Source organism: Salmo salar, chromosome 13 (assembly GCF_965601325.2).
Source record: "Salmo salar chromosome 13, fSalSal1, whole genome shotgun sequence".
NCBI classification, from domain to species: Eukaryota; Metazoa; Chordata; class Actinopteri; order Salmoniformes; family Salmonidae; genus Salmo; species Salmo salar.
This window is the reverse complement of record NC_138303.1, coordinates 58,192,344-58,264,432: the sequence shown is the minus strand read 5'-3', so window position 1 is coordinate 58,264,432 and position 72,089 is coordinate 58,192,344. Positions and strand designations below refer to the sequence as shown.

The 72,089-nt window shown below is 43.3% G+C and overlaps 1 protein-coding gene across 5 annotated transcripts; it reads right to left on the bottom strand.

Annotated features, from left to right (window-relative positions):
- Positions 1-16,882: 16,882 nt before the first annotated feature.
- LOC106567453 (uncharacterized) lies at positions 16,883-28,255 on the bottom strand. 5 transcript variants are annotated; one of them, XR_006758598.2, is made up of 4 exons: positions 27,542-28,250; positions 27,202-27,322; positions 26,752-26,822; positions 16,883-26,579 (listed from the first exon to the last, which is right to left on the bottom strand). XR_006758598.2 is itself a non-coding variant. In XM_045693388.2 (4 exons), the coding sequence occupies exons 1-4, from the start codon at positions 27,548-27,550 to the stop codon at positions 26,555-26,557; spliced, it is 273 nt and encodes a 90-aa protein (XP_045549344.1). In that variant the 5' UTR covers positions 27,551-28,255; the 3' UTR covers positions 16,883-26,554. The 5 variants fall into 5 exon arrangements, 3 of the variants coding, with proteins under 3 accessions (XP_045549344.1, XP_045549346.1, XP_013992203.1); XM_045693388.2 differs by having other exon boundaries at positions 26,752-26,869; positions 27,542-28,255; XM_045693390.2 differs by having other exon boundaries at positions 26,752-26,869; positions 27,578-28,254.
- Between the last annotated feature and the right edge of the window lie 43,834 nt (positions 28,256-72,089).

Sequence of the window (72,089 nt, the reverse complement as noted above, 5' to 3'; positions counted from 1 at the left end):
CTCATTACATCACCACCCCAGAGGACTTTGTTATTGTGTCCAATATCATTCCGATGGTCATTATGTTCTAAAGATGATGCCAACATGATCTGAAACTCCCGTTAAGTCAACAGTTTGTCTATGTCTGTGTGACTGCATGTCTTAAAAACACATTTAAAGTATAATGTCAGACAGGAAATGTTCCAGTGCTGTGTGAACCCTGACGTGGCACCTTGAGCATGCCTGTCGTGCATCACTCACATTGACTAAACTCAACTCAGGACTCCAGGCCCCAGACCTTTACACAAGCCTAGATGACCTTGTCAGCAAGTTCAAGTATGTTCGCTCCGCTCCTCCTGAGTGCTGTAGTAGTCCCTCACCAGGCGATACCTGATTCGTTCATGTGAATTTGAGATTAATAATTGAGCGTTGAAAGTGCATTCTCAGTATAACAACTATTTGACTCAGGGTGGGATGTTTGCTGTGTGACTGCACTCAAAACACTGCTGTTGTTTGAAATTAAATAGACATGATGTCAAGATAATTGAATGATGCATAACTTTTCACAGCTTAATGGAATGTGAGCTGGAAAAAAGAGAAAGACCTGAAAGGATTTTGTGAACCTATTGTCTGGCCATACATGGTAGACACCTTTATTCAATTATATTAAAACAACAGAAAATCATAGAACATTTTGTGTAATATATTTCATAACTGCTACACTGAGTGTACAAAACATTAGGAACACATGCTCTTTCCATGACAGACTGACCAGGTGAATCCAGGTGAAAGTAATGATCCCTTATTGAAGTCTTGTAGTGTAGATGAAGGGTAGAAGACAGGTTAAAGAAGGATTTTTAAGCCTTGAGACAATTGAGACATGGATTGTGCTTTCCCATTCAGAGGGTGAATGGGCAAGACAAATGATTTGTAGTGACTTTGAATGGGGTATGGTAGTAGGTGCCAGGCGCACCGGTTTGAGTGTGCCAAGAACTGCAACACTGATGGGTTTTTCACACTCAACAGTTTCCTTTGTGTATCAAGAATGCTCCACCCCCAATGGACATTCAGCAAACTTGACACAACTATGGGAAGCATTGGATTCAGCATCCCTGTGGAATGCTTTCAACATTTATTTTCATTGTTAGAGTGACCTCGAGTATCTGGTCACACTCGATAACTCAAATGTGTTAGTCACGCGATAATGTCGTTACCAATTTGAATAAATAAATGCATTACATGTACAAATGTATTATTTTTCTTACATTTAGATTTTAGGAAGAATTTCACTCTATATTTACACCAGAGTTGCCAGCTTAATACTGTGATTTTGCTTTACAGCAGAAATGCTGTAATATATTTCTAGGTACTATATTTTCTTAAATGTAGAGCAGGGATGCTGTAATATATTTGACAGAAAATAGTACTGTAAAAATATATTGTAGCTACTCTGCTGTAAAGCAACATTACGGTATTAAGCTTGCAACTATGGTGCCAGTATAAAGCTATGCATTTACAGGGAAAAGTTTTACAGTGCATGATGGGCTACTTATCATTCTACACTTACCCATGCTTACCAACCCTTATCATAATCCATGTCTGATCTCCATTCATGTAGCTGTACCATGATATACAGTATGCAATGATATACATACTGCAGCTATAACTGACTCTACATAGACTTCAGTTGTCACTGACGAGTTGGATATTCATTTCCCACTGAGCAAACCATTTCCGAACATACAGCATTCTTATAAATTCGTTTTTAATCAGGTTTTTGCTAGGCGGAGCTTATTTCTTTATTGACATTTGCCAATGAACTGTTTATGTCCATTTGTTTTGTGTTCAGCCCTGGTTGTCTTGAAAAGAAAATGGTTAAAAACTTCATTATGAACCTAAATATAAGGGCTGGACATGCAAATAAATGAAAGTAGTGAAAAAAAAATATTTATGGGGCCCTCTGTCCAGATGAGGTTAACATATTTTGAGGTGTGCCTTGTAATCAAATCAAAGTCAGGTTGCATGCACAGTTTAGCAGGTGTTTTAGTGGGTGGTTATGTTACTAGCTCCTAATAATGCAGTAAAATGTCAAACAATTAAAATGTAAGTAAAAATATATACACAAAAAATACATGAAATCAAGACCGGCGGGACGATTCTGATTAATAACCAAAATAGCACTGTAGCAGTACAGTAATCAAATGCAATCTAAACGTATGAACACCGGGATAATTTTACAAAGATCAGCTAAGAATGATATTTACAGCAAAAAAATAGGCTATGTCAAGAATCCATAAATAAATGATGAGTCGGGGATACAGTATCACAGTTTGAAACGGAAGTGACCTGTAGTTCAATGTCTCTATAGCAAGGGGAAGCAGTTCTGGATGTGTGTACGTGCGTGTGTGTTTGTGACTATGAGGTGTGTGTGTGTGTGATAGTTTGTGTGTGTGTTTTGTATGACTGAGTGTGCATCAACTGGTAGATGGCTAGCGATGGCTGTTCAACAGTCTGATGGCCCGTGGTAGCAGTTTTTAGTCTCTCAGCCTTAGCTCCGATGCACCTGTACTGTCTCTGTATGTCGGACGGTAGCCGGGTGAACAGTCCGTGGCTCAGGTGGTTGAGGTCCTTAATGATCTTCTTGGCCATCCTTTGACACCGGGTGCTGGAGATTTCCTGGAAGGCAGGTAATTTGCCTCCAATGATGTGTTGGGCTGCTCGCACCACCCTCTGGAGAGCCATGCGTTTGAAGGAGGCGCAGTTGCCTACCAGGTGACGCCGTACCAGGTGACACTGTACCAGGTTGCCGAACCAGAGAGGTTGAGGTCGACCCGGAGGTCGGGCCACCCAGATAGCATATGAACACGTCATGTTTAGAATTACAGGAAATTAGCATTAAAACTGCTCAAATTTATCTTAGCCTCATGTCAAAATGTGTAGAAAAGCAGGAAATTAGCTCAGAGATTCTTTAAAGTCGGGACAATCCTTACCAAGCAGGGAAACTTAATTTGTATATACACTGCTCAAAAAAATAAAGGGAACACTAAAATAACACATCCTAGATCTGAATGAATGAAATAATCTTATTAAATACTTTTTTCTTTACATAGTTGAATGTGCTGACAACAAAATCACACAAAAATAATCAATGGAAATCCAATTTATCAACCCATAGAGGTCTGGATTTGGAGTCACACTCAAAATTAAAGTGGATGGAGCGAGACATGATGTCCCAGATGTGCTCAATTGGATTCAGGTCTGGGGAACGGGCGGACCAGTCCATAGCATCAATGCCTTCCTCTTGCAGGAACTGCTGACACACTCCAGCCACATGAGGTCTAGCATTGTCTTGCATTAGGAGGAACCCAGGGCCAACCGCACCAGCATATGGTCTCACAAGGGGTCTGAGGATCTCATCTCGGTACCTAATGGCAGTCAGGCTACCTCTGGCGAGCACATGGAGGGCTGTGCGGCCCCCCAAAGAAATGCCACCCCACACCATGACTGACCCACCGCCAAACCGGTCATGCTGGAGGATGTTGCAGGCAGCAGAACGTTCTCTACGGCGTCTCCAGACTCTGTCACGTCTGTCACATGTGCTCAGTGTGAACCTGCTTTCATCTGTGAAGAGCACAGGGCGCCAGTGGCAAATTTGCCAATCTTGGTGTTCTCTGGCAAATGCCAAACGTCCTGCACGGTGTTGGGCTGTAAGCACAACCCCCAACTGTGGACGTCGGGCCCTCATACCACCCTCATGGAGTCTGTTTCTGACCGTTTGAGCAGACACATGCACATTTGTGGCCTGCTGGAGGTCATTTTGCAGGGCTCTGGCAGTGCTCCTCCTGCTCCTCCTTGCACAAAGGCGGAGGTAGCGGTCCTGCTGCTGGGGTTGTTTCACTCCTACGGCCTCCTCCACGTCTCCTGATGTACTGGCCTGTCTCCTGGTAGCGCCTCCATGCTCTGGACACTACGCTGACAGACACAGCAAACCTTCTTGCCACAGCTCGCATTGATGTGCCATCCTGGATGAGCTGCACTACCTGAGCAACTTGTGTGGGTTGTAGACTCCGTCTCATGCTACCACTAGAATGAAAGCACCGCCAGCATTCAAAAGTGACCAAAACATCAGCCAGGAAGCATAGGAACTGAGAAGTGATCTGTGGTCACCACCTGCTGAACCACTCCTTTATTGGGGGTGTCTTGCTAATTGCCTATAATTTCCACCTGTTGTCTATTCCATTTGCACAACAGCATGTGAAATGTATTGTCAATCAGTGTTGCTTCCTAAGTGGACAGTTTGATTTCACAGAAGTGTGATTGACTTGGATTTACATTGTGTTGTTTAAGTGTTCCCTTTATTTTTTTGAACAGTATATATATATATATATATATATATATATATATATATATATATATATATATATATTATATATTTTGCATTATTTAAGCTTAAAATGGTAATTTAGGGTGATTTTATAAGAGAAAGATTTGTTTGGGAAATTTTCTAAATATATGATTAGTTTCTGTGTCGGCTCTATGCCTGGATAAGCTCTTGTTGGGTCAAAGGATCCTAATTTCAAACTCTCCTAAAAAGTTTTTAAAAATTGTAAAAACTGGCAATAATGGATATTAAACAAATATATCATGGCTATTGCCTACCAATTAATGGGTTGTAATTTAGGCTGCATAGCCAATAGTCAGTGCTATTCATTTAGACAGATCGCCTCAATGGTGATGTGGTTGCCTTTTCAATAGGCATGTGAGTGAAGGCATTAACAAGACATGCAGTGCCTTCAGAAAGTATTCATACCCCTTGACTTATTCCAAATGTTGTTGTGTTACAGCCTGAATTCAAAATGGATTAAAAAAATGTTTATTCACGCCCATCTAATGTAAACATTATAGCCATTAATGACAAAGTGAAAACATGTTTTTAGCCTTTTTTCTTTTTTATTGAAAATGAAATATAGAATTCTCATTTCCACAAGTATTCAACCCTCTGAGTCAATCTATATTATTATCTATATTATCCATATTATAAAAAAAGCTTAAAAGCCATTTTCAAGACTTGCCATAGATTTTAAAGCTGATTTAAGTCAAAACTGTACCTAGGCCACTCAGGAACATTCAATGTTGTCTTGTTAACTCCAGTGTATATTTGGCCTCGGTAGTGTTTTAGGCTATTGTCCTGCTGAAAGGTGAATTTGTCTCCCAGTGTCCGTTGCTTAGCTCTATTCTATTTCTTTTTCTCCCCAAAAAATTCCCTAGTCCTTGCCGATGACAAGCATAGCCAAAACATGATGCAGCTACTACCATGCTTGAAAATATGAAGAGTGGTACTCAGTGATGTGTTGTGTTGTATTTGCCACAAACATAACACTGTATTCAGGATATTAAGTTAATTTCTTTGCCAATTTTTTTTGCAGTTTTACTTTAGTCCTGAGTGGTTTCCTTCCTCTCTGGCAACTGAGTTAGGAAGGACGCCTGTATCATTGTAGTGATTGGGTGTATTGATAAACCATCCAAAAAGTAAGTAATAACTTCACCATGCTCAAAGAGATGTATTTTTTTAAATGTATACCCATCTACCAATAGGTGCCCTTCTTTGCGAGGCATTGGAAAACCTGCCTGATCATTATGGTTGAATCTATGTTTGAAATTTTCCCTCCCCGGTGTCATGTGACTCGTTAGTGTTACAAGGTCTCAGGTGTGAATGGGGAGCAGGTGTGTTAAATTTGGTGTCATCGCTCTCACTCTCCCTCATACTGACTGGTCACTGGAAGTTCAACATGGCACCTCATGGCAAAGAACTCTCTGAGGATCTGAAAAAAACAATTGTTGCTCTACATAAAGATGGCCTGGGCTATAAGAAGATTGCCAAGACCCTGAAACTGAGCTGCAGCACGGTGGCCAAGACCATACAGCGGTTTAACAGGACAGGTTTCACTCAGAACAGGCCTCGTCATGATCGACCAAAGAAGTTGAGTGCACGTGCTCAGCGTCATATCCAGAGGTTGTCTTTGGGAAATAGACGTATGAGTGCTGCCAGCATTGCTGCAGAGGTTGAAGGGGTGGGGGGTCAGCCTGTCAGTGCTAAGACCATACGCCGCACACTGCATCAAATTGGTCTGCATGGCTGTCGTCCCAGAAGGAAGCCTCTTCTAAAGATGATGCACAAGAAAGCCCGCAAACAGTTTGCTGAAGGCAAGCAGACTAAGAACATGGATTACTGGAACCATGTCCTGTGGTCTGATGAGACCAAGATAAACTTATTTGGTTCAGATGGTGTCAAGTGTGTGTGGCGGCAACCAGGTGAGGAGTACAAAGACAAGTGTGTCTTGCCTACAGTCAAGCATGGTGGTGGGAGTGTCATGGTCTGGGGCTGCATGAGTGCTGCCGGCACTGGGGAGCTACAGTTCATTGAGGGAACCATGAATGCCAACATGTACTGTGACATACTGAAGCAGAGCATGATCCCCTCCCTTCGGAGACTGGGCCGCAGGGCAGTATTCCAACATGATAACGACCCCAAACACACCTCCAAGACGACCACTGCCTTGCTAAAGAAGCTGAGGGTAAAGGTGATGGACTGGCCAAGCATGTTTCCAGACCTAAACCCTATTGAGCATCTGTGGGGCATCCTCAAACGGAAGGTGGAGGAGTGCAAGGTCTCTAACATCCACCAGCTCCGTGATGTCGTCATGGAGGAGTGGAAGAGGACTCCAGTGGCAACCTGTGAAGCTCTGGTGAACTCCATGCCCAAGAGGGTTAAGGCAGTGCTGGAAAATGATGGTGGCCACACAAAATATTGACACTTTGGGCCCAATTTGGATATTTTCACTTAGGGGTGTACTCCCTTTTGTTGCCAGCGGTTTAGACATTAATGGCTGTGTGTTGTGTTATTTTGAGGGGACAGCGAATTTACACTGTTATACAAGCTGTACACTCACTACTTTACATTGTAGCAAAGTGTCATTTCTTCAGTGTTGTCACATGAAAAGATATACTCAAATATTTACAAAAATGTGAGGGGTGTACTCACTTTTGTGAGATACTGTAGGTATTCCTCTTGTCCAGATGGGATAGGGCAGTGTGCAGTCTGCAGTGTGCTGACGATTGCATCGTCTGTGGACCTATTGGGGAAGTAAGCAAATTGGAGGGGGTCTAGGGTAGGGTGGAGGTGATATGATCCTTGACTAGTCTCTCTAAGCACTTCATGATGACAGAAGTGAGTGCTACGGGGCAATAGTCATTTAGTTCAGTTACCTTAGCTTTCTTGGGAACAGGAACATCTTGAAGCATGTGGAGACAGCAGACTGGGATAGGGATTGATTGAATATGTCCGTAAACAAACCAGCCAGCTGGTCTGTGAATGCTCTGAGTACGCGGCTAGGGATGCCGTCATAGCCCAGCAGCCTTGCGAGGGTTAACCTGTTAGGGCTAGGGGGCAGTATTTGCACTTCCTATTGCTTCCACTAGATGTCACCAGCCTTTACAAAGTGTTTTGAGTTTTCTGGAGGGAGATCTGACCGAACAAGAGCCATGGAACGATGATGGCCCATTAGACACCTGGCGCGCGAGTTCATGTTGGGTACCCTCGTTCCAATACGTTATAAAAGAGAATGCATTCGTCCACCTTGAATATTATTCATGTTCTGGTTAAAAAAGGCCCTAATGATTTATGCTATACAAAGTTTGACATGTTTGAACGAACGTAAATATATTTTTTCCCCTCGTTCATGAAGTGAAGTCCGGCGGGCTTAGATCATGTGCTAACAAGACGGAGATTTTTGGACATAAATGATGAGCTTTTTTGAACAAAACTACATTCGTTATGGACCTGTGATACCTGGAAGTGACATCTGATGAAGAGAATCAAAGGTAATGGATTATTTACATAGTATTTTCGATTTTAGATCTCCCCAACATGGCGGCTAGTCTGTATCGCAACGCGTATTTTTCTGGGCGCAGTGCTCAGATTATTGCAAAGTGTGATTTCCCAGTAAGGTTCTTTTTAAATCTGGCAAGTTGATTGCGTTCAAGAGATGTAAATCTATAATTCTTTAAATGACAATATAATATTTTACCAATGTTTTCTAATTTTCATTATTTAATTTGTGGTGCTGACTTGAATGCCGGTTATTGGAGGGAAACGATTTCCTGAACATCAATGCCACAGTAAAACGCTGTTTTTGGATATAAATATGAACTTGATAGAACTAAAAATGCATGCATTGTCTAACACAATGTCCTAGGAGTGTCATCTGTTGGAGATTGTAAAAGGTTAGTGCATAATTTTAGCTGATTTTATGGTTTTGGTGACGCCTGTCTTTGAATTGGCACAACATTACACACAACTCTTGTAAATGTACTGTCCTAACATACTCTAAATTTATGCTTTCGCCGTAAAACCTTTTTGAAATCGTAAAACGTGGTTAGATTAAGGAGATGTTTATCTTTCAAAGGGTGTAAAATAGTTGTATGTTTGAAAAATTTGAATTTTGACATTTATTTGGATTCAAATTTGCCGCTCTTGAAATGCACCTGCTGTTGATGGAGTGCACCACGGGTGGGACGCTTGCGTCCCACCTAGCCCATAGAGGTTAACACGTTTAAATATTTTACTCACGTCGGCCACGGAGAAGGAGAGCCCACATTCTTTGGTAGCGGGCCGTGTCGGTGGCATTGTATTGTCCTCAAAGCGGGCAAAGAAGTTATTTAATTTGTTCTGGAAGCAAGACGACGATGGCCGCGAGGGGGCTGGTTTTCTTTTTGTAATCCGTGATAGTCTGTAGACCCTGCCACATACGTCTCGTGTTTGAGCCGTTGAATTTCGACTCCACTTTGTCTCTATACGGACGCTTTGTTTGTTTGATTGCCTTACAGAGGGAATAACTACACTGCTTGTATTCGGCCATATTTCCAGTCGCCTTGCCATGATTAAATGCGGTGATAAGTGCTTTCAGTTTTGTGCGAATGCTGCCATCAATCCACAGTTTCTGGTTAGGGAAGGTTTTAATAGTCACTTTGGGTACAACATCTACTTTACACTTCCTTTATAAACTCGCTCACCGAGTCACGTCAATGTTATTCTTTGAGGCTACCCGGAACATTTCCCAGTCCACATGATCGAAGCAATCTTGAAGTGTCAAATCCGATTGGTCAGACCAGTGTTGGATAGACCTAAGCATGGGCGCTTCCTGTTTTAGTTTCTGCCTATAGGAGGGGAGCAACAAGATGGAGTCTTGGTCAGATTTGCCAAAAGGTTGGCGGGGGAGGGCCTTGTATGCATTGTGGAAGTTAGAGTAGCAATGGTCGAGCGTGTTAGTCGCTCATGTACTGCAATCGATATGCTAATAGAATTTAGGTAGCCTTGTTCTCAAATTAGTTTTGTATAAATCCCCAGCTACAATAAATGCAGCCTCAGGATATATGATTTCCAGTTTGTATAAAGTCCAGTGAAGTTCCTTGATGGCCGTCTTGGTATCCGCTTGCGGGGGGATATACACGGCTGTGATGATAACCGATGAAAGTTCTCTTGGGAGATAATACGGTCGGCATTTGATTGTGAGGAATTCTAGGTCAGGTGAACAAAAGGACTTGTATGTTGTTACAATTACACCATGAGTCATTAAACATACACCCCCGCCCTTCTTCTGACCGGAGAGATGTTTGTTCCTGTCGGCGTGATGCACTGAAAATCCCGTTGGCTGTACGGACTCCGACAGCATGTCCCCAGCTAGCCATGTCTCTGTGAAACAGAGTATGCTACAATCCCGGATATCTCTTTGGAAAGCAACTCTTGCCCTGATTTCATCGACTTTGTTAACTAGGGACTGGACATTAGCGAGTAATATACTCGGAAGCTCCGGCACCCTCTCCTCCAACGGCGTTGTTTTGGGTCGGCCTCTGGAATCAGTTCAAATGCCCTAGGAGGTGCAGGCAAAGGATCCGCTTTGGGAAAGTTGTATTCCTGGTCGTAGTGCCGGTTGTGCTGGTAAGTTGACATCTCTCTGATATCCAATAATTCTTCCCGGCTGTATGTAATAACACTTAAGGTTTTCTGGGATAACAATGTAAGAAATAAAACATAAAAATACAAAATACTGCACAGTTTCCTAAGGACTAGAAGCAAAGCTGCCATCTCTATTGGCACCATCTTGAGACAGATCACCTTCACTTGACTACCTCAGTCGTCACACTGGAAATTCCCCAAAAGTTCCCCTCTGAAGTCTAGAGTCTAGAATGTTGGTGCATCTCAAGTGATTTCATCCTGCAAAATTCCAAATAAATAAATATAGCAATCTAAATAAATCATCAATATCTGAAGTCCAATATGCAGAGGATCTAACAGGCCTTCACAAACAGAGACAGATGAAATGTATGAACAATGCATTAAGCATTAATCTATCCATTAAAAGTTACTAATTTCAATTTTCGATGCACTTACATATGATGGGGAAATGATGGTTCGTTTTCTGTCTTCTCTGCTGTCTGTTACCGTTTATAACCCTCACTTGAAAAATGTACACAGCCTCCAAAGATTATGCTGGCTGGAAAAACTGTACATTTCTATCTGAAATGAACTGAAGTGAAATGATAAATCTTTCAAAATATTTTGGGGCACTCCGGAATGTCCAGTTTTCCAAAACTATACTCAGCAAAAAAAGAAAAGTCCTCTCACTGTCAACTGTGTTTATTTTCAGCAAACTTAACATGTGTAAATATTTGTATGAACATAACAAGATTCAACAACTGAGACATAAACTGAACAAGTTCCACAGACATGTGATTAACAGAAATAGAATGTGTCCCTGAACAAAGGGGGGGGGGGGGGGGTCAAAATCAGAAGTAACAGTCAGTATCTGGTGTGGCCACCAGCTGCATTAAGTACTGCAGTGCATCTTCTCCTCATGGACTGCACCAGATTTGCCTGTTCTTGCTGTGTGATGTTACCCCACTCTTCCACCATGGCACCTGCAAGTTCCCGGACATTTCTGGGGGAATGGCCCTAACCCTCACCCTCCGATCCAACAGGTCACAGACGTGCTCAATGGGATTGAGATCCGGGCTCTTTGCTGGCCATGGCAGAACACTGACATTCCTGTTTTGCAGGAAATCACGCACAGAATGAGCAGTATGGCTGGTGGCATTGTCATGCTGGAGGGTCATGTCAGGATGAGCCTGTAGGAAGGGTACCACATGAGGGAGGAGGATGTCTTCCCTGTAACGCACAGCATTGAAATTGCCTGCAATGACAACAAGCTCAGTCCGATGATGCTGTGACACACCGCCCCAGACCATGACAGACCCTCCACCTCCAAATCAATCTCGCTCCAGAGTACAGGCCTCAGTGTAATGCTCATTCCTTCGACGATAAACACGAATCCGACCATCACCCCTGGTGAGACAAAACCACGACTCGTCAGTGAAGAGCACTTTTTGCCAGTCCTGTCTGGTCCAGTAATGGTGGGTTTGTGCCCATAGGCGACGTTGTTGCCGGTGATTTCTGGTGAGGACCTGCCTTACAACAAGCCTACAAGCCCTCAGTCCAGCCTCTCTCAGCCTATTGCGGACAGTCTGAGCACTGATGGAGGGATTGTGCATTCCTGGTGTAACTCGGGCAGTTGCTGTTGCCATCCTGTACCTGTACCTCTCCCGCAGGTGTGATGTCCGGATGTACTGATCCTGTGCAGGTGTTGTTACACGTGGTCTGCCACTGCGAGGACGATCAGCTGTCCGTCCTGTCTACCTGTAGACTGTATTAGGCATCTCACAGTACGAACATTGCAATTTATCTGCAGTCCTCATTTATCTGCAGTCCTCATGCCTCCTTGCAGCATGCCTAAGGCACGTTCACACAGATGAGCAGGGACACTGGGCATCTTTCTTTTCATGTTTTTCAGAGTCAGTAGAAAGGCCTCTTTAGTGTCCTAAGTTTTCATAACTGTGACCTTATTTGCCTACCGTCTGTAAGCTGTTAGTGTCTTAACGACCGTTCCACAGGTGCATGTTCATTAATTGTTTATGGTTCATTGAACAAGCAATGGAAACAGTGTTTAAACCCTTTACAATGAAGATCTGTGAAGTTATTTGGATTTTTACGAATTATCTTTGAAAGACAGGGTCCTGAAAAAGGGATATTTCTTTTTTTGCTGAGTTTAGCATCATCATTTGGATATGACTACAGTAAGTGCAGGTACACCGCATATACTTTGCTCATTACATCCTATGGTTATGATGACTCAAACACTGGCTTATTTCTCCTCTTGGTTTTGCCACAAATTGGGTCTATTGGTTTCAGTTTATGCATCAACAAAAAAAGGCATTGCACTTCCTTACAGGCGGTTAAGTATTCATAGATTTATATATTCATTGAGTTTCACAAGCCTTCACAAGGCTCATTCATGTTTTTAAAAAAGCATATTAAGAGAGCATAATGCCTTTTCAAACGTCCCTTCAACCTATCAAAATATGGTTCACAGCACCATACATACATACTGTATGCACATTTAACACATGCAAAGACATTTCTAAAGCATTTCACAACTAATCTCTCCCCACTGTGGTCCTGTCATACTGCAGAGAATGAGGCATCAAGTACCATTAACAGAGTTTTACATACATGGCTGTATTGATCAATTACCTACTAGATACAAAGCCTCACTATCTCCATAGCAACCAGTGACTAAAGCTCACTTTCAGAACTCCATCAAACCTGAGGATGACATCAGTAGCTTTCGTGGTGCACGGACTATGCAATGACGCATTTTACTTCTGCTATAATGTGCTTCACCCAAGGCAAAAATAAATTACCAGCTTATCTCAAGTGGGACCAGTCAGTTTGATATGGCTTTAATGCACTGCATTTATAAACAATTCAGTGTGCTTGTTGACTATAAAAGGATGAACAGTCCGTAAACAGATAGTGACCACCCTTGAGGCCAGTGGACATGAAATGACAAAGCACCTCACTCTCAGGATGGAACAGTAAAGCAACAGACGTGACAGAAGAAGAATCGGTGTTGTTCGATCCATCATCCCTGCATGGCTGCTGATAGGGACTGTGATCATGGTAAGTTTGAGCCCTCCATGACACATAATGAAAAACCTAGTTAAAAACGTCTGTCCAAGGCTAGAGAATGGGATGTAGCGCCACTGTCCACAGACCTTTCCTTTGGCTGGGCTCCTAAACGCCATGCTAGTAGATCCACAGCCATAGTGCAGTGGAAAGGGCTCACATAAATGGAGGTGTGGATTGTTTTTCCCTGTCCAGCCCACTGATGACCCCAAAGGGGACCCTGGCAGAGGGGAGGGAAGTGAGAGGGTGGAGGGAGAGAAGGAAGCGAGGGGGAGGGAGGATCTCAGGGCCCGATGCACCAGTTGATGAGGCAGCGGCTGAGAGTCACAGGAGGAAAGGAGAATGGACCGGGCCGGTGAGTGTCATTCTCTTGCAGTGAGTCAGCGCCCACACATCGCCATCGCAGGGAGTCAGTGACGTCACAATGACCTGAGGGCTACTTTTTGGGGTTTTGTATTTTTAAAACCAAATAGAAGAAAGGAGGAAAGAGAATATGCTAGCACTGTAGAACAAAGACATCAGCCACCCTCTGGTTCTCCTAGCGCTGTGAGGACTATGCTATTCTTGCAACCCCAAAAACAGAAAACTGCTTTGCCTTTGCTGATGCAGCTGCTGTTGCTTCTTGATGTTAGGGATAGAGCGGATGAGCACAGTTGTCCGGGAGACACTAGGCCGGGCCGAGGTGACTTAACGCTGGCTTCACAGCGGTGCTGTGCGACAGGCCCCTCACTGGCAGGTGCGTGGCACGCTTTCACACACCCTCCTGTGACCACAGAAGTCTGATGGGAAGTGGCAAGGATGGAGGTGTGAAGAGAAGGGAGGAGGTGGTGGGGAGGTGGGGGGGAATGGTTAGGGGGCAAGGGTCTGATAGGAAGGGGTGATGATGGCACAGAAGCGTGAATATGAGATCGGAAGATGAAGTTGCAGCTAGTGGAAAATAAGGGATGAGAAAGGGAAGGGAGGTGAGGGAAGGGTGACAGTACCACAGCTCCACAAGTTTGCCTGTAACTTGTATATTTGCTGCGTATCTGTCCAGACACAGATCAGGCAGGCCATTATGTAAGATTCAGCACCAGCTCTGAAGTGACTAAGGCAGCCCAAGGGGATGACAAACTAGGGAATAAAATCAAAATCAAACATGCAGAAACTGAAATGCCCAAGGTGTTTAAATAAAATTGCGTCAGGATGCTATTTTAGAGAGGCCCTCAAATTCCGCGGTCACCTTTCATTTTACCCCCAACCTGTTGGTTATGCTGCCATCTGCATATATTCAGCAAATACTGAGCAGGATACTCTGGCTGTTATCATTTAGTGTGGTGCTTAACAGAAAATCAACCAGAAAGAGTATTCAGCATAGAAATATGCATTTATGAATTTCTTAGCACAATGATGAGCTGAAGTCAAATCTGTGCCACTACATTATTCCAGTACACTGAATAATTCCAATGATGTGGAATTTCTCTTTAACTCAATCTCAGTGAAATGACATTCTGTCTGGTAAATCGACAGAGGCAATACAACAGGATGAGGTGTCAACCAGCGGGGTATCTAATGGGCAGGTTTGAGGAGTTAATAAGGTAACTTTGGTCAACTCGGGATAACCAGTCATACGAAAGTGGCTCACCTTTTAGCCAGGTACATTTCTATGGCAACAAATCCTTCAGAACTAACCTGTGCCGGTGTACCGGCTAACTCACGGATAAGTCCACTTACCCTGTGTCACAGATTCCCCCGGTACTGCTGCCCTTCCGTGCACCAGTTCCGGAGGACTATGTCACTGGCCTCTAGGCATCACTGAACTGTCTCATTACGCACACCTGATTCCAATTCCCCTGGTTAGTAATTGTATATATGTGTCCTCTGTTCACCATTGTCTGGTTGGTTATTGGTCCCATGTCTGTTGGTCTGTGAGTACCTGTGCTTTGTTATTTCGGCTTTCGTGCTGTGTTATTGTGCACTTGTTTTTAAATAATATACGACGTGACACCCTGAATGAAATGACTGAGCTGCGGGGTTGAGAACCTGTGAAATCAGATTCCCTCTCTGTAGCAAATATTGCATCATCATCACTTTAATTTGAGGAAGATGACTGATAAAATATTTTATTAATCAAATGTTTTTGTGTGTTAAAAAATTGTAATGTTAAAATACATCACCTTTTTAAAACATTTTATTCCACCTTTATTTAACCAGGTAGGCAAGTTGAGAACAAGTTCTCATTTACAATTGCGACCTGGCCAAGATAAAGCAAAGCAGTTCGACACATACAACAACACAGTGACACATGGAGTAAAACAAACATACAGTCAATAATACAGTAGACAAATAAGTCTATGTACAATGTGAGCAAATGAGGTGTGATAAGGGAGGAAAAGGCAAAAAAGGCCATGGTGGCAAAGTAAATACAATATAGCAAGTAAAACACTGGAATGGTAGCTTTGTAGTGGAAGAAAGTGCAAAGTAGAAATATAAATAATGGGGTGCAAAGGAGCTAAATAAATAAATTCAGTAGGGGAAGAGGTAGTTGTTTGGGCTAAATTATAGATGGGCTATGTACAGGTGCAGTGATCTGTGAGCTGCTCTGACAGCTGGTGCTTAAAGCTAGTGAGGGAGATAAGTGTGCAGGCAGCGATCGGTTGAAGAGCATGCCTTTAGCTTTACTTGTATTTAAGAGCAGTTGGAGGCCACGGAAGGAGAGTTGTATGGCATTGAAGCTCACCTGGAGGGTTGTTAACACAGTGTCCAAAGAAGGGCCAGAAGTATACAGAATGGTGTCGTCATCGTAGAGGTGGATCACCAGCAGCAAGAGCGACATCATTGATGTATACAGAGAAAAGAGTTGGCCCAAGAATTGAACCCTGTGGCAGCCCCATAGAGACTGCCAGAGGCCCGGACAACAGGCCATCCGATTTGACACATTAAACTCTATCAGAGAAGTAGTTGGTGAACCAGGCGAGGCAATCATTTGAGAAACCAAGGCTATTTAGTCTGCCGATGAGGATGTGGTGATTGACAGAGTCGAAAGCCTTGGCCAGGTCAATGAATACGGCAGCACAGTATTGTTTCTTATCGATGGCGGTTTCGATACATTACACATTTAGTCATGGCAGGAAGCATTTTGAACGTCAGTTTCACTTGTACGTCTTAATACAATTATTTTATCGATAGGAGTGGTAAAAATGGTGGATTGATAAGCACACCAAAGTTGGCTTTGAAGATGCGTCATAAAATATAGACAGCACTTCTAAAAGCCTATTTCACACCATAGCCTGCTGAATTTGCAAGATAACGTTTCCTTCAATTTGATTTTGGCACAAATGAAAATGTGGCTCTGACTTTCTCACGGATTAATGTTTCAGCATTGTCTCAATGAAGAGTTCAGCGGTCAACAAGCCATGTGCAACATGCAAGCATAGTTACAAGCCTGCTAGAGTTAGCGGCAGGTGTACTAGCAATATCCATCGTCGTAGTACAAATGAAACCTCAGCTGGAATGTGAAGCTAACTAAAGATGGTTAGCTTTAGAAAACCCTGAGTAGATCTAGCATGCTTCGTAGGATACACCTTTTGTCCCTTGTTATTAAAGGAAATTTTCACCCTGGGGGAATATGGGTTTGTTTTAATCATGTCCAAGACGTTTCTAGGTCAGTGAGATGTGTAGTCCTGCACATTTTTTCCAGTCTCGCTTCCTGCTCTGGCCCCATCCCTCCCCAAGGCTGGCTTTTTTGAAAGGGAGGTGGAGGCAACACAAATCCTCTAGGACAAAACTGAAAGAACTGACCAGACCGCAATGGCTTCAAGTAATTCCTTTCATCAACACACATTCAATGATGGGGCATTTTTTTAATGTTCTTTAGCTAGCTACATGGTGACATTCAACCGTATGTTTCAGACTGAATATAACAAAGATGATTTAAAATAAATAATTGGATTTAGCTACATGCTCAGTTACAGACGATGCCAGCCCCAACAGGGCAGATGACAAATAGCTAGCTAAGTAAGTTATTTTTCATATAAGCCATTTAGCTAGTTAACTTAGCTGAAACCCATATTGTGTAATGCTGGCTAATATACTACTTACTGTGTCACAGTGGGGGGAAATCTAATTATTTCGCTGTTTGCTAACTTAGGTAGTTAAACAAAATGTATAGGAGGTAGATCACATTTAATATTACAGATTGATTGTGGCTTCCATCAATGTAATTGTCTGCATCCTTTCCAATCCCCATGTATATATTTTTTTCAAATACATACAGTACCTGTCAAAAGTTTGGGCACAGTTACTCATTCAAGGTTTTTTATTTATTTGTGATATTTTCTACATTGTAATTGTAAAATAGTGAAGACAACAACACTATGAAATAATACATATGGAATCATGTAGTAACCAAAACAGCTGGTTGAGAGAATGCCAAGAGTGTGCAAAGCTGTCATCAAGGCAAAGGGTGGCTACTTTGAAGAATCTCAAATATAAAATATATTTTGATTTGTTTAACACTTTTTTTGGTTACTACATGATTTCATATATTTGTTATTTCATAGTTTTGTCTTCACTATTATTCTACAACGTAGAAAATAGTAAAATAAAGAAACTCTGGAATGAGTAGGTGTGTCCAAACTTTTGACTGGTACTGTATATATATTTTAATAAATGTTCCTTCATTATTTTCCCCTAACCCTACCACCCCTCACATAATTGGAGTAAACTAATGGACAACACTTAAGCTTCTACTTCCAGCTTATACATACTATATGCACTTTACAGACACAGTATATTTTACAATAGTTATCTTATGTTTGTTTTAGTCCTTTCCTTCAGATACCCTCAACCCCTCCAATCTATCTCTGAAGATAATCCAGTTATTACTATTTGCCATATATTTTTCAACTGTGCTGTTTCACAAACATTCCGAACCTTTCTATTTTCATAGTTTCTACAGATTGTAAATTAAAGATAGCAAAAATGTTAAGAGTATTATGATATTATTGATCGATTGACTATGACTTTTTAAATCACCCAGCAGTGCTATATGCAGAGCTCCAATTCTTCAGCCATTTCTGAACATGTGACCAAAAACAAGCTACATACGAACGCACCAAAACAAATGATCTAATGGTTCTGTCTCTTCGCAGCAAAATATGCAGAGCTGGGATGGTTGTATCCGCCATATATATATATACACATTATATTGGTTGCAAGAATTTTGTAATATAATTTAAATATACTGCTCAAAAAAATAAAAGGAACACTAAAATAACACATCCTAGACCTGAATGAATGAAATAATCTTATTAAATACTTTTTTCTTTACATAGTTGAATGTGCTGACAACAAAATCACACAAAAATAATCAATGGAAATCCAATTTATCAACCCATGGAGGTCTGGATTTGGAGTCACACTCAAAATTAAAGTGGAAAACCACACTACAGGCTGATCCAACTTTGATGTAATGTCCTTAAACAAGTCAAAATGAGGCTCAGTAGTGTGTGTGGCCTCTACGTGCCTGTATGACCTTCCTACAACGCCTGGGCATGCTCCTGATGAGGTGGCGGAGGGATCTCCTCCCAGACCTGGACTAAAGCATCCGCCAACTCCTGGACAGTCTGTGGTGCAATGTGGCATTTGTGGATGGAGCGAGACATGATGTCCCAGATGTGCTCAATTGGATTCAGGTCTGGGGAACGGGCGGGCCAGTCCATAGCATCAATGCCTTCCTCTTGCAGGAACTGCTGACACACTCCAGCCACATGAGGTCTAGCATTGTCTTGCATTAGGAGGAACCCAGGGCCAACCGCATCAGCATATGGTCTCACAAGGGGTCTGAGGATCTCATCTCGGTACCTAATGGCAGTCAGGCTACCTCTGGCGAGCACATGGAGGGCTGTGCGGCCCCCCAAAGAAATGCCACCCCACACCATGACTGACCCACCGCCAAACCGGTCATGCTGGAGGATGTTGCAGGCAGCAGAACGTTCTCTACGGCGTCTCCAGACTCTGTCACGTCTGTCACATGTGCTCAGTGTGAACCTGCTTTCATCTGTGAAGAGCACAGGGTGCCAGTGGTGAATTTGCCAATCTTGGTGTTCTCTGGCAAATGCCAAACGTCCTGCACGGTGTTGGGCTGTAAGCACAACCCCCACCTGTGGACGTCGGGCCCTCATACCACCCTCATGGAGTCTGTTTCTGACCGTTTGAGCAGACACATGCACATTTGTGGCCTGCTGGAGGTCATTTTGCAGGGCTCTGGCAGTGCTCCTCCTGCTCCTCCTTGCACAAAGGCGGAGGTAGCGGTCCTGCTGCTGGGTTGTTTCACTCCTACGGCCTCCTCCACGTCTCCTGATGTACTGGCCTGTCTCCTGGTAGCGCCTCCATGCTCTGGACACTACGCTGACAGACACAGCAAACCTTCTTGCCACAGCTCACATTGATGTGCCATCCTGGATGAGCTGCACTACCTGAGCCACTTGTGTGGGTTGTAGACTCCATCTCATGCTACCACTAGAGTGAAAGCACCGCCAGCATTCAAAAGTGACCAAAACATCACCCAGGAAGCATAAGAATTGAGAAGTGGTCTGTGGTCACCACCTGCCGAACCACTCCTTTATTGGGGGTGTCTTGCTAATTGCCTATAATTTCCACCTGTTGTCTATTCCATTTGCACAACAGCATGTGACATTTATTGTCAATCAGTGTTGCTTCCTAAGTGGACAGTTTGATTTCACAGAAGCGTGATTGACTTGGAGTTACATTGTGTTGTTTAAGTGTTCCCTTTATTTTTTTGAGCAGTGTATAGAAACAGAGTTTGAATCCAGCTCTGCTTTGTGTTCCATTTCATTAACCATATGCCATGGAATCGGTATATCGAAAATCTCTCTTCCCAACTATTTTGCAGTCTATATGGCACAGCAGTCAATGTTTTGTACTGAAATGAAACTGTTATACGTTTTTATCTGAATTTTCTTTAGTCAATATTGGTCTTCAATGCAGAGATGATAGACAAGTTCCTTACTTTCTCCCCCTTCAACTTGCCTCTTCCATTTTTGCGGTAAATGCTGCAATTAGTTGGTTGTAATTTTGACCTAGCCCATAGAAGTTATTCTGATTGAAGGTTATTGTCCACGAGTATGTGGAGTGAAGTGCTAATATTGAGTCAAACATAGATATTGAATATGACATTTTTCTTGAGGCACTGTCTTCATTCTGCCATGACAGTCTGTTCCTCCACACTCCAGCCATCTGGCAGTGGCTTGTGATTAAATTCAATTTTCACAGAACCGCTAGTTGCAATTTCGATGAGGCTCTTATTCAGATATCGATACGTGGACTGGAGGCAGGGCATGAAAGGATATAACAAATCCAGTTGTGTGTGTCATCCGTTTCGGTAAAGTACCTGCGTAATTGCGCACCCAACTCTTTCAGGTGCTTCGCTATATCACATTTGACATAAGCTTGAGTTCATTTGCACACAAAAACTGATACAATGATGGAAAGACCTGTGCAAACAGAAGCGCTCCAACTTCTTAATCATAGCCTCAATTTTGTCCCGCACATTGAATATAGTTGCGGAGAGTCCCTGTAATCCTAGATTCAGATCATTCAGGTGATCACCTGATCACCCAGATAGGCCAGTTGTGTGAGGAACTCGTCATCATGCAAGCAGTCAGACAAGTGAAAATTATGGTCAGTAAAAAAAACCTTTAAGCTTGTCTCTCAATTAAAGGAATTGTCAATACTTTGCCCCTTGATATCCAGCGAACTTCTGTATGTGTCACAACATCCACAGAAGGGGGCGCCTCTCCTCGGTCGAGCGGCGCTCGGCGGTCGTCGTCGCCGGCCTACTAGCTGCCACCGATCTGTGTTTCAGTGTCTATTAGTTATGTCTGCAGGGACAGGAACATTGTCAATGGAGGAACAAGTCTCCCAACATGCCAGCCTCCTCCAGCGACTGGGCACAGCCATGGACCAGGTGCTGACCCAATTGGAAAGCTGGGAGCGAGTCGCTCCATCACCCCCACCAGGACCAATTCATCACCCTGCGCCCCTACCAAATCCAACCGAACCCAGTACAAGCGGGATACGGATAATGGCTCCCAGGGAGTTCGACGGGACGGCCGCTGGGTGCAAGGGGTTTTTGCTCCAGTTGGACCTGTACCTGGTGACCGTCCGGCCCTCTCCCTCCGATGAAGAGAGGGTGAGCGTCCTCGTCTCGTGCCTCACGGGTAGAGCCCTGGAATGGGCCAACGCCGTCTGGGAGGGCCCAGACTCAGCGAAGGACAACTACCCAGAGTTCGCTCGCCGCTTCCGGGCGGTATTCGATCATCCCCCGGAGGGCAAGGCGGCGGGCGAGCGATTATTTCATCTGAGGCAGGAGACGAGGAGCGCTCAGGAGCGCTTTGCTCTGGAGTTCCAGACTCTGGCCGCCGGATCGGGGTGGAATGAGCGGGCCCTGATTGACCACTACAGGTGTAGTCTACGTGAGGACGTCCGCCGGGAGCTGGCTTGCCGGGACCATACCACCACGCTGGACCAGTTAATTGATTTATCCATCGGGCTGGACAACCGGCTAGCTGCCCGGGGACGTTCCGATCGGGGCCTATTCATTCCACCTCCCATCCCTCCTGCTCCAACGCCCATGGAGCTTGGAGGGACTGCTGCTAGGAGGACCGGAGGGGGGGCCTCTCCTGCACCCACTGTGGCCGTAGAGGACACACTGCGGACCGGTGCTGGAGAGGTTCTCCCGGGAACTCAGATGGCAGGCAGAGCACTCCATCGAACCCCCAGGTGAGTCAGCACCAACCTCACCCAGAGGCCCCTGTCGACCACATGTATGTCTCTGTTTTCTTCCCAGAGTTTTCCCCTCACTCCCAGTATAAGGCACTAGTCGATTCAGGCGCAGCTGGGAGTTTCATGGACCGAAGTGTGCTGATAAGTTAGGGATTCCCCTGGTTAAACTGGACAAACCCTTCCCCGTGCACGCGTTAGATAGTCGACCACTAGGGTCTGGCCAAGTAAGGGAGGAAACAGTGCCACTGGTCATGGTAACGCAGGGGGGTCATGAGGAACGTATCAGCCTGTTCCTTATTGATTCCCCGGCATTTCCGGTGGTGCTGGGACTTCCCTGGCTAGCCTCTCACAATCCTCAGATTTCATGGGGGCAGAGGGCTCTTAAGGGGTGATCGAGGGAGTGCTCAGGTAGGTGTATAGGAGTTTCCATCGGTGCAACCACTGTGGAGAGTCCAGACCAAGTCTCCACTGTACACATCCCCTCTGAATATGCCGATTTGGCTATCGCCTTCAGTAAAACGAAGGCGACTCAATTACCACCCCATCGATTGTGTGATAAACCTCCAGGCTGGCGCAGCCCTTCCTAAAAGTCACGTGTACCCTCTGTCGCAGGAGGAGACAGTGGCTATGGAGACATACGTCACTCAATCCTTGAGACAGGGATACATTCGGCCATCTAAATCACCCGTCTCCTCTAGTTTCTTTTTTTGTGAAGAAGAAGGGGGGAGGCCTGCGCCCGTGCATTGACTATAGAGGTCTAAATTCTATCACAGTGGGGTTCAGTTACCCACTACCTCTCATTGCTACGGCCGTGGAGTCATTTCACGGGGCGCGCTTTTTCACCAAACTGGATCTCAGGAGCGCGTATAACCTGGTCCGTATCCGAGATGGAGACGAGTGGAAGACCGCATTTCGTACCACATCGGGCCATTATGAGTACCTCGTCATGCCATATGGGTTAAAGAATGCTCCCGCCGTCTTCCAATCCTTTGTGGACGAGGTTCTCAGGGACATGCTCGGGCAGGGGGTGGTGGTGTACATCGATGACATCTTGATCTACTCCGCTACTCGCGCCGCGCATGTGGCTCTGGTGCGTAAAGTGCTTGGGTGGCTGCTGGAGCATGACCTATACGTCAAGGCTGAGAAATGTGAGTTCTTTCAACAAGCCGTTTCTTTTCTGGGATATCGCATTTCCACCACAGGGGTGGAGATGGAAGATGACCGCGTTACGGCTGTGCGTAATTGGCCGACCCCTACCACTGTGAAGGAGGTGCAGCGGTTCTTGGGGTTGGCCAATTATTACCGGAGGTTTATCCGGGGTTTTGGCCAGGTGGCAGCTCCCATTACCTCACTGATGAAGGGGGGTCCGGTGCAATTGCGGTGGTCGGCAGAGGCGGACAGAGCCTTCCGTCGTCTGAAGGTTCTGTTTACCAACGCTCCGGTGCTGGCGCAGCCGGATCCCTCTTTGCCATTCATAGTGGAGGTGGACGCGTCCGAAGCTGGGGTGGGAGCTGTGCTTTCGCAGCGTTCGGGCGCTCCTCCGAAGCTCCGCCCCTGCGCATTCTTTTCTAAGAAGCTGAGCCCGGCGGAGCGCAACTATGATGTGGGGGACAGGGAGTTGTTAGCCGTGGTCAAGGCTTTGACAGTGTGGAGACATTGGCTTGAGGGGGCACGTCATCCTTTTCTCATCTGGACCGACCACTGTAACCTGGAGTACATCCGGGCAGCGAGGAGACTTAATCCTCGTCAAGCCAGGTGGGCCATGTTCTTTATGAGGTTTCAGTTCACCCTTTCGTACATTCTGGGTTCTCGGAACCGGAAGGCCGACGCACTGTCACGTCTCTACGACACCGAGGAGCGGACCATCGATCCCACTCCCACTCCCATACTCCCGGCTTCCTGTCTGGTGGCACCGGTGGTGTGGGAGGTGGATGCGGACATCGAGCGGGCGGGTCGGTTCAAACCCACTCCACCTCAATGTCCCGCGGGTCGGAAGTTCGTCCCGCTGGGTGTCCGCGATCGCTTGATCCGATGGGCCCACACTTTACCCTCCTCGGGTCACCCTGGGGTGGAACGGACAGTGTGAGGCCTGAGGGGGAAGTACTGGTGGCCCACCTTGGTAGAGGATGTAACACACTATGTCTCTTCCTGTTCGGTGTGCGCCCAGTGCAAGGCTCCTAGGCACCTGCCTCGAGGGAAATTACAGCCCCTCCCCGTTCCACAACGACCTTGGTCTCACCTCTCGGTGGATTTCCTTACGGATCTCCCGCCATCTCAGGGAAATACTACGATCCTGGTTGTTGTGGATCGGTTCTCGAAGTCCTGCCGTCTGCTTCCGTTGCCCGGTCTTCCTATGGCCCTACAGACCGCGGAGGCCCTATTCACCCACGTCTTCCGGCACTACGGGGTGCCCGAGGATATCGTATCTGATCGGGGTCCCCAGTTCACGTCCAGGGTGTGGAGGTCGTTTATGGAGAGGCTGGGGGTCTCGGTCAGCCTGACCTCGGGTTTCCACCCCGAGAGTAATGGGCAGGTAGAGCGCATTAACCAGGATGTAGGCAGGTTTCTGCGGTCATATTGCCAGGACCGGCCAGGGGAGTGGGCGCGGTTCGTACCCTGGGCCGAGATGGCCCAGAATTCTCAGCGCCACTCCTCTACTAACCTGTCACCTGTTATAGGTTACAACTTCCTACATATTACCGTATTAACCCCTCGTTTCATGTGTCTCTCCTCAGGCCGGTGGTAGCTGGTCCGCTGCAGGACGCTGAGGTGCGGGAGGTCCCCCCGCCCCCCCTGGACATCGGAGGGGCCCCGGCGTACACAGTCCGGGCCATCTTGGACTCCCGACGTCGGGTGGGGGGCCTACAGTACCTCGTGGACTGGGAGGGGTACGGTCCGGAGGAGAGGTGCTGGGTCCCGGCGAGGGACATTCTGGATCCAGCCATGTTGCGGAATTTCCACAACCTCCACCCGGATCGCCCAGCGCCTCGCCCTCCGGGTCGTCCTCGAGGCCGGCGTTGGCGCGCTGCGGGACCCACGCGTCAGGGGAGGGGTACTGTCACAACATCCACAGAAGGGGGCGCCTCTCCTCGGTTGAGCGGCGCTCGGCGGTCGTCGTCGCCGGCCTACTAGCTGCCACCGATCTGTGTTTCAGTGTCTATTAGTTATGTCTGTTTTTGTTTGCACCTGTTTTGTGTTTGTCATTAGTGGGGGGGTTATTTAGTCTGTCTGTGTTTAGCTAGGATTTGTGCGGGATTGTTCGTTGTTACATGTGGTGTTACGTCTGTTATCTAGGCATTAGGGTTGTCGGGCTGTGCCCCGTCTGCCTTTTGCGAGGAGCTTCTTTTAGTCATTTTTTCTGACTGTTATGCTCCCAGCTGTATATGAATCTTGCCCGTGGACTTATTACATTAAGTTTATTCTCACGGATCTCCGTCTCCTGCGCTTGACTCACTCCTTAAACTGTTCATTCCGCTCGTGACAGTATGTTGTAAAAGCATTACATGGTCGCTGCCAATATCATTGCATAGTGCAGAAAATACACAAGAGTTCAGGGACCTTGCTTTAACAAAGTTAACAATTTTCACTGTCGTGCCCAAAACGTCTTTCAAGCTGTCAGGCATTCCTTTGGCAGCCAGAGCCTCTCAGTGGATGCTGCAGTGTACCCAAGTGGCGCCGGGAGCAACTGCTTGCACGTGTGTTACCACTCCACTATGTCTCCCTGTCATGGCTTTTGCGCTATCAGTACAGATACCAACACATCTTGACCACCAAAGTCCATTTGATGTCACAAAGCTGTCCAGTACTTTAAAAAATATCCTCTCCTGTTGTCCTGGTTTCCAGAAGAGGATGTCTTCCTTAATTGACCACCCATAAACGTAACAGACATATACCAGGAGCTGTGCCAGGCCCGCCACGTCTGTTGACTCATCCAGCTGTAACGCATAGAATTCACTGGCTTGTATGCGAAGCAGTAATTCTTTCAAAACATCTCCTGCCATTTCAGTGATGCGTCGTGAAAGTGTTGCTTGATAAAGGCATTGTCTGTACAGTTTTTTTGGGCCTTTTCCCTCAGCGTTGTCCCAGCCATATCCGCAGTACCAGGATGAATTAAGTCCTCCACAATAGTATGGGGCTTGCCTGTCCTAGCCACACAGTAGCTGTCACGACTTCCACCGAAGTTGGTCCCTCTGTGTTCGGGCGGTGTTCGGCGGTCGACATCACCGACCTTCTAGCCATCACTGATCCATTTTTCATTTTCCATTGGTTTTGTCTTGTTTTCCTTCACATCTGGTTCCAATCCCATCAATTACATGTGTATTTAACCCTCTGTTTCCCCTCATATCCTTGTCAGAGATTGTATTATTGTATGTGATTGTGCTAGTATGTGTTGGTGTGCGACGGGTTTTGTACCCACTTTTTTATTTTTATATATTTTGGTTTTTGGAGTTTGGTCAGCACTTATTAAACGACTACGTTTATACCAAGTTCATTCTCCTGCGCCTGACTTCCCTGCTACCAACACACACCCATTACAGTAGCTCACCATATAAGATGCTTTTTTTCATGTTATCTCTGTGAAGATAAACAGTACAAACTCAACTTTCTACAATAAGATTGAGCAATGTTTGTTATCCCCTCCAGAGATTGAACAGTTTGAGCTGAGCTGGTAATCCCTCTTCTCTGTGCCTGGGGGCATAATGTCCATCAACAGGGCACAGATATCACCAGCCTGAGTAAGGAGGAAAATATGGTCAGTGGGAGAGTTACTGGGTGATAAGGGTTTTCCATAGCCATGTGTGTCAAAATATATTGGATAGGAATTATTGTGACCAGACTACGTCCTTGTAAGTCAAACACTTGTGCAACTAGAGAGAACACATGCATACATTCAATATGTTTACCTTCTGGGCTGCCTTGTGGAGAGGGTTAAAGGCTCATTGAACTTAATCAGGAGGGCCACAATATGCATGTTCTGTAGAGGAGAGATAGGAGAGAAGTGACAGAGGAGAGAGGAATGGACTGACAGGAGAGGAGCAAGAGAGACATGATTTAATGTCCTTATGACTTGCCCAAAGACTGACATCTACGCGAATACATATGTAGACTTTCCATTAGGTCTCTTTCAACACAGGGTGGGTGATGTTATTTTATGTGATGTATGTTTTTCTGTAAGGTTTAATAAACTAAACAATGCACACAATGTCTTCTACAGCCTGATGACATCCAACCTGAAAAATAGGCCACAATGTCACAGCGTATGCATTGTTTATGTCCATGTCAAAACCTTATGGCAAACCGTACAGCATGTGACATGTTTTCAAAGGCCTGACGTAATCTTTGTAGTGACTCACCCTGTATGAGGCTGCGTTGTGCAGGGAGATGAGGCCTCCTTCCACCTGAGTTGTCGTCAGCCCCGTGCTCCAGAAGGGAAGCATCTCCTTCCAGCAGGTCGTGGATGCCCATGTCTCCCTCCTTCACCATGTCCAAAGACATGTTACCATCACAGTTATTATTGATGGGGATACACACAGACAGATGTGTCATTAAAATATATAAGAAGCGTTGTGCGTAAAAAGTTATCGTTATACATATTGCACGGTACTGACTATAAAAAAAGCATCCTAGTAGTCTTCAATCAAACGCAATTATTTTTGAAGAGCCAATATGAATGTCACAGGAAGGAAGACTAACCTTGAGCATCAGCAGATCTCTTGAAGGAAGACTAACCTTGAGCGTCAGCAGATCTCTTGGCTATTTGCCCTTGGCTGCAGCCTCAGAAGTGTGAAATTCCACAGGTCAGCTATGTTGACCCGTTTCTCACCAGCAGCTCAGCAACCTCATAGTGACAGTAGGAGCAGACACACAGGGACACTATTTATACTGAACAAAAATATGAACACAACATGTAACTATTTCTAAGATTTTACTGAGTTACAGAAATCCGTCAATGAAAATCCATTCATTAGGCTCTATATATGGATTTCACATGACTGGGAATACAGATAAGCATCTGTTGATCAAAGATACCATTAAAAAAAGTAGGGGAGTGGATCAGAAAACCAGTCAGTATACCATATTGGCCTCATGCAGTGCGACGCATCTCCTTCTCATGGAGTTGATCAGGCTGTTGATTGTGGCCTATGGAATGTTGTCCCACTCCTCTTCAATGGCTGTGCAAAGTTACATTACATTACATTTAAGTCATTTAGCAGACGCTCTTATCCAGAGCGACTTACAAATTGGTGCATTCACCTTATGATATCCAGTGGAACAACCACTTTACAATAGTGCATCTAAATCTTTTAAGGGGGGGGGGGGGGGGTTAGAAGGATTACTTTATCCTATCCTAGGTATTCCTTAAAGAGGTGGGGTTTCAGGTGTCTCCGGAAGGTGGTGATTGACTCCGCTGTCCTGGCGTCGTGAGGGAGCTTGTTCCACCATTGGGGTGCCAGAGCAGCGAACAGTTTTGACTGGGCTGAGCGGGAACTGTGCTTCCTCAGAGGTAGGGGGGCCAGCAGGCCAGAGGTGGATGAACGCAGTGCCCTTGTTTGGGTGTAGGGCCTGATCAGAGCCTGAAGGTATGGAGGTGCCGTTCCCTTCACAGCTCCGTAGGCAATCACCATGGTCTTGTAGCGGATGCGAGCTTCAACTGGAAGCCAGTGGAGAGAGCGGAGGAGCGGGGTGACGTGAGAGAACTTGGGAAGGTTGAACACCAGACGGGCTGCGGCGTTCTGGATGAGTTGTAGGGGTTTAATGGCACAGGCAGGGAGCCCAGCCAACAGGGAGTTGCAGTAATCCAGACGGGAGATGACAAGTGCCTGGATTAGGACCTGCGCCACTTCCTGTGTGAGGCAGGGTCGTACTCTGCGAATGTTGTAAAGCATGAACCTACAGGATCGGGTCACCGCCTTGATGTTAGTGGAGAACGACAGGGTGTTGTCCAGGATCACGCCAAGGTTCTTAGCACTCTGGGAGGAGGACACAAGGGAGTTGTCAACCGTGATGGCGAGATCATGGAACGGGCAGTCCTTCCCCGGGAGGAAGAGCAGCTCCGTCTTGCCGAGGTTCAGCTTGAGGTGGTGATCCGTCATCCACACTGATATGTCTGCCAGACATGCAGAGATGCGATTCGCCACCTGGTTATCAGAAGGGGGAAAGGAGAAGATGAATTGTGTGTCGTCTGCGTAGCAATGATAGGAGAGACCATGTGAGGATATGACAGAGCCAAGTGACTTGGTGTATAGCGAGAATAGGAGAGGGCCTAGAACTGAGCCCTGGGGGACACCAGTGGTGAGAGCACGTGGTGCGGAGACCGATTCTCGCCACGCCACCTGGTAGGAGCGATCTGTCAGGTAGGACGCAATCCAAGCGTGGGCCGCGCCGGAGATGCCCAACTCGGAGAGGGTGGAGAGGAGGATCTGATGGTTCACAGTATCAAAGGCAGCAGATAGGTCTAGAAGGATGAGAGCAGAGGAGAGAGAGTTAGCTTTAGCAGTGCGGAGAGCCTCCGTGACACAGAGAAGAGCAGTCTCAGTTGAATGCCCAGTCTTGAAACCTGACTGATTAGGATCAAGAAGGTCATTCTGAAAGAGATAGCAGGAGAGCTGGCCAAGGACGGCACGTTCAAGAGTTTTGGAGAGAAAAGAAAGAAGGGATACTGGTCTGTAGTTGTTGACATCGGAGGGATTGAGTGTAGGTTTGTTCAGAAGGGGTGCAACTCTCGCTCTCTTGAAGACGGAAGGGACGTAGCCAGCGGTCAAGGATGAGTTGATGAGCGAGGTGAGAAGGTCTCCGGAAATGGTCTGGAGAAGAGAGGAGGGGATAGGGTCAAGTGGGCAGGTTGTTGGGCGGCCGGCCGTCACAAGACGCGAGATTTCATCTGGAGAGAGAGGGGAGAAAGAGGTCAAAGCACAGGGTAGGGCAGTGTGAGCAGGACCAGTGGTGTCGTTTGACTTAGCAAACGAGGATCGGATATCGTCAACCTTCTTTTCAAAATGGTTGACGAAGTCATCCGCAGAGAGAGAGGAGGGGGGGGGAGGGGGAGGAGGATTCAGGAGGGAGGAGAAGGTAGCAAAGAGCTTCCTAGGGTTAGAGGCAGATGCTTGGAATTTAGAGTGGTAGAAAGTGGCTTTAGCAGCAGAGACAGAAGAGGAGAATGTAGAGAGGAGGGAGTGAAAGGATGCCAGGTCCGCAGGGAGGCGAGTTTTCCTCCATTTCCGCTCGGCTGCCCGGAGCCCTGTTCTGTGAGCTCGTAGTGAGTCGTCGAGCCACGGAGCAGGAGGGGAGGACCGAGCCGGCCTGGAGGATAGGGGACAGAGAAAATCAAAGGATGCAGAAAGGGAGGAGAGGAGGGTTGAGGAGGCAGAATCAGGAGATAGGTTGGAGAAGGTTTGAGCAGAGGGAAGAGATGATAGGATGGAAGAGGAGAGAGTAGCGGGAGAGAGAGAGCGAAGGTTGGGACGGCGCAATACCATCCGAGTAGGGGCAGAGTGAGAAGTGTTGGATGAGAGCAAGAGGGAAAAGGATACAAGGTAGTGGTCGGAGATTTGGAGGGGAGTTGCAATGAGATTAGTGGAAGAACAGCATCTAGTAAAGATGAGGTCAAGCGTATTGCCTGCCTTGTGAGTAGGGGGGGAAGGTGAGAGGGTGAGGTCAAAAGAGGAGAGGAGTGGAAAGAAGGAGGCAGAGAGGAATGAGTCAAAGGCAGACGTGGGGAGGTTAAAGTCACCCAGAACTGTGAGCGGTGAGCCATCCTCAGGAAAGGAACTTATCAAGGCGTCAAGCTCATTGATGAACTCTCCAAGGGAACCTGGAGGGCGATAAATGATAAGGATGTTAAGCTTGAAAGGGCTGGTAACTGTGACAGCATGGAATTCAAATGAGGAGATAGACAGATGGGTCAGGGGAGAAAGAGAGAATGTCCACTTGGGAGAGATGAGGATTCCAGTGCCACCACCCCGCTGGCTCGATGCTCTAGGGGTATGCGAGAACACGTGGGCAGATGAAGAGAGAGCAGTAGGAGTAGCAGTGTTATCTGTGGTAATCCATGTTTCCGTCAGCGCCAGGAAGTCTAGGGACTGGAGGGTAGCATAGGCTGAGATGAACTCAGCCTTGTTGGCTGCAGACCGGCAGTTCCAGAGGCTGCCGGAGACCTGGAACTCCACGTGGGTTGTGCGCGCTGGGACCACCAGGTTAGAGTGGCAGCGGCCACGCGGTGTGAAGCGTTTGTATGGCCTGTGCAGAGGGGAGAGAACAGGGATAGACAGACACATAGTTGACAAGCTACAGAAGTGTTGTTTCTTGTATTATTGTCTCTTGTGTCTTTAGAGAACTGTTTCACTTTGATATCCTTTTTCTTCTGTCCTGATTTTCTTTCTTTTCTTCTGTTAACTAGATATTCTTTGTTGTTCTTCGTTAGCTAGCTAGCTTCTTCCAAAAGAGTCCCTAGCAACTGCTAAAAAAAAGTTGCTGGATATTGGCGGGAACTGGAATACTCTGTCGTACACGTCAATCCAGAGCATCCCAAACATGCTCAATGGGTGACATGTCTGGTGAGTATGTAGGCCATGGAATAACTGGGACATTTTCAGCTTCCAGAAAATGGGGACAGATCCGTGCGACATGGGGCCATGCTTTGTCATGCTGAAACATGAGGTGATGGCGGTGGATAAATGGCACGACAATGGACCTCATGATCTCATCACGGTATCTTTGTGCATTCAAATTGTCATAGATAAAATGCATTTCTGCTCGTTGTCCGTAGCTTGTGCCTGCCCATACCATAACTACAACGCCACCATTGGGCACTCTTCCCACACGACATCATACACGTGGTCTGTGGTTGTGACGCCGGTTCTCTAAAACAACGTTGGAGGCTTATGGTAGGGACATGAACATTAAATTCCCTGGCAACAGCTCTGGTGGACTTCCCTGCAGTCAGCATGCCAATTGCACGCTCCCTCATAACTTGAGACATCTGTGGCATTGTGTTCTGTGACAAAACTGCACATTTTACGGTGGCCTTTATTGTCCCCCAGCACAAGGTGCACCTGTGCAATTTATTTTAATTTTATTTCACCTTTATTTAACCAGATAGGCAAGTTGAGAACAAGTTCTCATTTACAATTGCGACCTGGCCAAGATAAAGCAAAGCAGTTCGACACATACAACAACACAGAGTTACACAGGGAGTAAAACAAAAATAGTCAATAATACAGTAGAAAATAAGTCTATATACAATGTGAGCAAATGAGGTGAGATAAGGGAGGTAAAGGCAAAAAAAGGCCATGGTGGCAAAGTAAATACAATATAGCAAGTAAAATACTGGAATGGTAGATTTGTAGTGGAAGAAAGTGCAAAGTACAAATAGAAATAATGGGGTGCAAAGGAGCTAAATAAATAAATACGGTATAGGAAGAGGTAGTTGTTTGGGATAAATTATAGATGGGCTATGTACAGGTGCAGTGATCTGTGAGCTGCTCTGACAGCTGGTGCTTAAAGCTAGTGAGGGAGATAAGTGTTTCCAGTTTCATAGATTTTTGTAGTTCGTTCCAGTCATTGGCAGCAGAGAACTGGAAGGAGAGACGGCCAAAGGAGGAATTGGCTTTGGGGGTGACCAGAGAGCTATACCTGCTGGAGTGCGTGCTACAGGTGGGTGCTGCTATGGTGACCAGTGAGCTGAGATAAGGGGGGACTTTACCTAGCAGGGTCTTGTAGATGACCTGGAGCCAGTGGGTTTGGCGACGAGTATGAAGCGAGGGCCAGCCGACGAGAGCATACAGGTCGCAGTGGTGGGTAGTATATGGGGCTTTGGTGACAAAACAGATGGCACTGGTGATAGACTGCATCCAGTTTATTGAGTAGGGTATTGGAGGCTATTTTGTAAATGATACCGCCGAAGTCGAGGATCGGTAGGATGGTCAGTTTTACGAGGGTATGTTTGGCAGCATGAGTGAAGGATGCTTTGTTGCGAAATAGGAAGCCAATTCTAGATTTAACTTTGGATTGGAGATGTTTGATGTGAGTCTGGAAGGAGAGTTTACAGTCTAACCAGACACCTAGGTATTTGTAGTTGTCCACATATTCTAAGTCAGAACCGTTCAGAGCAGTGATGCTGGATGGGCGGGCAGGTGCAGGCAGCGATCGTTTGAAGAGCATGCATTTAGTTTTACTTGTATTTAATTATCATGTTATTTAACCTCTCTGGGGTATGTGGGGCGCTAGCGTCCCACCCGCGGGACACACTATTCAACAGCCAGTGAAATAGCAGGGCGACAAATTCAAAACAACAAAAATCTCATAATTCAAATTTCTCAAACATACAACTATTATATCCCATTTTAAAGATACACTTCTCGTTAATCCAACCACATTGTCCGATTTCAAAAAGGCTTTACAGCGAAAGCATAACATTAGATTATGTTAGGACAGCGCCGAGAGAAGAAAAACCACACAGCCATTTTCCAAGCAAGGAGAGGCATCACAAAAAACAGAAATACAGCTAAAATGAATCACTACCTTTGATCTTCATCAGGTGGCACTCATAGGACTTCATGTTACACAAGACATGCATGTTTTGCTCGATAAAGTTCATATTTATATCCAAAAACCCCCTTTTACATTGGCGTGTAATGTTCAGAAATGTTTTGCCTCCCAAAACTTCCGGTGAATGAGCACATCAATTTACAGAAATACTCATCATAAACGTTGATAAAATATTCAACAGTTATTCAAAGAATTATAGATACACTTCTCCTTAACGCAACCGCTGCGTCAGATTTAAAAAAAGCTTTATGGCGAAAGCTAATTTTGCAATAATCTGAGTACAGTGCTCAGATATCAAAACAAGCCATACAGATACCTGCCATTTTGGAGTCAACAGAAATGACAAATTACATTATAAATATTCACTTACCTTTGATGATCTTCATCAGAATGCACTCCCAGGAATCCCAGTTCCAGAATAAATGTTTGTTTTGTTCGATAAAGTTCATCTTTATGTCCAAATACCTCCATTTTGTTTGCGCGTTAGGTTCACTATTCCAAATGTAAGGCACGCGCTTACTAAGTCCAGACAAAAAGTCTGAAAAGTTATACTACAGTTTGTAGAAACATGTCAAACGATGTATAGAATCAATCTTTAGGATGTTTTTATCATAAATCTTCCATAATATTCCAACCGGATGATTCCTTTGTCTTCAAAAAAGAAAAAGAACACAGCTAACTCTCACGTGAGTGCGCGCCACTGAGCTCGTAATTTTCTCAATCATCTACTTCCAGGAGCTCTTATTCTCTTCCCATTCACAGTAGAAGCATGAAACAACGTTCTAAAGACTGTTGACATCTAGTGGAAGCCTTAGGAAGTGCAAAATGAACCCTAAGTCACTGTATACTGTATAGGCAATCACTTGAAAAACTACAAACCTCAGATTTCCACACTTCCTGGTTGGATTTTCTCAGGTTTTTGCCTGCCATATGAGTTCTGTTATACTCACAGACATCATTAAAACAGTTTTAGAAACTTCAGAGTGTTTTCTATCCAAATCTACTAATAATATGCATATCCTTCCTTCTGAGCCTGAGTAGCAGGCAGTTTACTATGGGCACGCCTTTCATCCGGACGTCAAAATACTGCCCCCTACCCTAGAGAAGTTAATCAGTTTCTTGACATGCCACACCTGTCAGGTGGATAGATTATCTGGGCAAAGGAGAAATGCTCACTAACAGGGATGTAAACAATTTTGTGCACAACATTTGAGAAAAATAAGCTTTTTGTGCGTATGGAAAATCTCTGGGATCTTTTATTTTAGCTCATGAAACATGGGACCAATTCTTTACATGTTGATTTCATAGAACACTGAACATTTAATTTACTGTATGTATTTAGTGCTAAAAACGAAATTCATTGATAAAGATATTCAATCAATGGAGAACTAAAGAGAAAATAGAGTAGGGCCAGACTGTTAGTAGGGTATACTAGTCAGACAACACATACCCAAATGTAGAGAGTAAAGTATAAAGGTGATGTCAGCGGCCTGCATCTCCAATGTAGTCAGCTATGCAAAGTCTCTGGTGTTGTATAGTTGTGTTGCAGCTGTGACAGTCACACCTGGATCCATACAGTAAGTATTTCTGCTGAAGGGAGAGGGAAAGGGCACACACAGGTGGTTGTCTGAGAAATGAAGAAATTATAAATGAATCACCTATCTTGGTGTGAAGTCCACTCACCATGTCAAGGTACAGGCCACTCGTGGGTTGTTAGTAGACAAAGAAAGGTTAGTTAAGAGCATAGATGCAGTAAAGAGATCAATGGATCGCAGGATGCCGTCATTGGCGCCCAGTCAACAAATCGAAAGTAACAAATTGGATATCAGTTTTTTCCTTCCACAATTGTAACTTCCTTCGACATGTTTCCAGTTTGTCTCACAATGACCTCAAATTACGCTTGAGTGATCTGGGTGATTCCATCACAGTGTAGCAGCTCAGGTGTGTGAATCGTCTTTCTTTGCCTTTTTAGGAATTTGACCCAAAACCAACAAGGAAGTTGGGGCTGCAAGTAGCCCAGTGGTTAGATCATTGGGCCAGTAACTGAAAGGTTGCTCGATCAAATCCCTGAGCTGACAAGGTAAAGATCTGTCATTCTGCCCCTGAACAAGGCAGTTAACCCACTGTTCCTAGGCCGTCATTGTAAATAAGAATTTGTTCTTAACTGACTTGCCTAGTTAAATAAAGGTTAAAAAAGTCTGCGGTGTTGAGAGCAGTTGTATCAAACCAAAGTTCAACTTGCCACAAGTTTGGCATCTGAACTGTGCGTAAGTCAATTATTGGATTATACACTGGACAACAACCTCTCCCTCAATGTCAGTCAAAAAAAGGAGTTGATTGTTGACTTCAGGAAGCAGAGGAGGGAACGTGCCACAAACTATATCAATGGGACTGCAGTAGAGAGTCAGCAGTTAAGTTCCTTGCCATCCACATCACAGAGGACATAACATAGACCAACAACACCACCACTCTTGTCAAGAGGGTGCAACAGCGTCTCTGATTCCTAAGGCAACTGAAGAAATTCCGCATGCCACCCCGAGTCCTCTCCAAATACTCGAGAGCATCCTGACCGGTTGCATCACGGCCTGGTATGGGAAATACTCCGTCCACGACCACAAGGCCCTCCAGCAGGTGGTGAAGACGGCCCCGTACATCACTGGAACCGTGTTTCCACCCATCCTGGATGTCTACTCGAAACGGTGCCTGATGAAGGCCCGTAGTGTCATCAAGGACACACACACCCCAGCCACTTGCTGTTCACTCCTTACCGTCGGGTAGACAGTATCGGAGCATGAGGTCTGATACCAACAGGCTTAGAAATAGTTTCTATCAACAAGCCATCAGACTGCTGAACACTTGAACTCGACTGATCACCTGCTCTGATTTGCCACACCTTAGCACACATGGACTCACTCACTCACTCGCAGTTAAATAATAAATAAATAAAAAACACCCACACAGACACACATCACAACTGCTGCTACTAAAGTCTTGTTATGATTCCTAAATACTGCACAATCACCCCTTCTCCAAAACACGTGTAAATATTGGACTATAAATTGTGCCTTCCTGCATTACACTTACGCTAAAATGTTTTTTTTCTACTAAGCCATTTACTTTGTTCTTATTCTTATCTTTTATTATTTGTTGTTGTTGCATTGTTGTCCAGGATCCTGCAAGTAAGCGTTTCATTGGATGGTGTATAGTGTACCATGTGTATGGCTAATAAAACTTGCAAAAAAGACAATTTAACCAATTGCTTAATCAGCGTTCATTTGTGAGTTGAGTACACCTGACATCAAATTAACAAAAACTTCAGCTAATGTGCTAAAGTTTGTTAACTCAAACTCAGCTTTAAGTGAGCTGAAATTGAACAAGCTTGTTGAGTAAAATGACAAATGTATGTTTGCTCAAAACCACACCCATCATTATATTTCCCAGCATGCTCTATTGAAGGTTTGTTTTCAGAATTGTTTGTTTCAAAACCTGTGTTTTTGCATGTGTATGTTGATTGGTTGATTAATCTTATGCTACACAAACTTCAATAACTTATGTTATACAAATTTTTCCAATCTGTTAGTAGTTGTAAATTTTGCACCCGTTACTGAGATGGCTGTTCCAGTTTATTTGATTTAAATTACATATTTAATTCATTCTACTAAAGGCCAAGTGTTTGTGGGTTTTTGCTCCTCCCTTGTACTGTACTTGATTGATGATTTAAAGTCACTAATTAATGAAGAACTCACCTGGTTGTCTAGGTCTTAATTGAAAGGAACAAACAAAAACCTGCAGACACTAGGCCCTCCATGGAATGAGTTAGACACCCATGATTTAAGCAGTCTCAATCAAGTCTTCACTACCCTGGCAGTCATTCTCAATGCAGGGTAAGGGTGATAAAAAGTTACAATTGTTGGATAGCCTCACACTGGATTCCAATAGGAATAACATCACTTTGCAAGCCAGCATATGAGACTTGCAGGCTTGATGTGGCCTGGAAACCAGGAGTTTCAGACCACTGCGTTAAAGCCGATTTATGCTTGATCGGCAATGCGGTCTGGAGGCTCCGTATGGAGGGGGTGACGCAATTGAGGAGTCTCTGGATGCTTGCAGAGGCCAAATCAAGCTCTGTACCGCATTGCTGTGCACCTCCCAAAAGTTTTAACAATGTGGAGGGCTCTGTATAGCTCAGCATTGACGTGATTGGTTGACGGTAGGTGGGGGCGGTACGTCCTCGTCCTATATAAACACAAACTCACTTCCTTGACAACTTCCTTCACAACAGCTCTGCAAAGCACAAGAAGTATGAATGCCCTGACTTCTGTAGAGGCCTCATCTCAGTAAATGCTGGATGGCCATTGCAGATTCTGGAATGACCATAAATTGGATTTTGGGGTGTAACTAGGCCCTCAAAGAAAGGCCTTCTGAAATGTATTGTCATAGGGGTGGTTTTGCGGACACAGATTAAGCCTAATCCAACCCTAAATTGGATTTTTAAACTGGACTACCTGAAATGGCATTTCTCAGACATGGTTTAAAAATAGTCTCAGATTTCCCCTAGTGTAGATTTAAAAAGTCTGATTTCCAGAAGGACGATTAGAGTTAAGCTAGATCTAAGTGAAGGCTTAAATGAAACCTGGCCAGAGGCAGGATAACATTTCAGATTAATGGACGTTAGCCCCCAGGTTGACCTTGGCAATGGAGGAAAATGGATTACCTGGACTATTTCAATTAAGATCAAAGAGCACCACCAAGACCAGACAGAAGGGTGGTTATAGACAGGAGCAACCCACTGAATGATTTGTATTAAATACATTTCTGTGACCGTTTCTGTGTGTACAAAGAAAATGTAGCTGACATAATGCTTTAGCCAAGGCTTTCATCTGACTCTCTTAGGGGAAGGCATAGCCCTCCTTCCCTACAAGTACTGATCACCTTGAGCTTTTTAGCGTCTGGAACCTTCCATTGTGAAACAGGAAATGTGTGTGGTGTAAGTGAACTGACTATATGCAGAATAGGCCACACAGTCTGCAATGCTATATGTGAACTGAAAGACACTCCCAATTTGCAGTTCTCCAACATTGTTGCACATTGGAAAGGTACTACTCACGACTCAAGGATTTTCCAAAACTACTTTTAGAATGCTCAGCTTGAAGGAGGACAACATAGTGAAATCATATTTGGTGACAACTTCATGTTCACCCCCTATCTTCATGCAATAGGACCTGAGCAACAAAAGTACAACCAAGCTCATATCCAACCAGAGGTCTAGTTTGGTGTATTAAACACATTGTGCTTCAACCAAGAAGAGCTGCATTGTCATAATTGCAATAGCTGTGCTTCACAACATTCTCAAACAGCATGGCTGTCCAGATCCTAGCACTGAAGATGAGGATGACCCAGATGTTCCCATGGTTGAGGCAGACAATGACAGAAAGGGACTAGCCATGCTTCGAATATGCAGTTTAAGGGATTGAAGCAAACAATATGGATTGGTAACAAAAAGGTTTATAATTCACAAATGGAGATATCGGGACCCCGAACTGGTGCTGGTCGGAAAAGAACACTGGTACTGCTGCTGCTTCAGAATCCTCCTCCTTCATAGCCAACTCAACATGCAGGATTTGCATCTTCATATCATGTTCTCCTTTTAAATGCATTAGTTTGTGCTCATGAAATTCCATGGCAGTTTCTCATGCATGCTCAGCCTCTTTGTCCTCCGGCCCAGGTTAGTGACAAAGGCAATCTTCCCTCCTGGCTGCTGCAGATGTAACTGGCTAACCTTCATCCTATCTGCCCTTCATCCTGTCCAAGCTATGGTGATCATCTGCCTCTAGAAAATGATTACCTTGCTGCAATACAGAACATTACTTATTCAAGAGTTGAGTTCATTAAATAATGTGTATTATGGTGTTGCAAGAGATGACTTTACATATACTCTGCAGTCCGGAGATGGCACATGTTGAATGAATGTCCTACTAAATGAGGATTGGAACTGTTCCCCATCTGAACTGTCCAAATAGTCATCATCAGGGATACCTTCCAGGGGTTGCTGGCTATCAATGATCCTGGTCAACAAGTCCCCCAGCTAATCAGTCTCTGGTCTTACTAGGGGGTCTTACTGGGGGGTCTGCCACCAGTCTTGAAACCAGTGGCGTTCTGTGCCGTTTAAGATGAGGGAGGACGATTTTTTATTATATGAGCATGGCCTTATTTCTACTACAGCATATTGGATGACTGTCAGTCATTCTCCATTCACCCAGCTCAATGTAACATCGATAGGTTTAGGCTACTTCATGATACAAACATTTTCCCTATACCCATCATGAGGTTGCTACAACCTAGCCTATGAATTAAAGTTTACAAAGTAGGTGCACACAGGTCGAGAGAAATATGAGTAATCAAGGTGACAGACATTGACACATTAAATATCGCCTTGCAAACTCTTGCCTGCATCTAGCTGATCTAGGGTGTAGTCATTAGTCCAACAGTTGCAAACGAGAGTTTCTATTAGACAAATTCAGGTATGTTTATCCCCGTTTCTGTCTGTTTGCTTCCGTTTAAGAAACGTTTTAACAGAATCGGCGGAAAGAGTGCACCCCTGATCACACGCAAACACAATTGCCTTTCATAGCAGCCACATAAAAAATACATGATCCCGTTGATCATTGCATTCCTTTTCGCATCTACGTGCTCGCCTCTCACCTTTTCCCTTCGCTTGTGGACTTCAGTGCACAACACATCAGCTTTCTGTGATCAGACGAAAAAACCTTGCCAAGCCAAAATGTCATATCATAACTGCTAACCGCTATACACAGCCTACATCGTTGTAGCCATATTAACATCATAGTTAACATAGCTACTAGAACAAACACGTTAGTAAACCCCCTACAATCATGCAGTACAGTCAGCAGCAAGCAGTTTAGCAGTTACCCTGGCGGGCCCCGGTGACAGAAAATGTATAAAACCACTTGGAAGAGTTCCAGTGTTGAATAAACATAGACAGCTAGCTAACATAGCATCCCTCTGTTTGAGCCGGGTGTTGCTAGTTAAGTAAGTGAGAGTGAAGAAAATATACATCAAAATATAGCTCGTTCTCTCTTGCTTCCCCATTTTTGAAGAAATGAATTTCTTAAACTGTTCAACTACTGTCTTTCCTTCTCTTTGAGTCAACTACTCACCATATTCTATGCACTGCAGTGCTAGCTCGCTGTAGTGTATGATTTCAGTACTAGATTCATTCTCTGATCCGTTGATTGGGTGGACAACATGTCAGTTCATGGTGCAAGAGTTCTGATAGTTTAGAGGACGTCCTCCGGAAGTTGTCATAATTACTGTGTAAGCCTATGAAAGGGGGTAAACCACGAGTCTTCAAGGTTTTGTATTGAAGTCAATGTGCTGTTGAGGCAACTGTAATGTATTGCAAAACAGTGTGTTTTGATAAATTATTTGGTGACGTGAATAAATTTAGTATAGTTTTATCTAGAAATGTTTCACTATTTTATTTGTTTCAATATTTTTATTATTTTTATGACACTCACTGAATTTGCACATTTATTGAAAATAAAAAACAGAAATAAGTATTCAGACCCTTTGCTATAAGACTCAAAATTGAGCTCAGGTGTATCCTGTTTCCATTTATTGTCCTTGAAATGTTTGAACAACTTGATTGAATTCCACCGGTGGTAAATTCAATTGATTGGACATGATTTGGTAAGGCACACAACTGTCTATATAAGGTCCCAGCGCATGTCAGAGCAAATACCAAGCCATGAGGTTGAAATAATTGTCCGTAGAGCTCCAAGACAGGATTGTGTCGAGGCACAGATCTAGGGAAAGGTACCAAAACATTTCTGCAGCATTGAAGGTCCCCAAGAACACAGTGGCCTCCATCATTCATAAATGGAAGAAGTTTGCAAACACCAAGACTGTTCCTAGTGCTGGCCGTCCGGTCAAACTGAGAAATCAGGGGAGAAGGGCCTTGGTCAGGGAGGTGACCAAGACCCCGATGGTCACTCTGGCAGAGTTCCCTTAGTTCCTCTATGGAGATCGAACCTTCCAGAAGGACAACCGTCTCTGCAGCACTCCACCAATCAGGCCTTTATGGTAGAGTGGCCAGACGGAAGCCACTCATCAGTAAAAGGCACATAACAGCCCGCTTGGAGTTTGCCAAAAGCCACCTAAAGACTCTCAGAGCATGAAAAACAAGATTCTCTGGTCTGATGAAACCAAGATTGAACTATTTGTCCTGAATGCCAAGCGTCACGTCTGGAGGAAACCTTGCACCATCCCTACGGTGAAGCTTGGTGGTGGCAGCATTATGCTGTGTGGTTGTTTTTCAGTGGTAGGGACTGGGAGACTAGTCAGGGTTGAGGGAAAGATGAACGGAGCAAAGTACAGAGAGATCCTTGATGAAAACCTGCTCCAGAGCGCTCAGGACCTCAGACTGGGGTGAAGGTTCACCTTTCAACAGGACAACGATCCTAAGCACACTGCCAAGACAATGTAGGAGTGGCTTCGGGACAAGTCTCTGAATGTCCTTGAGTGGCCCCGCCAGAGCCTGGACTTCAACCCGTTCGAACATCTCTGGAGAGACCAGAAAATAGCTGTGCAGCAATGCTCCCCATCCAACCTGACAGAGGTTGAGAGGATCTGCAGAGAAGAATGGGAGAAACTCCCCAAATACAGGTGTTCCAAGCTTGCAGCGTCATACCCAAGAAGACTTGAAGATGTAATCGCTGCCAAAGGTGCTTCAACAAAGTACTGAGTAAACGGAAAAGGTCTGAATACTTATGTAATGTGATTTTTTTATTTTTTAACTTTTTTTTCCAAAAATGTCTAAACCTGTTTTTGCTTTGTCAGTATGGGGCATTGTGTGCGGATTGAGGGGATTTTTTTTCTCATCAATTTTAGAATAAGGCTGTAACGTAACAAAATGTGGAAAAAGTCAAGGGGTCTGAATACTTTCCGAACGCACTGTATTAGTGTCCCATCCCTGTTATTTTAACCTGTTGGGGCTACAGGTTAGCAATGAACCCCGAGCCGGGATTGCTAACAAGGCTGGAAATTCAAAACATCAAAAATCTAATAATTTCAATTTCTCAAACAATCAACTATTTTACACAATTTAAATGATAAACATCTCCTTAATCTAACCACATTGTTCGATTTTCAAAGAGGCTTTACGGCAAAAGCATAAAGTTAGATTATGTTAGGACAGTACATAGCCACAAAAGTACAAACATCCATTTTCAATTCAAGGTCAGGCATCACCAAAAGCAGAAACCAGCTTGAATTATGCACTAACTTTTGTCAATCTCCATCAGATGACACTCCTAGGACATTATGTTATACAATACATGCATTTTTTGTTCCATCAAGTTCATATTTATATCCAAAAACAGCATTTTACAGTAGCGTGAAATTCAGAATTTTTTCTTCTCTGAAATGCTTCCGGTGAACATAACAAAATTACTATTCGAAAACATTGGTAAATTATAATATTGTCATTCAAAGAATAATATATTATCATCTCGTAATTGCTACCGAATGGCCAGATCTCAAAATAACTTTACTGGGAAATCACATTTTGCAATAAACGGGGTGCTATGCTAAGAACAACATGCTATGCTATACAGTTAGCATCATCTAAAATCGATAATAACATTGTAAATACCCCCTTACCTTTGATTATCTCCATCAGAAGGCAGGATCCCAGGTCCGGAAAGCATTCCAGGTCCGGAACAAATGTGGTTTATTTTGACAAAGTTCATAATTTATGTCCAAATAACACCAAGTACTTAGCGTTCATTATGCTCCCACAAAACGTGGTGTGGGGCTGGTAAAATCACGCCGAAAAGCTAAAAAAACCTAGTAAATAATCTATTTATGTTCGTTCAAACATGTCAAATGTTGTTTAGCATTAATCTTTTGGTCCATTTTTAACGTTAAACATCAGTAATATTTTCACACAACCTATCCTATGTCTAGATAAAAAATGATGACAAACTCACGTCTCTCAGATTTATGCGCAGGCGCAAAAAAATGAAGTGATGACATGTCAACTTCCTCGGATTCTAATTTGCTCTCTGTTTATCATAGACGCTTCAAACAACTTTATAAAGATCGTTGACATCTAGTGGAAGCCGTAGGTGTTGCGAAATGAATCCTTTCTCACTATGGTATCTATAAAACAATGACACTAAATAGTACAGTCACAAAATCCACATTTTTTTGGATCTATTTTTCACAGGTTTTTGCCTGCAATATGAGTTTTGTTATACTTACAGACACCATTCAAACTGTTTTAGAAAATTCAGAGTGTTTTCTATCCGAATGTGTTAATAATATGCATATCCTAGCTTCTGAGTTGGTGTAGGAGGCAGTTAAAAATGGGCACATATTTTTTTCAAAATGTCTCAATACTGCCCCCGAGCCCCAACAGGTTTTAAGCATCCCCAGGTCAACATCAAGTGTACATCGTTAATCTAATTAGGCTTCACAAAGATTAACTGGTTAGTCCTTATTTATCTTAGTCTGGGACTCCCTAATCTAGGACTAATTAATCTGAAGGTAAGCATCGTCTCAGAAATCTAGATTAATTTAAGTAGAATTAGCCTAGTCCGTATTTATATTAAACTCTGTCTGGAAAACCGCCCATATAGTTTAAATTGCACTGGGGCATATGCAAATAAGGTCGAATAAATTCTGAAGTTGAATTGCATGTTCACTCCACCTAAAATTAAAATCTGAGGGAACATACAATAAAATTTGAGAATGTATGTTGGTTCAGCTACGTAAATGCCCAAATTTGGGCAAACTCACAATCCTATTGCAGCTGGTTGCCTTACAATTGTATGTTAAATCAACTTTAATGCTATTTTGTTGAGAAAACGCACAATTCTACTGCAGCTGCTTGACATAAAATGTGTACATTGAATCAACTTATTTTTGTTGGTGCATGCACGCTGGCTTTCGCAGGCTACCTGAGACATGAAACAAATAAGTGAGCAGGGCATACAGGCTGTGGCAAATGTATTAATGCTCAATTTGCCTAACTGGGTAATGGAAAGACTTCAACCATATTTTTATTCACAATTCTAGGTTTCTGTTGCCACATCATTGTGTCCAATTCTTTTTAAATCGACGGTTACATTTCCCAATAAGAAACCCAAAATTGTCACTCAACATAAAAAGGGAACTAATAAATAAGCCACTGACAACCAAAATTAAACAGGTGGGGTTTTATAATGGGTCAGTTAAGAACACATTTGTATTTACAATGACAGCCTACCCTGGCCGAACCCAGATGACACTGAGCCAATTGTGTGCCATCCTATGACTCTCCCAATCATAGCTGGTTGTGATACAGCCTGGGATTGAACCAGGGTCTGTAGTGACACCTCTAGCACTGAGATGCAGTGCCTTAAACCCCTGCACCACTCAGGAGCCCTACACTTGGGAGCACTACACTACACTACACCTGTCTGTCCAATGCGTGTACATATCTTGCCCACTCCATAGCAAGCTGCTCTATCCATTGGTGAAGTAATGAAATGTGGAGCTAAAATAAAAATAAATGATTTCAGAGGTTTAAAAAGGAACAGAAAAGGAACGATATAAACCGCAGTGGTGGAAAAGGTACCCAATTGTCATACTTAAGTAAAAGTAAAGATAACTTAATAGAAAATTACTCAAGTAAAAGTGAATGTAAAGTAAAATAGTACTTGAGTAAAACTCTAAAAGTATTTTATTTTAAATATACTTAAGTATCAAAAGTAAAAGTATAAATCATTTCAAATTCCTTATATTAAGCAAACCACACAGGACGAGTTTATTTTTTTATTTTTTATTTACGGATAGCCAGTTGCACACTCCAACATTCAGACATAATTTACAAAAGAAGCATTTGTGTTTAGCGAATATGCCAGATCGGAGGCAGTTGGGATGATGAGGGATGTTATCTTGATAAGTACTTGAATTGGACCATTTTCATTTCCTGCTAAGCATTTAAAATGTAACAAGTACTTTTGGGTGTCAGGGAACATTTATGGAGTAAAAAGTACATTATTTTCTTTAGGAATATTGTGGAGTAAAAGTTGTCACAAAATATAAATAGTGAAGTACAGATACCCCCCAAAAATGACTTAAGTAGTACTTTATGAAAGTATTTTTACTTAAGTACTTTACACCTCAAACCAATTCAGAACTTTATCTTGCTGGTCGAAACAGTGGAACGGAACAAGTAAAATTATGGTTCTGTTCATTAGATCCACTTTGATATCTTCTTTAGAATATCAAAGTAATGAATGACTAATATCCTTGGCACTTGTCCCAACGGGGAAACAATTTATATTTCAATACCACTGATATGCGTTGATTATTCAGTGTTTCCTTTGATTAGGTAATAACTTAACAGGTTTCCTTATCACATTAGACACATACTATTCCCCACTCCTAACCCCCTCCAGTTATCTACTCCTAGATCCATTGACTCTGGTCTTTACCTTAATAAACTTGGCCTTGTGACATGCAAACAGGAGAAACAACTTCACCAATGGCCCTGGATGCAAGATTGCTTTAGATTTTATCGCTTTCTTGAAGGTGAAATGAATTACAGGTGCAACAATGCTAAGTGAAAATTCACAGGGACTAGGCCTCTGAGTCCCTTTGCATATATTGGCTTCCATTCCAATTTCAGTGCGTCATTGGAATGTGTTGATTTAAAATTCTTGGCTCACCTCTACCCGATCCATAAGGACAATCAAGAAATGTGATGGGGAGACTTGTATTCACTGGAACAGCAATAGGACTGGCCATATCCATCAGCCTGGCTTCTTTGAGAGTGCTGCTGTATAGAACTCCAATGCCATCAGCTCAATCTCATCAATACAACTTTTCCAATGCCATCAGCTCAATCTCTTCAATACAACTTAACACGTAGTGTTGCTCATTCATGATTTGGCTTAAATAGATGCCTTCTGAAGCTACTAAAATCTATGTGACCATTGGCGGGTATTTGAGATTACCTATCCAAACTCTGTATTATTCTAATAGAGAGGTAAGAACAAAATAAGCACTGAAAACGTGCCATCACCTTTGGATCAGTCTAACATTTGAGCGGTTGAAAGTGGTCCTGAGAAGCCGGTGATTGCTTTGATGTGGAGAAGATGGCAGGTTTGTTTTCAGGCCGCTACATCGATAAACTTCACTGAGTCAAGATGCACTCTACTGTTGGTAAAATGCATTTCCACAGATAACAAGGAAATGTACTGTACTTGGCCAGGTTGTCACGTTCTGACAAGTAAAGGGTTTTTTATTATTGTAGTTTGGTCAGGACGTGGCAGGGGGGTATTTGTTTTATGTGGTTCGGGGTGTGTTAGAGTATGTGTTTATGTAGAGGGGTGTTTGATTAGATTAGTCCGGGGTTTTTGGTTAGGTTCTATGTTGGGTATTTCTAAATGTCTGATCTAGGGTGTTTAGTTCTATGTTTAGTTTATTGGGATTGGGGCCTTCAATTGGAGGCAGCTGTTTCTCGTTGCCTCTGATTGAAGGTCCTATAATTAGGGGTGTGTTTGTTATGGGAATTGTGGGAGGTTGATTTTGCATTGCTGTGTGTCAGCATGCATTACTGTTTGTCAGCATGCATTACTGTTTGTCAGCATGCATTACTGTTTGTCGTCCGTTGTCTTTCTTGGTTTTATTTAAGTGTTCAATAAATGTTAAAAATGAGCACTCAACCCGCTGCACCTTGGTCCACTTCCTACGACGACCGTTACACAGGTAGAGTGGATACATGTGCCGTGAATGATTTAGAGCATCTCTAGAATATATTTACTAATATATAGAAAATGCATCACTCGCTCTCTGTAATATGCAATGTTTTGGGCCCAGAGTTTTTCGTGCATGTGACCTGACAAAGTAAAATATATTATATTATACATATTGTAATATGTTATACATGATTTAATTTATTTCAAGCTATTTGTCAAGTAAAAAAAAATACAAAAAAGTAAGAACAAATTGCCAGATGTCTAAAATTACAATAACGTAGTCTCCTCAATACTCTGTCATTATTTAGAATCCGGAAGAGGAATGTTGTGAAGTGCTATTACTTGGAATATAACTGCTGATAACTCCATTGAATGAGAATTATGAAAAGGACTGATGAACCTGAGTCTTTACTTCACATAAAGAGAGGAAAGTGAAGAAAAGGTAATTTGTATGTTTTGACCTTTACAGTATGCAAATCAATGACATCTGAGAACAAAGTGAAACATGTACTCTCACATCCTGATTATCTTTTATTGCCAGGAGTGCAGAACCATAGAAGCATACATGGCCCTGTTTCGTAAGAATGTAACATTTGATCTAGGACAAATTGGACAATGTAAGGAATACTTATATGTATTTTCTTTATTCATCATACTGCCATTCTGACGTTGATGCATTGAACCAAACTAAGGTCATCATGGGTGAACTCTACCTCAAAAACTTTGATGTAGGAAATCACTGATCCATATCTTATTGAACAAATATCTATAAGTTAGAACTATCAGAGCATTTTAAGTTTGACATTGAAATAACGACTTATCCCTATAGCAGACAGGAATGCACTGGCTTTACAATGTACTCATTAGGCATGAGGCTTCCCCTTCGATTTTCCTTTTCTTTTCTTCCCCAAATCACTGTGGCGTAATAGAGAAGAGAAGTGTAGCCTCCAAATAAAAGGCACTGTGTGATCCCCAGAATGAGAAAGACAGAGGAGTTTAATTTCCCCAGTGGCTACACACACAGGGACTCCTCCCCTCCGTCCCTGGCACAGAGCCAAAGAGGAGAATCCTCCGACCCCAAAACGAAAATGTCCTCCATGACATACAGAAAAATTTAAACCACACTACTATTGCACAACCAATCCTTTGGCTTTGACATGTCGCTGGAGGGAAGAGGTCAGTCAGAACTCTAGGCTACAGCACCCACATATATTTGTAAAACGGAATATCTTCACACTGCATACTCTCCACTAAATCATGCACACAAACAGTAGGGAGTCTGGAACTATAAAATCAATAATTTTCCCTAAAGCGTCTCGAAAACAAATTATTATTGAACTTGGGACTGCAACACAGTCATCACTCATTTTGATCCTTTGTTAATGAGATTAATAAGATAATTATGAAAAGATGCAATCATTCTTCTTCTGCAATGACATGACTGAGTCATGGTGTTCCTATGACGTTTCTATCGTTTGGGGTGCAAGGCTCCATGGATGTGATAGGCCTATACGTTCTGTGACAAACTAACTTGTTTATGACTTGTTTATAGACTTGTTTATGACACTATCTACAGTGCTGTATCTGAGATTATTCCTTATTTAGCACTAAATACATCCCTCCCTGCATTCCTGTAAAGACTGACGGAGGATTTGATTGACCTCATGATTAACCCTTTCCAGACTGAGTGGAATGTTCAATTTATTGCTGGATGATGACCTCTGCGTGCGTTAATGAGTATAATTTGCTGGTGTAAAACCATATATGAAAACATGATACATATGTAGAAAGTTGAAAACAGCCCTTTCAAATGATATGACATACAATAGCACCCCATAAATGAAATTATAATCAGTCAAGAATTAACACTTGTGAAAATGTGTATCTTATACAAAGAAAGTTTTTTTCCCCAAACAACTGCCATTTACACAACTTTCTAATGAAGACAGAGAAACACTTTGAAATACCTTTTACTGTGAACAGGTTACAGCTGTTTTAGTGACAGATGGTATTTTAAAATGATTCTATAGAATATTCCTTGATCAGACTGAATAGTGTATTACACTTACATCTGCACCAAAACAAATTACAAATAGCATTTAGTCTTACATATGATAAGGAAAGACATAAACAAGTAATAATATGAATAACATGAAGGTTAGGGGAATACCTTGTCTCATTCAATATTATTTACAACATTTGTAAGGGATATTGTCATCAAAATCGATCTGGCATTACATAATATGATTTTTAAAAAAGCATACAATAACAATAATTGGCTTTTACAACTTACATTTATTCTGTACATCCATTCCACTAGGCCAACATGATTTTACAGTCTTTATAATTAAGTCCTTTACGTTGCCAAGGCAATGAGGCAGGCTGGCATTCAGTATGTATGGGATAAGGAATGGAAAACATACAAGGGTGGGGAACATGCAGGAGAGGGTCGTGGAGGAGCCGTGACGGGGAAAGAGGAGTCGGCTACCTCGGAGTAGCTGCGGTGGACCTGGAAGCAGGTGTGCAGCCGGTGGCAGGTTGGAGTAGGAGGCAGGGCCAGTGGAGGAGTAAGAGGGGGCACCAGAAGGAGGTGAGGAGGGGGTGGAGAGAGGCGAGGGTGTAGGTGGTCTGGGGAGAGGCGTTAGGAGGCCGGGGAGCAACGCTGGGCAGTGTCTTAGATCTAGAGGGGGGGTACATGAATCAGTTGCCATGACACCAAGCATACTATATTTCTTAAACCTTCCTAAACCAGCCTTATCTTGCGAGCTCACATTCTATTTCACTGCAAGTTTAACGAGGGTATTATTTATATTCTATTCAACATCAGTATAGAGTATCTTTAATATTTGCATCATATGTTTGGACATACTGACCCATCTCCTCGTGGAATGCCTTCCTCAGGATCTCAGTCTGATTGACAGCCAGTACATCTCACACGACCCAGCTCCTCTGTCAGCTCAGTGTAGGCCAATGCCAGGTTTACCCTGCACCAGAGGAACAGTTGATCTTTTAATGAATGCCAGGGCTGCGTTTCAAATGGCACACTATTCCCTAGACGGGGCATCTGTGAAAACATAGTTACTTTTACTAGTGTTTATGCCACAGCCTAAAACAATTTTGGTGTTCCCTATGATGCATAACCGCTAGCCCTCACATTCAGGTGCTACACAAACAAATCACATCCTATTCTCCTTTCTATCTTTCCTATAACAAAGTCAATGATTTCTAGAGTAGTCTTCCAGTACATTGAAGTTTCACTCTTTCTGTTCTGATAAATTGCCAAATGTTAGCTTGGTCTTCGACCTGTTTGTGTCATAATGCCAACTCCTATGGTAAAGTCACAGTACAGTGTGAACCCCTTTTAACTCCACCCAACACAGAATGTAATGTTCTCCAGCACACAACCCCAACACAGAAGACCAGGACAGGTAAGTATAGTCAAGGGAGGTTTAATTTTCAATTCATGGGTTAACATGGATTGGACCCCGTTTCCCCACCTCCCACAGTAGACTGTACGATTTCCCAGACTGAGCCTCCCCCTTACTCCCTCAGGTATTTATTTGTAACCTTCATTTATCTAGGCAAGTCGGTTAAGAACAAATTCTTATTTATAACGATGGCCTACTTGTAAAGCCCCCCCGGCCAAACCCTCCCCTAACCCAGACGACGCTGGGCCGTTTGTGCGCTACCCTATGAGACTCACGATCACAGCTGGTTGTGATACAGCCCGGGATCGAACACAAGTCTGTAGTGACGCCTCTAACACTGCAATGCAGTGCCTTAGACCACTGCGCCACTCGGGAGGCATTGCGAAAGTGACACCCTGCAACACACTGCACACTGAATGTGGCACTGCAACAATATAGTTATTCTAAGGCAAGGCACTGCAAACAATATGATGAAAGGCACTACGATCTCACTCTGGTGCTGCACACAATGTGAGACCCACCCCTGGCCCTGCTCTTCTCTGCCAACCCCTCTAAAGGACTCTACTGTTATGGGACAAAATAGGGAGGGAGAAAGACAACATATAGACAGTTGGGGATGGATTCTTAATTTCTAGGGACCAACAAGAACCAAATCAAATCCAATTGTATTTGTCACATACACCGAATACAACAGGTATTTCACCTTACAGTGAAATGCTTACTTACAAGCCCTTAAACAACAATGCAGTTTAAAATATATATACAGTGAGGGAAAAAGTATTTGATCCCCTGCTGATTTTGTACGTTTGCCCACTGACAAAGAAATGATCAGTCTATAATTTTAATGGTAGGTTTATTTGAACAGTGAGAAACAGAATAACAACAAAACAATCCAGAAAAACACATGTAAAAAATGTTATAAATTGATTTGCATTTTAATAATGAGGGAAATAAGTATTTGACCCCTCTGCAAAACATGACTTAGTACTTGGTGGCAAAACCCTTGTTGGCAATCACAGAGGTCAGATGTTTCTTGTAGTTGGCCACCAGGTTTGCACACATCTCAGGAGGGATTCCTCTTTGCAGATCTTCTCCAAGTCATTAAGGTTTCGAGCCTGACGTTTGGCAACTCGAACCTTCAGCTCCCTCCACAGATTTTCTATGGGATTAAGGTCTGGAGACTGGCTAGGCCACTCCAGGACCTTAATGTGCTTCTTCTTGAGCCACTCCTTTGTTGCCTTGGCCGTGTGTTTTGGGTCATTGTCATGCTGGAATACCCATCCACGACCCATTTTCAATGCCCTGGCTGAGGGAAGGAGGTTCTCACCCAAGATTTGACGATACATGGCCCTGTCCATCGTCCCTTTGATGCGGTGAAGTTGTCCTGTCCCCTTAGCAGAAAAACACCCCCAAAGCATAATGTTTCCACCTCCATGGTTGACGGTGGGGATGGTGTTCTTGGGGTCATAGGCAGCATTCCTCCTCCCCCAAACACGGCGAGTTGAGTAGTGAGGAGCTTTGAGGGCACTAAGGTGTTGAACGCTGAGCTGTAGTCAATGAATAGCATTCTCACATAGGTTTTCCTTTTGTCCAGGTGTGAAAGGGCAGTGTGGAGTGCAATAGAGGTTGTGTCATCTGTGGATCTGTTGGGGTGATATGGCACATTGGAGTGGGTCTAGGGTTTCTGGGATAATGGTGTTGTGAGCCATGATCAGCCTTTCAAAGCACTTCATGGTTACAGATTTGAGTGCTACGGGTCGGTAGTCATTTAGGCAGGTTACCATTGTGTTCTTGGGCACGGGGACTATGGTGGTCTGCTTGAAATATGTTGGTATTACAGACTCAGACAGGGAGAGGTTGAAAATATCAGTGAAGACACTTGCCAGTTGGTCAGCGCATGCTCGGAGCACACGTCCTGGTAATCCGTCTGGCCCTGCGGCCTTGTGAATGTTGACCTGTTTAAAGGTCTTACTCACATTGGCTGCGGAGAGCGTGATCACACAGCCGTCCGGAACAGCTGGTGCTCTCATGCATGTTTCAGTGTTACTTGCCTCGAAGCAAGCATAGAAGTAATTTATCTCGTCTGGTAGGCTCGTGTCACTGGGTAGCTCTCGGCTGTGCTTCCCTTTGTAGCCTGTCAGAGCAAGCCCTGCCACATCGTTGGAGCCAGTGTAGTACCATTTGATCTTAGTCCTGTATTAACGCTTTGCCTGTTTGACGTTTATTTGGAGGGCATTGCATGATTTCCTATAAGCTTCCAGGTTAGAGTCCCACACCTTGAAAGCAGCAGCTCTACCCTTTAGCTCATTGTGAATGTTGCCTGTAATCCATGGCTTCTGGTTGGGGTATGTACTAGAGGTCGACCGATTAATCGGAATGGCAGATTAATTAGGGCCGCACAGGATGAACTGGGCTGTGGAGGTGCACTGGAGACCTGGTGCGTAGAACCGGTGCAGGATATACTGGACCGTGAAGGCGCACTGGAGGTCTGGAGCGTAGAGCTGGCACAACCTGGCACATCCTGGCTGAATGCTCACTTTAGCCCGGCACGAGCGGGGCACTGGCACAGGACGCACTGGGCTGTGAAGGCGCACTGGCGACACAGTGCGTAGAGCTGGTGCAGGATATCCTGGGCAGAGGAGACGCACTGGAGACCAGGAGCACTGAGCCGGCACAATCCGTCCTGGCAGAATGCTCACTTTAGCCCGGCAAATGCGGGGAGCCGGCAACGAGCGCACCGGGCTGTGAATGCGCACTGGAGATACAGTGCGCATCACCGCATAACACGGTGCCCGACTGGTCACATGCTCCCCACGGTAAGCACTGGGAGTTGGCTCAGTTCTCAACCCTGACTCTGCCAATCTCCCCGTGTGCCCCCCCCCCCCCCCCCCCCCAAAAAAAAAAACATTTTTTTGGGGGGGCTGCCTCTCGTGCTTCTGTCATTGCTGTGCTAGTTCCTCGTATCGTCGCCGTTCTGCTCTCGCTGCTTCAATCTCCTCCTTCGGACAGCGATACTCCCCGGCCTGCCTCCAGGGTCCTTTCCCATCCAGGATTTCCTCCCAGGTCCATTGGTTCTGACCACGCTGCTTGGTCCTTTGGTGGTGGGTAGTTCTGTAACGGTTGTCGTCGGAAGTTGAAGGAGTGGACCAAAGCGCAGCGTAGTAAGTGTTCATGATTTTTAATATTTAACGAAACACTCGAACAAAAGTAACAACAAACGAAAAGCAAACAGTTCTGTCAGGTACAGAATACAAAACAGAAAACAACTACCCATAAAAACACAGGTGGGAAAAGGCTGCCTAAGTATGATATTACTAGTTCATCTAGCTTGACCTGCATTGCATATAATCGATGAGGTGCCTGTTAATTTATCATTGAATCACAGCCTACTTCGCCAAACGGTGATTTAACAAGCGCATTCGCGAAAAAACTACTGTCATTGCACAAATGTGTACCTATCCATAAACATCAACGCCTTTCTTAAAATCAATACACACAAGTATATATTTTTAAACCTGCGTATTTAGTTAATATTGCCTGCTAACATGAATTTCTTTTAACTAGGGAAATTGTGTCCCTTCTCTTGCGTTCTGTGCAACAGAGTCAGGGTATATGCAGCAGTTTGGGCCGCCTGGCTCGTTGCGAACTGTGTGAAGACCATTTCTTCCTAACAAAGACAGCCAACTTCGCCAAACGGGGATGATTTAACAAAAGCGCATTTGCGAAAAAAGGTATATGAAATACAAATGGTATATAGAGAAATAGTCCTATAATAACGACAACCTAAAACTTCTTACCTGGGAATATTGACGACTCATGTTAAAAGGAACCACCAGCTTTTATATGTTCTCATGTTCTGAGCAAGGATCATAAACGTTAGCTTTTTTACATGGCACATATTGCACTTTTACTTTCTTCTCCAACACTTTGTTTTTGCATTATTTAAACCAAATTTAACATGTTTCATTATTTATGAGACTTAATTGATTTTATTGATGTATTATATTAAGTTAAAATAAAAGTGTTAATCGTTCATTCAGTTTTGTTGTAATTGTCATTATTACAAATATGATTTGTAATAATTACCATCACCAACTGGACTAGAGTGTGGACCTCAGATTATCAATCATTCACGAACTTGGTTATATTATTTACGCTTGACGCACTGCAAGTCCCGCCTCTCCCATCTCCTCATTGGTTTTTAGGCACATATACCCACGTGAGGTCCACACTCCAGCCCAGTTGGTGGCGGCAACGCACCTTAAAGTTGGTTGCCAATCGCCATATAAAGTCCACCGGAAAAAAAGATGACTGAAGGATTAGAGATTACTAGAAACTAACTAGACTTCCCCTTTTATCTGTGGATTAATTGTCGGAGTAGAGAACACACAATTTTGTGTGACTCAAAATGATAAAGTTCTACAAAGATACAGAAAAAGGACCTTGTGTATTTCAGGTAAAATAACAAGCCAATGTTTATATCCCAGCACAAGTTAACCAGCAACAGCATGCTAGCTCGCTAAATGTACATGAATGTTTCATGCATTTCGACCTAACCCCAAATTAATATAGTTGGTTCAGGTTTCATTTTGATATTTTCACCTGGATGTCCTGATTGCGTCTGGTGTGGATCGACAAAATCAACATGCGCACGATGGCAGTTTTCTGCAAGTGCCGCCTCACCCATCAGTTCATTGGTTCTCACAACGAGCATACTTCCCGAACTTTCTGTAAACTAAAGCCAACGTGGGTGCTTGGAAGATGGATGAGTAGAGATTTATCGTGGATGTAGAGAAGTACAGACTTTTATATGACCCGTTGTAAAAATTCCACAAGGATCCAGCTAAAAAAGATGCGATCTGGAGAGAGATTGCAAAGACCATGAGCATTTAAGGTGAAGTATAACAACCCAATGTCCATCTACAGTCAAGACCAACCACTACAGACACGGCTCAAGACTGGCAGCCAAGAAAAAGAAAACAGAAGGTCAACCATCAGATGTGGATGAAGAGCTGACTGCGTTTGTCAGGAAGCCAATCCCTTCTGCTGCTACCTCGGAGGATGTGAAATTTGTGCCCAGCCTTGTGCAAGAGCTGAACAAAATAGGAAGAAACAAGAGACATCGGAAGGTGCAACTACTATCATTGATTATAAATTGGGATGACCAGCATGCAGCAACTCTGCCACCACCACGACCACAATGGCTCTTCTGTGCTCTGCATGGAAGAGATGGACTGCAGCCTATGATGTACGGCCAGCCTTGGCATCAATACTCCTACTCACGAGGATCTAGGTCTCCAACACATAACTGGGATGACCATTAAGCAACACCACTGCCATCACCACTGCCCGCAAGTACTCTGCACGGAAGAGGTGGACTGCAGCCAATCATGTACAATGAGCCCAGGGATCAATACTCACCAGAACCTAGGTCTCCAACACATAGCTAGGATGACAGATTCAGTACATTCTCTCAAGCGAGCTGGGACATAGACTCACAGTCACATTGTGGAGACTGAAAAGATTTGCCATGGTTACTCAGATCCTCAAAGGTTCTACAGCTGCACCATTGAGAGCATCCTGACGTGTAAAATGGCGCCGGAAGAAATGGCAGCAGTTGTACGGGCGCCCAACCAATTGTGCTAAATGTGCTATTATCCTACCAATTCACGGAATTGTGGCTGAATGATGAAATGGATATTCAGCTAGCGGGATATACGCTGCACCGGCAAGATAGAACAGCACACTCCAGTAAGACAAGGGGGGCGGTCTGTGCATATTTGTAAACAACAGCTGGTGCACGACATCTAAGGAAATCTCTAGATTTTGCTCGCCTATAGTAGAGTATCTTGTGATAAAATGCAGACCACACTATTTGCCTAGAGAGTTTTCAGCTATACTTTTCCTGGCTGTTTATTTACCACCACAGACGGATGATGGCACTAAGACCACACTCAGTCAGCTGTATAAGGAAATAAGCCAACAGGAAACCACTCACCCAGAGACGGTGCTCCTAGTGGCCGGAGACTTTAATGCAGGGAAACTTAAATCAGGTCTACCTAATTTCTATCAACATGTTAAATGTGCAACCAGAGGGAAAATAAATTATAGATCACCCGTACTCCACACACACAGACGTGTACAAAGCTCTCCCTCGCCCTCCATTTGGTAAATCCGACCACAGCTATATCCTCCTGATTCCTGCTTACAAGCAAATATTAAAGCAGGAAGCACCAGTGACTCAGTCTATAAAAAAGTGGTCAGATGAAGCAGATGCTAAACTACAGGACTGTTTTTCTATCACAGACTAGAACATGTCCTCGGGATTCTTCCGATCGCATTGAGGAGTACACCACATCAGTCACAGGCTTTATTTATAAGTGCATCGAGGACGTCGTCCCCACAGTGACTGTACGTACATACCCCAACCAGAAGCCATGGATTACATCATCATTTACATTGAGCTAAAGGGTAGAGCTGTCGCTTTCAAGGTGTGGGACTCTAACCCGGAAGCTTATAGGAAATTATGCTATGCCCTCCTACAAACAATCAAACAGGCAATACGTCAATACAGGGCTAAGCTTGAATCGTACTACACCGGCTCAGACGCTCGTCTTATGTGGCAGGGCTTGCAAACTATTACAGACTATTACAGACTCGCTTCGAGGCAAGCAACACCTAGGCATGCATGAGAACATCAGCTGTTCCGGACGACTGTGTGATCACGCTCTCCGTAGCCGACATGAGTAAGACCTTTAAACAGGTCAACATTAACAAGGCTGCGGAGCCAGATGGATTACCAGGAACGTGTGCTCAGGGCATGTGCTGACCAACTGGCAGGTGACATTTCCAACACGTCCCTGATTGAGTCTGTAATATGATATCATCACATGACACTGTGTGTCTGTCTTTATTGATTTTTCAATGGCATTTGACTGTCACAGAGTTCGTTGGGTTGTACAGCCCAAAACGCAGCCGGGATGTGAATGCTCATCTTATATTTTAATTGAATAAAGAGAACACGGAGAAAAACCAAGAAAACAAATAAAGACTAGTGACAGGTTTACAGGCAGAATAAACGCAGTGCAAAATACAACTACCCACAACCTACCAAACAAACACACACACCTACTTATAGGACTCCCAATCAGAGGCAACTAGAAACACCTGCCTCCAATTGAGAGTCCAGCACCCAAAACTACACGTAGAAAAACAAACCTAGAACCTATACCAAAACTAACACACCCCACTACACCACACACACCACCCCACAATACAAAACAAATATACCTCTGCCACGTCCTGACCAAATATAATACCTAAATATTGGTCAGGACGTGACATTGACACCATGGACCATGCTGTGGTGCGAAGGTTAAAATCTTGTGGAATTACTGGTCATGCTCTAGATTGGTTTATAAATTCTACACAATGTGTAACGGCGGATGGCTGTTCCGCAAGGTTCTGTTTTGGGCCCACTGTGGTTCATTTTGTATATCAACAACATTGGGGATCATATTGAAACAGCGGATGTTAATTTTTATGCAGATGATACTGTTCTGCATTCAAGTGGCAGCAGTTTCTTTTGCTTTTGAAAATTCCCAAAGACCATTTAACACCATGCAACAGAATCTGTATGATTTGAAGATGGTTCTGAATTTGGTTAAAACAAAATGCATGGTATTTTCAAATGCCAGGCATGTTACAAATCATGTCATTGCTACATTGGATGTACATACTGTAGAGCAAGTCAAAGTGTACAAATATTTGGGAGTGTGGGTGGATGACAAGCTGAGCTTCACTGTTCATGTGAGGAACTGTTAAGGAAGCTCAAGCTGAGAATAGGTTTTTTATTACCGGCATACGGCTTGTTTTTCTCTGGAGGCCAGGAAGGAGCTGGTACGATGTACATTACTGGCGGTTTTAGATTTTAGTGATGTATTTTATATGGAGGCCTCAACCACTACCCTGAGAGCACTTGATTCAAGTATTTCATGCGGCCCTCAGGTTCATTACTAATCAAAAATGTCTAACACATCATTGTGATCTCTACAGTGCCGTTGGCTGGTCGTCATTGACCTTGCGTAGGCTTAAACACTGGTATACACTGATTTATAGGGCCGTAGTGGCATTTTACCCAATATCTCTGTTCTTTTTTTAATAAGGTCAGTTAATAAATATAAATTACGTTCTCATTCTCATTTGCTTTTAACAGTACCAAGATTTAGAACAGGTCATGGTAGAAATAGTTTTCATTTTTCAGCTCCGTGGTCCTGGAATTCTCTCCTGAATATTAAAACATTTGATGATCTAGTCACCTTGGTGGAGTTTAAACACTTGGTTGATGTAAATATCATAGTTATGAGATTTCTGTTTCTTTACGTAATATATAATTGTTATACTGTATTTATTTTTCCTTTATGTAACTAGGTAAGCCAGTTAAGAACAAATTCTTATTTACAATGATGGCCTACCCCAGCCAAACCCTAACCCGGACGACGCTGGGCCAATTGTTCGCCGCCCTATGGGACTCCCTATCACGGCCGGATGTGATACAGCCTGGAATCGAACCAGGGCCTGTAGTGACGCCTCTAGTACTGAGATGCAATGCCTTAGACTGCTGCGCCACTGTATGTGTGTCTATAGCTCTGTTCAATGTTGTGTGAGTATGTTAGTTGTTTTCTCTGCTGTTGGACCAGGTCTCTCGAAAAATCGATTTTATCTCAATGAGAAAAATCTGTATAAATAAATGACCATTATCCTTTTATTTTTATTCTCCCATAGAAAGTAAAATGCAGGCTATGTATGCGAAGCCCTCAATTATGCATTTATTTAATCATTTTTTCCAGCTCTTTGTTGGACAACTATATCAAAATGTCACAAGTGTCGTAGTGGAGAGAAGACCAAGGCGCAGCGGGAATGTGGATACTCATATTTTAATTCAAAAAAGAGTAAAGCATCCACCGGACAAAAAACAATACACACGACAGGAACAGTCTTGCAGGCACACAAAACGCAATGCAAAAACAACTACCCACAACCCCAAAGAAAAACACACACTACTATATAGGACTCCCAATCAAAGGCAACTCAACACACCTGCCTTCAATTGGGAGTCCAATCACCAACACAACACTTAACACACACAAAAACCCTGCCACGTCCTGACCAAAACGAATACAATTGCTCCCTCTGCTGGTCAGGACGTGACACAAAATTAATTAATTAACTGAATCCCAAGGTGGAATGTACAAGAATTGTAATAATGCCAACTGAACATGTAACCGATATACTCTGAAAAATCAAGTGAATAAATGGAGCCACTCACTTTGTCTCTACCGGTGCCCAGAGCAGAATGATGTTGCATCGATGTCACAAGTCATTATAAACAGGGTGGTTCGAGCCCTGAATGCTGATTGGCTTATAGCTGTTGTATATCAGACCGTACGACAAAACATTTATTTGAACTTCTTCGGGATCGGTGTCCCTTCCACGGGACGGTTGAGCTAACATAGGCTAATGCGATTAGCATGAGGTTGTAAGTAACAAGAACATTTCCAGCACATAGACATATCTGATATTGGCAGAAAGCTTAAATTCTTGTTAATCTAACTGCACTGTCCAATTTACAGTAGCTACTACAGTGAAAGAATACCATGCTATTGTTTGAGGAGAGTGCACAATTTTGAACATGAAAAGTTATTAATAAACAAATTAGGCACATTTGGGCAGTCTTGATACAAAATTTTGAACAGAAATGCAATGGACAAATGATTCATGTATACTATAGAAGTGTCTCATCTATCTCTGAGCACTCGACGGTCCCGTTATGTGAGCTTGTGTGGCCTACCACTTCACAGCTGAGCCATTGTTGCTCCTAGATGTTTCCACTTTAACAGTTAACCGGGGCAGCTCTAGCAGGGTAGAAATTTGACAAACTGACTTGTTGGAAAGGTGACATCCTATGACGGTGCCATGTTGAAAGTCACTGAGCTCTTCAGCAAGGCCATTCGATTGCCAACGTTGTCTATGGAGATTGCATGGCTGAAGTGAACCAGAAAAAATGTCTATGGATAGAAACATTACCCCAGGTAAATTGTTGGAAGCCATCAATCTACAAATGAGAAATATCCTGGTAATGATGGATTCCCAGTGGAATTTTCTGGATGCTTTAGTCCCAAATTATTAAAGCCTGTTACTCACTCTCACAGTAGCTCTAGAGAAAAATGTGCTTCCCCAGTCACTATGTTAGGATACAATCATACTACTTAAAATTATGATCTATTGTGTGGATCCGTTCACCCAGTATCACTCTTGAATGTACATTAGAAAATCATTGCTAAGTATTGGCTTTTCGCATAGAAACAGTAATACAAAAGTTGATTTCACTCAGATCAAACAGGGTTTATACGGAACAGAATGTCTTCTGACAATCTCCGCCATTTTTAGATAGAATCCCCGAGCTGACAAGGTTAAAATCTGTCGTTGTGCCCCTGAACAAGCCAGTTAACCCACTGTTCCTAGGCTGTCATTGTAAATAAGAATTTGTTCTTAACTGACTTGCCTAGTTAAATAAAAGGTAAAATAAAATACCAAGAACTTGAATGCTCCAAAAGTGGCAGTATCAATAGATGCTGAAAAATTATTTGATTGGGCATATTTGGTGGCTGTCTTAAAAAAAGTGTGGCTTTAGTTCAGTATTTATTTTCTGGATTGAGCTATTATACAAATCCACCAAAGCATCTATACAAATAAATGGACAGATCTCTGAACAATTTAAGAGGATTAGAGTTTCCATAATCCTTCTGTGGATCATATCTATGGCCACTTTCAATGAGCTGCTCTATATTTGGTGCACGTGCTTCCCAGATTGCAGCCTTCTGACTGTAAGTGCTTTTGATAAAACTTAATCCACAGCTATTTTTTTTTAGAAGCTATTGATCATCAGTAGCTAAATTTTGCTCTCTGGTGTAGTATTTTGAATATATGTCTGTTCAGACAGGAGTAATATAATTTATGGGGAAATATATATTGTATATATATATTTTTTGCCTAATTTTGACAACATTATTTCAATTTATAAGGGGGTTCTGCAGCACCCCCAATACCCCTACTTCCAACAGCTCCAAGAGGCAGGCTTTGCATTGTTATGATAGTGCTCTTTTTCAGTCTTCAGATTTTATGATTTATTTTGAGGGAACAGATGCCAGGCCAAAATATACTATCTTAGTCCTCACTGGGTTCCGTCCCTGACACTGTTGCATGCTGCCATCTGCACTAATATCCTCCAACTTGAAAGATTCATGCTTGTCAGAGCAGCAAGGAGGGGTCGGGTGCTACTTGAAATAAAATGAAAAACCCTGCTGGAATCCGTAATGGTGAATCAGCCACATTTCTTTACGATATTACTACAACGTGGCGGCAGTTAAGCTTGTGGTTAAGAGCATTGAGCCAGTAACCGAAAGGTCACTGGTTTGAATCCCGGAGCCGACTAGATGAAAAATCTGTTGATGTGCCCTTGAGCAAGGCACTTAACCCTTGTCGCTCTGGATAACAGCGTGTGCTAAATGACAAAAAAAACAACAAAGAACTTAAAAGGATCACAATATGATAGAAGAGCACAATATGTTCTGCAATTTGTTTTACCATGCTGCTCAGCTCGGCAACAAAAATAATAACAACGGTGGTAGGGTGGTCAGTGGCGCTGTTTCCCACACTGCGGATTCTATCTTTAAAGAAAAAGTACGAGGTTTGGCAGTCATCAAAAAGGAGGAAATGAAATTCAATTTCCCCTGGGGATGTTTTTGTGTGTGGCTTTTGTTGATTAACTTGCATCCTAGCCATACAGCAACTACTGTAAGTCAAAATACCTTCACAGTGTAAATAGGAAGCACACACATCATGCCTCTGATGTGAGATGATTCTGTATGTCTCTGTCACCCCCATGGAAATATCTGGGTTAGTTTAGATTGGCGCCGCTATATATAGGCCTCCCTAAAAGCTAAAAAACACTAGCCACTATCGATGATCTGTCAACACATGTTACTCATCACACATTACTCAGCGAAGCTGCGCTGATGGTGTGCATGCACAGAGGGAGTTGACAAAAAGGGTTCTACGTGGACCTAAAAAATGGTTCTCCTTGGAACCAAGAAGGGTTCTCCTATGGGGACAGCCGAAGAACCCCTTTGGAGAAAATAAATTCTAAGAGTGTACAGCATTGTGGGAGCTCAGTATGATTCAGCAGCACAGATGACACAGACAGGTGATCAAACCACAGGACTGTTAGGAGGAGGAGAGGAAGTTTAAGAGGAGGGGAAGGAAAGATGGTGCTTATAAAAGGAGATAACGATATATTAAGATATCTCTGAGAACTGCATCTCCACAGTCGTCTGATCAAGGTGAACACCACTAAATCATCTGCAAATTTCACTGGTAAACATAAACAGAATGCTTCACATCGTAAAATCCCCATGCATAAATCATTGGGAGATAACGTGTGGAAATTCTGCAGAACGCCAAAGTCCAAATGATAATTTGCTGATTTCAGTGACACACTTGTGTTCTCCTAATGCTCGTACATACTGCCTATCTCTTTTGTCATCAATTGATGAGGCCTGTTGAGTGAGTGAATTTGTGTTGTACTCTGTGGCTTTAAATAGGACTGTAGGTTCAGGTGACTGTCGATGCAACAGATTAAACCCACAGCTATGGTTCACTTCCCACTATCTGCAATACCTGAGGACTTTCAAGTCTTCTCTTCTCAGGATGAGAAAATAGATAATTTGATCCACATCATGGATGGGTCGGCTGTGTATGCTTGTTTGACTACCAACACTGGTTGTGATGCTTCCTGTGTATGCTGACACTGATGACTTTATTTTAGTCAATGACAAGAGCTTCAGATTGAGATAAATGCACTCAGGCATTCTTCTAACACATGTCCAAACAACACTAATGATTGTACACTGATCATTTTAGCATTAAATAGAAATTCAGTGTAGTTAGTTACATTTCTTTATTATCATGAATGAATCATAAACTACAGAGACTAATAAAAAAGTACAGAGACTAATATTAACCAGAGAATTGAATTGAAAATATGTGTTTGCGAAATGAAATTGTGACCTCTTTTTCACATTCCTTTAATGTGGAGGTCCCTATAGGAATTAGGGGGAATTATATCAGCAAATCAACTGAATTACAATAATTCAATATTTACTATATAGCAAATTGAATTAGCTTAAATGGGAAATCTGCAGTTGAAACAGTCTCGGCCACGGTAAAAAGCTGAGGGATGGGGCTGGAGAAATGTAACAACTCTCAAATTCATAGACAGAGCTGTAAGGTTGCATTCGGCGCATGTGACTAATACGATTGGATTGGATTTGATTTTGATTTGATTTTGGATGCAAGGACATTCCATGATATCAAAATTATATTATTAAGTAAAAAGTAGTTTTTTGGGGTCTCTCTACTTTACATCTTTGACAACTTTTACTTCACTACTTCCTAAAGGAAATAATGTACTTTCTACTCCATACATGTTCCCCTGACACCCAAAAGTACTTGTTACATTTTGAATGCTTAGCAGGACAGCAACATTGTCTAACTCACACCTACAGCATCTGATCTGGCAGACTCACTAAACACAAATGCTTTGTTTGTAAATGATGTCTGAGTGTTGGAGTGTGCCCCTGTCTATCTGTACATTTTTTAAAACAAGAAAATCGGGTCATCTGGTTTGCTTAATATAAGGAATTAGAAAAATGTTATACTTTTAATTTTACTTTTACTTTTACTTTTAGCAATTACATTTACTTTTTATACTTAAGTATATTTAAAACCAAATGCTTTTCTTACTTTTACTCAAGTAGGATTTTACTGGGTGACTTTCACTAAAGTCATTTTTTAACAGAAACTTCCACATTCAAGTCAATGATGGCATATTACAGTATGTGGACTGGCAGCCATTGTGAGTGTACCTATAGATGTGGTAAAGAGATCAATGGAACTTGACCAAAACAATGGAAATGCCATGGAAACGTGTGGGAGAAAGATGCCGTGGGGGAAAGATCCAAAATCTCCTAATTGCCACTCAGCAAAATGTGCCAACTTATAGGCTATTGTTTATATGTGTATTTCACAGTATGTTGAGATAAAAATCAGAGTATAATGCTTGTATGGATGTCAACCCCAATACATATTCACGTCATCAACTGCATTATAGTTAAAAACTACTTTCACTACCACCACCGATGTCCATATTCTAGATATGCTGCCAGCTTATACGAACAGGAGTTAGCATTTAGCAGTCACTTCTTCTAAACCTGAAAAGGGACTACTTCTAAATGTTATGCAGCGAAAACAGACAAATATCTAAATCAGACTTTAGTAACCACATTGTGGGACTGTTGCAATAAATCAACCATGATGGATTTGACGAATATCCACTTTGTTAGATCAAATTTGTTGAATGTGTGCCAATCCCACACGGTCTGTGTTCCATTGACCTCTTTACCACATCTATAGGAGCAAAGCATTCCATTGCATGAGCCACATCAGTAAATATAATTTTAATGAACATTCTACACTACCATGGAAATTATTGCATCACAATACCAGGCAGCCATTGCGATTGTACCCATGAGTTCACCAGTCAAATTACCAGGATTACAGGTTCCAAGCCCATTCTTTTCATTCTATTTATATGGTGCTGCCGTGCAAAATGAACAATCACCAAGAAGACCCCCAGGTTTACCAAGGAAAAGGATCTCTTGAGGTGTGCAGGAGAGTTGAGAGCAGGGGCGCAGGCATGTAAAGCTCTAATTGTCAGTGATCCAAACAGGACATTATTTGTAATTTTTACCTAAACACAGAACTGTTTACCGGCACCTCAAATTCTATTCTGCTTGAGTTATTGCTCCTCGTATTGAATATTTGTTCAAAAGTATTGATGAGTTCCTGCACCTAAATATAAAATGGTATCGGCACCCATATTGAGTGCTGACACCTTTTTCTGTCCAAGTCAAGCACTGGCTTAAACATGCATACACCATCAGATAGAATTAAAAGCAAGCAGTAGGGAGGGGAGGGAAAGGAAAATGGATATACAGTGCATTTGGAAAGCAGACCCAATGACTTTTTCCACATTTTCTTATGTTACAGCCTTATTCTAAAATGAATAAAATGCATTGTTTTTCCTTATCAATCTACACACAATACCCAATAATGACAAAGTGAAAACAGGTTTTTAAGAACTTCTTGCAAATGTATAAAAAAAAATGAAACATGACATTTACATAAGTATTCAGACCCTTTACAAAGTACTTTGTTGAAGCACCTTTGGCAGACATTACAGCATTGAGTCATCTTGGTCATGACGCTAAAAGTTTGGAACACCTGTATTGGTGAGTTTCTCCCATTGTTCTCTGCAGAACCTCTCAAGTTCTGTCAGGTTGGATGGGGAGTGTTGATTCACAGCTATTTTAAGGTCTCTCCAGAGATGTTAGATTGGGTTCAAGTCTGGGCTCTGGCTGGGCCAATCAAGGACATTCAGAGATTTGTCCCGAAGCCACTCCTGCTGTGTGCTTAGGGACTTTACTGTTTTTTTTTTGTCCTGTCTTTGTCCTGAAGGTGAACCTTTGTCCTAGTCTGAGGTCCTGAGCGCTCTGGAGCAGGTTTTCATCAAGGGTCTCTCTGTACTGAGCCCTACATGTTTTTTTTTGTCTGTTTTGTATGTTATTTTAGCATTAATACGTATCACATATCAGTTTGCATACAATGTAAAAAAAAATCTAAAATCATTGAGTTAATAAAGCCGCATACAAACATGGTCTCTTTTTTGCTTTCTTGAGTAAGGCAGCTCCAAAACTGGCAGCTTCAATTAAACAGTACCTACAAAACACCAGTCTCAACATCAACAGTGAAGAGGCGACTCCGGGATGCAAAGAAAAAGCCATATCTCAGACAGACAAATAAAAAAAAAAGATTATGATGGGCAAAAGAACACCGACACTGGACAGAGGAACTTTGCCTAGAAGGCCAGCATCCCGTAGTCACCTCTTCACTGTTGACATTGAGACTGGTGTTTTGTGGGTTCTATTTAATGAAGCTGCCAGTTGAGGACTTGTGAGTTGTCTGTTTCTCAAACTAGACACTCTAATGTACTTGTCCTCTGGCTCAGTTGTGCACTGGGGCCTCCCACTCCTCTCTCTATTCTGGTCAGAGCCAGTTTGAGCTGTTCTGTAAAGGGAGTTGTAGACAGCGTTGTACCAGATCTTCAGTTTCTTGGCAATTTCTCGCATGGAAGAGCCTTCATTTCTCAGAACAAGAATAGACTGACGAGTTGTAATCGAACCTGTAATCGAACCCACAAATGCTGATGCTCCAGATACTCAACTAGTCTGAAGAAGGCCAGTTTAATTGCTTCTTTTATCAGCACTACAGTTTTCAGCTAAGCTAACATAACTGCGAAAGGGTTTTCTAATGATCAATTAGCCTTTTAAAAATATGGATTAGCTAACACAGCGTGCCATTGGAACACAGGAGTGATGGTTGCTGATAATGGGCCTCTGTACACCTATGTACAGTTGAAGTCGGAAGTTTACATACACTTAGGTTGGAGTCATTAAACTCGTTTTTCAAACACTCCACAAATGTCTTAACAAACTATAGTTTTGGCAAGTCGGTTAGGACATCTACTTTGTGCATGACACAAGTCATTTTTCCCAAAATTGTTTACAGACAGACTATTTAATTTATAATTCACTGTATAGCAATTTCAGTGGGTCAGAGGTTTACATACAGAGGCTTTAGAAGCTTCTGATATGCTAATTGACATAATTTGAGTCAATTGGAGGTGTACGTGTGGATGTACTTCAAGGCCTACCTTCAAACTCAGTGCCTCTTTGCTTGACATCATTGGAAAATCAAAAGAAATCAGCCAAGACCTCAGATAAGAAATTGGAGACCTCCACAAGTCTGGTTCATCCTTGGGAGCAATTTCCAAACGCCTGAAGGTACCACGTTCATCTGTACAAACAATAGTACGTGAGTATTAACACCATGGGACCATGCAGCCGTCATACCGTTCTGGAAGGAGATGTGTCCTATCTCCTAGAGATGAACGTTCTTTGGTGCGAAAGTGAAAATCAATCCCAGAACAACAGCAAAGGACCTTGTGAAGATGTTGGAGGAAACCGGTACAAAAGTATCTTTACCCACAGTAAAACGAGTCCTATATCGACATAACCTGAAAGGCCGCTCAGCAAGGAAGAAGCCACTGCTCCAAAACTGCCATAAAAAAGCCAGACTACGGTTTGCAACTGCACATGGGGGACAAAGATCGTACTTTTTGGAGAAATGTCCTCTGGTCTGATGAAACAAAAATAGAACTGTTTGGCCATAATGACCATTGTTATGTTTGGAGGAAAAAGGGGGAAGCTTGCAAGCCGAAGAACACCATCCCAACCGTGAAGCACGGGGGTGGCAGCATCATGTTTTTGGGGTGCTTTGCTGCAGGAGGGACTGGTGCACTTCACAAAATAGATGGTGTCATGAAGAAGATAAATGTTGTGGATATATTGAAGCAACATCTCAAGACATCAGTCAGGAAGTTGTCATGACGTTGGCCTCTGAGTACAGGGAGGACAGTTGACCCCCTCCCCCTTGCACCATCCCCCAACCTACCTCCCCCCCACCCAGGCCCTGTGTGAAGGGGTGGTAAAATTCCAGAGGAGGATCTCTTGCCACATGGCCCATAGAGAGACACAGGAAATTCTTCCAACTCACAGAATTGGGGAGCCAAGCGACATTTGTGTTCTGGAGAAGGTATGGAAGACTGGTGAAGAATCCAGCTACGAACTGGTCCGCTTGGTACAATTTTGTGATACTCAGAAGAGACAATATAGCCATATTACCATAAAACTGTTTATATAATAGCCTCAGCGATGGGACTTGCATGCAAATGGTTGTATAGACTGTATTAATAAGGATAAAGCTATTTTGTAATACATTGAGATGCTGTGTACTGATGTTAATGTGATAGAATGTAGTTATGTTCAAAGATTAAATCAGTCATCGGCACGCCCCCAGGGACACAGACAGAACCAGGCGTCATGTGACAAGCCTGTTCTATGTTCACTATAAAACCACCCCACCCTGATTTACTTTCTTGAGACCAGGCCTCCACTCCATTGCGAGTTGGCCAATAGGTTTGACCATCCAATTCCGCTACTGAAAGTGAACTATACCACATGGTTAACTTTTAGACTATTGATATCGACAGAATAAGAACAAGTCTTTGATATAATTTCTAGCTGCAGACTATTAATTAATATGAGAGAGAGAGAGAGAGAGAGAGAGAGAGAAGGGCAAAGGGTTAGCATATCAATTGTTAATATTAATGAACTCTGTGTGCATCCTCAGCTGACCTTTTATGACCCATTGTTCTACAAGACACCAGCCAGGCCTGTTTAGACCACTAGGGCACATTACTCTACCAATTCTTTGTGATGATAATTACTGTTTGTATACTTTCTGTGAATTACTTAGTTTAGTAAATAAATTATTTTAAGACAATTGATGTATGGATGATTTTAGTAAAGACTGGGTTCGTGCAGATACAACAATTTACGACGTTTGGAATGAGACTGGACGCGAGGTAAAATACACCATTTAAACCAGAAGATAATCGGCCTATACTATACTATAATAGAATATAATATAGGAAAGTTATATTAGGAAAATTATAACTTTGTAATCTGAATATTTTCCTTGGTGCCCCAATCTCCTAGTTAATTACAATTAAACGATTAATCAGTTTAATCTCGTGATAATAATTACAGGGAGTTAATTGATAAACATGTCTTCAGTTTAATGGTACCCCAAAGATACGACAAAGTTAATGCTTGGTTGCAAATGGGTCTTTCAAATGGACAATTACACCAAGCATACTTCCAAAATTGTGGCAAAATGACTTAAGGACAACAAAGTCAAGGTATTGGAGTGGCCATCACAAAGCCCTGACCTCAATCCTATAGAAAATGTGTGGGCAGAACTGAAAAAGCGTGTGCGAGCAAGGAGGCCTATAAACCGGACTCAGTTACACCAGCTCTGTCAGAAGGAATGGGCCAAAATTCACCCAACTTATTGTGAGAAGCTTGCGGAAGGCTACCCAAAACGTTTGACGCAAGTTAAACAATTTAAAGGCAATGCTACGAAATATTAATTGAGTGTATGTAAACTTCTGACCCACTGGGAATGTGATGAAAGAAATAAAAGTTGAAATAAATCATTCTCTCTACTATTATTCTGACATTTCACATTCTTAAAATAAAGTGGTGACCCTAACTGACCTAAGACAGCTAATTTTTACTCGGATTAAAGGTCAGGAATTGTGAATAACTGAGTTTAAATATATTTGGCTAAGGTGTATGTAAACTTCCGACTTCAACTGTAGATATTCCATTAAAAACAACCAGCCGTTTCCAGATACAATAGACATTTACAACATAAAAAATGTCTACACTGTATTTCTGATCAATTTTATGTTATTTTAATGGACAGAAACTGTGCTTTGCTTTCAAAACAAGGACATTTCTAAGTTACCCCAAACTTTTGGACGGCAGTGTACATCAAACACATGGTTTCCATGTGTTTGATGCCATTCCATTTCATCCGTTCCAGCCATTATTATGAGCAGTCCTTCCCTCTGCAGCCTCCACTGAAATATGAAATACACAATAAAGTAAGCATACTACTGTATATACAAAAAATATTTAAAAAGTCAGTTCCAATACCATGTTTACTTATAGGGGTAAGGGGACTAGGCAAGGGGACTAGGCAACAGGATATAAGATACAGAGAGCAGCTCGTATGTGGGTGTCGTGTGTGTGTGTAGAGTCAGTATAAATGTATGTGTATATTATGTTTGAGTCAGCAGATGATGGAGTGAGGGTTTGTGTGAGTGTTGGAGTGACAGTGTATGTGAGTGTGCATAAAGACAGAGCAAATATTGAAATAAAAGTTAAATAAAGATAGAAGGTTAACTCAGATTGACTGGTACTATAGCTGCACAGACTAAGGTTTGGACACACCTATTCGTTCAAGGGTTTTTCTTTTATTTGACTATTTTCTGCATCAAAACTATAAATTAATACATATGGAATCATGTAGTAACCAAGAAAGTGTTAAACAAATCGAAATAGATTTTAGATTCTTCCAAGTAATCACCCTTTGCCTTGATGACAGCTTTGCACACTCTTGGCATTCTCTCAACCAGCTAAATGAGTAATGCTGTTCCAACAGTCTTGAAGGAATTCCCACATATGCTGAGCACTTGTTGGCTGCTTTCCTTCACTCTGTGGTCCAACTCATCCCAAACCATCTCAATTGGGTTGAGGTCGGGGGAATGTGGAAACCAGGTCATCTGATGCAGCGCTCCATCACTCTCCTTATTGTTCAAATAGCCCTTACACAGCCTGAAGGTGTGTTGGGTCATTGTTCTGTTGAAAAACAAATGATAGTCCCACTAAGCGCAAACCACATGGGATGGCATATCGCTGCAGAATGCTGTAGAAGCCATGCTGGTTAAATGTGCCTTGAATTCTAAATAAATCACAGACAGTGTTACCAGCAAAGCACCATCACACCTCCTCCTACATGATTCACGGTGGGAACCACACATCGGGAGATCATCCAGACGACGGATTTCCATTGATCTAATGTCCGTTACTCGTGTTTCTTGGCCCAAGCAAGTCTCTTCTTATTATTGGTGTCCTAGTAGTGGTTTCTTTGACCTCCTCCCTGTATGGTGACTCATCGTTGCCGGTGATCAGGCCTTCCACCGTCGTGTCGTCAGCGAACTTGATAATGGTGTTGGAGTCGTGCGTGGCCACACAGTCGTGTGTGAACAGGGAGTATGTTGGGCGATTAGGCCTGGCTCGCAGTCAGCGTTCCAATTCATCCCAAAGATGTTCAATATGGTTGAGGTCAGGACACTGTGCAGGCCAGCAAAGTTCTTCCAACCGATCTCTGTATGGACCTCGCTTTGTGCACTGGGGCATTGTAATGCTGAAACAGGAAAGGGCCTTCCCCAAACTGTTGCCACTAAGTAGAAAGCACAGAAACATATAGAATGTCATTGTATGCAGTAAGATTTCCCTTCACTAGAACTAAGGGGCCTAACCCGAACCATAAAATACAGGCCCAGACCATTGTTCCTCGTCCACCAAACTTTACAGTTCGGACTATACATTGCGGGCAGGTAGCGTTCTCCTGGCATCTGCCAAACCCAGATTTGTCCATTGGACTGCCAGATGGTGAATAATGTTTCATCACTCCAGAGAACGCATTTCCACTGCTCCAGAGTCCAATGGCTCCGAGCTTTACACCAATCCAACCGACGCTTGGCATTGCACGTGGTGATCTTAGGCTTGTGTGCGGTTGCTCGGCCATGGAAACCCATTTTATCAAGCTGTCAATGAATAGCCACGT

What these genes read in the sequence shown, in the direction of transcription:
- LOC106567453 (XM_014136728.3), bottom strand. Translation starts at nt 27,394, where the DNA reads ATGACACATCTGTCTGTGTGTATCCCCATCAATAATAACTGTGATGGT. An exon ending in ACAACGCAGCCTCATACAGG is followed by an intron (nt 26,870 to 27,201) that starts GTGAGTCACTAC and finishes CTCTCCTGTCAG; the next exon opens with TCCATTCCTCTCTCCTCTGT. An exon ending in TCCACAAGGCAGCCCAGAAG is followed by an intron (nt 26,580 to 26,751) that starts GTAAACATATTG and finishes CTCCTTACTCAG; the next exon opens with GCTGGTGATATCTGTGCCCT.